This window comes from Molothrus ater, chromosome 20 (assembly GCF_012460135.2).
Source record: "Molothrus ater isolate BHLD 08-10-18 breed brown headed cowbird chromosome 20, BPBGC_Mater_1.1, whole genome shotgun sequence".
NCBI lineage: Eukaryota > Metazoa > Chordata > Aves > Passeriformes > Icteridae > Molothrus > Molothrus ater.
In genome coordinates this window covers 6347120-6414976 of record NC_050497.2, presented here as the reverse complement: position 1 = coordinate 6414976, position 67857 = coordinate 6347120, and the positions used below count along the sequence as shown (strand labels likewise).

At 57.0% G+C, this 67857-nt stretch overlaps 4 protein-coding genes and 1 long non-coding RNA gene across 10 annotated transcripts in view; 2 read left to right on the top strand and 3 right to left on the bottom strand.

Annotated features, from left to right (window-relative positions):
* The window catches only part of PTGES (prostaglandin E synthase), a 21622-nt gene extending 19657 nt beyond the window's left edge, over positions 1-1965 (top strand). For all 4 annotated transcript variants that reach the window (XM_036394231.1, XM_036394232.1, XM_054516983.1 and 1 more), the window contains exon 4: positions 1-1965. This exon is cut by the window's left edge and continues 114 nt beyond it. In XM_036394231.1, the coding sequence (XP_036250124.1) occupies positions 1-136 (136 nt within the window). In that variant the 3' untranslated portion in view covers positions 137-1965.
* Positions 1966-7468: 5503 nt separating this feature from the next.
* Positions 7469-31253, bottom strand: PRRX2 (paired related homeobox 2). Its single transcript, XM_036393657.1, has 4 exons — positions 31010-31253; positions 11007-11191; positions 10650-10828; positions 7469-10085 (listed from the first exon to the last, which is right to left on the bottom strand). Exons 1-4 carry the CDS (start codon positions 31251-31253, stop codon positions 9950-9952), a joined length of 744 nt encoding a protein of 247 aa, XP_036249550.1. The 3' UTR covers positions 7469-9949.
* A 6433-nt stretch (positions 31254-37686) lies between these two features.
* ASB6 (ankyrin repeat and SOCS box containing 6) lies at positions 37687-42844 on the top strand. The gene is made up of 7 exons (XM_036394018.1): positions 37687-37742; positions 38674-38878; positions 39290-39471; positions 39809-39915; positions 40223-40331; positions 40813-40899; positions 41068-42844. The coding sequence occupies exons 2-7, from the start codon at positions 38766-38768 to the stop codon at positions 41745-41747; spliced, it is 1278 nt and encodes a 425-aa protein (XP_036249911.1). The 5' UTR covers positions 37687-37742; positions 38674-38765; the 3' UTR covers positions 41748-42844.
* Positions 42845-43600: 756 nt separating this feature from the next.
* Positions 43601-46883, bottom strand: NTMT1 (N-terminal Xaa-Pro-Lys N-methyltransferase 1). Of its 2 annotated transcripts, none has more exons than XM_036394019.2 (5): positions 46795-46883; positions 45751-45810; positions 44780-44986; positions 44364-44616; positions 43601-43991 (listed from the first exon to the last, which is right to left on the bottom strand). In XM_036394019.2, exons 3-5 carry the CDS (start codon positions 44939-44941, stop codon positions 43735-43737), a joined length of 672 nt encoding a protein of 223 aa, XP_036249912.1. In that variant the 5' UTR covers positions 44942-44986; positions 45751-45810; positions 46795-46883; the 3' UTR covers positions 43601-43734. The 2 variants fall into 2 exon arrangements, with proteins under 2 accessions (XP_036249912.1, XP_054372931.1); XM_054516956.1 differs by lacking the exon at positions 46795-46883 and adding an exon at positions 46651-46669.
* Positions 46884-53961: 7078 nt separating this feature from the next.
* LOC118693575 (uncharacterized) lies at positions 53962-58012 on the bottom strand. 2 transcript variants are annotated; one of them, XR_004981271.2, is made up of 3 exons: positions 57430-58012; positions 54966-55087; positions 53962-54509 (listed from the first exon to the last, which is right to left on the bottom strand). It is a non-coding gene; the product is annotated as an uncharacterized LOC118693575 (long non-coding RNA). The 2 variants fall into 2 exon arrangements; XR_004981270.2 differs by having other exon boundaries at positions 54966-55084.
* Between the last annotated feature and the right edge of the window lie 9845 nt (positions 58013-67857).

The window sequence follows — 67857 nt, the reverse complement described above, 5'->3', positions numbered from 1 at the left end:
GGGACGGATCGTGCACACCATTGCCTACCTGCTGCAGCTGAGGGCACCCACCCGCTCCGTGGCCTACAGCGTGGCCCAGCTGCCCTGCTTCTCCATGGCCCTGCAGATCCTGCTGGCCACCACCCCGTACTGGTAACAGCCAGAGAGACCCAGCACCCAAACCCCCTCATCCTGACTCTGCTGGGCCCCCTGGAGTGGGAGAGAGTGAGAGTGTGTGTGTGTGAGATGTCAGCAGGGAGTTCACCTGCACCCTGAGGATGTTCAGTGCAGCCTTGATGCCATCAGGATTTGTCAGAGGAGGCACCAGAGAGAAGGGAAATGCAAGAAGGGGATGTGGGGGCAGGTTTCTCTCTCTCCTGCTGAGGATGAGAGGTGGAAAGCACATGGACTCCCCCTTGAGGAATGGGGTCATTGAAGGGAAGGTTTCCTGAGTTTGGAACTGTGACTGTGTCCTTTTCCTCCTGGTTGTGAATATCCCATGAATCAGGCAGGGAAAATCATGAGGGTCCCACAAAGTCTCTTAGTCGGCAGATGTTGTTGGTAGCAGAGGTTATAAAGCAGCCACCTCCTCCTGCCCAGCCACGTGCATCTCTGGGAATGTCAGTCCCTTAGGATTTAGTCCCTTAGGTTCCCTCTCCACCAAGGAGGACAGGAGGCAGGTGCGTTCCAGGCAGGCTGACAGGGAAGTCAGAATCTCAGGGGTGATGTTGTGAGGCCATTGGAGCATTCAGTGCTCCCAGTGCCACCTCGTCTCACAGCACAGCGCACAGCTCCCTGCCAGGAGCCCCACTGCAGGCAGGACCTGGAGCTCCTGGCAGCTCCCAGCCAGCAGCAGCTGAGGCTTTTCCATCTCAGCCTCACCACAGCAAGATGCAGAGTGACGTGCCTGGAGAAGCCAGCAGGAATCCTTTACCCTGGACACACAGCCTGAACACATTTGCTGGACACAAAGTTCTGGGACTTCTGGAATGTCTGAAATGCTGGCACAAAACAGGGGCTTTGCAGACAGGGTTTTCTCCCAAAGGGCAGTCTAGTCCACATGCCACTAATACCTGAAAATGCCCCAGAGCATCAGACTGAGTTTCTCCCCCTCTGTTTTCAGCCCTTCTCTTGCCGTTGCTATTTGGGAAATGTGCCCTTATTGCCTTAGGGGAGTTTTCTCTCAGCTGTTTCCTGCTGTCCACTGCTGCCACGCCATTCACAGCCTGGAGCAGCTGGTGTTTGCAGAAAGCTCTGGAAATGAGCAGAGGGGCTTTGAAGGGAGCATTGCTGCTCTGCAGGGTCACCCAGAAGTGTTGTGTTGGACAGGAGAGGCTGGGACCAGGGTAGTGCATGGTGACAAGGGCCCAGGAGCTCCTCTGCCACACAGCTGTCCCCAGGTGCCAGGAGCTGCTCCCAGCAGCAGCAGCAATGGAGCATCCCTCTGGAGGAGAAGGAGGAGGAAACCCCTGCTCTTCAGTGCCTCCTCCCTCCTCTGAGGGCAGCACAGAGTTTGAATAGCATCACAGGGGAAAGCCAGAATGAGTAGAAAAGAAATTCCCCTCCCACCTGTCCTGTGCACTAAGGCTGTTCCCTTGACTCTGCTCTGCTCAGAGATCTCTTGCTGAGCACTGGGGACACACCTGCTCACACTGATGCTCAGCCTTTGCTCAGCTCAGGTAGAAGTTTCTGTACCAGTAACTCCATCCCAGTGCAGTTGTGGCCTCAGGCTGAGCTGTGTGGTGAAGGTTGGAGTGGAATTCTTTGCTCTCCCACTGCGAGGAAGGTGGGCAGGATTGCACGTTCAGCACTTCACTCTTGGCCACTTCTCCTTCCCACAGATGTCTGGGTTACACAGACTCCTCTTAACAAATCTTTTCTGCCTCACATGGTGCACAAGGTCTTGCACTCCTGTATGTTTCTCTGCTGCTGCACACGCATCCTGGTGGCAGGAAGCAAATATTCCCAATAAAAACAAATCATTGTGCTCTGATCCATCCTTCCTTGGGGAGCAGCAGATGCAGCTGGGCAGCAGCTGGGTCCAGCCCCAGCAGGATGGATCCTCAGCAGGATGTTAAACCCCACTGCAGAGCCTGGAGTGTCCTGGGACTTCTAGAGGCATCCCTTTCCTCTGCACTCGCCTGCCCTGCAGAGGAACCTCTTTTCCAGGTGTGCATTATTTGTGCTGATCCTTTCAATCCAGCAGAGCTGGGAATTATGAGCAGCTCTGCTCACTTTCCCTTCCCTGAGTAGCAAGCTTGGTGTTCACCCAAAAATCCTGGAGGGCTGGAGAAGCTCAGGTAAGAGGTAGTTGTTCTTCTTTCTGTTCTTAGGACTCATAAAGGAGCTGCTTGTGTTTTCCAAGATAAGTAGCCCCCTTTTTTTTTTTTTTTTTTTTTTTTGCACTGGGTTGCTGGGAAACAAATGCTTCATTTCCCTGGTTTTCCAGTATTTTCTTCAGTTGTTGGTGCTTGGGAGCTGCTGCCCACTGGGTTGCTGGGAAACAAATGCTTCATTTCTCTGGTTTTCCCCTATTTTTTTTAAAGTTGTTGATGGTTGGGAGGTACTGCCCAATCAGTGTCTGTGTTAGTTTCATAAAATGGCTCCACTTGGTTCTTGGTTCCCTGTTTGTTTTCAAATGAGAAAAGCAGTGGTTTTATAAAATGGACTCTCTCCAGTACATGTTGCTGAGGTTGGAGATGTGGCTGGGATGGAGATTTTGGCATAGGAAGGAAGAAGGGAAGCTCCAGAACCCCCTTCCAATCCCCAGATCTGCCAGCTGCTTCAGCCTCTTCTCAGCTGCCTGTCCAGTGCCTGAGACTGATGCCCTGTTCAGGGAATCTGAGGTTACATGCAAAGCTCTGCTTTCTCCTTTTTTATTAAAAAAAAAAATAAACTCTGCTTACTGGCTGCAGGGAAAAGCTTGGGAATGTGAACTCTCCTGGCTCAAAAAAAACAAACACAAAAAGCCTGCAAGGCAAACTTAGGAGAGGCCCAAGCATTGCACTTATTTTGAAGTGTTGTGGAAGTTTGGGGGGAAGCAAAACCAAGCTGGGCTCGGTTGCTTGGGCAGCACCAGACCCATCAGGGCTCTCCTGGGACCAGGTGGTCAGAGCCACTGGCTCTCCCCTGGACACTGCCAGTGATTGCTGCATGTGAGAGACATTCCTGCCTTTTCCCAATTAATATCTACAGCCCACAGCTCCCAAATTCCTGCTCTGGCATCAGTGTAGGCAAAGGATGTGCCCAGTGTCTCCTGCTGCTTCAGGAGAGCAAGGACAGTGGTTGCACCCACCAGTCTCTGGGGTTTGGGGTGTGCTTTGAATGTCCAACAACTTGTTTTCCACACCTGGCTCAAACAAGAAGCAGCAACGCTGTGAAACCCACCTGGGACTGCAGAACAAAACACAATCTGGTGCTTAAATGGGTACAAGCTGAGAGAGGAGAAATTTCAGTTAGAGATTAGGAAGAATTTTTGTGCTGTGAGGGTGGTGGGACACTGGTACAGGCTGCCCACGGAGGCTGTGGATGCCCCAGCCCTGGCAGAGTTCAAAGCCAGGTTGTTTGAGCAACTTTGGTCTAATTCCATCTGTGGGTTGGGAGGAGGTGATCTTTAAGGTCCATTAAGGTGATCTTTAAGGTCCATTCTGCCCCCTTCTGTGGTTAAATGTGTGGATGTGATTCACACCACAGTACGTGTCTTTCCTCACGGTGTCTGGAGCTGGGAGAAGAGCAAGTGGAGACCGGGCACAGGCTGCTTTCCCTCCCACACTCCTTCAGGTGCTTCAAGCCCCAGGATCCGTCCCACCCCTGAGCACAGGACACACCTCTCCCTTACCTGCCTGCACCCCTCCCCGGGTCTCTTGTCATCCAGACCATTCCCTGGTGGGACCTGGACCAAGATTCCCTCTTGGGCAGGTTACCTTTAACACAGATCACTCCTTTTCTGCCCTCCCAAAATCCCCATTCCCTCTAGCAGATGGGGTTTTGATACACAAATCCCCTTATTCCTCTTGAGGAACTGGGATTCCTGCGACTTGTAGAGAGAAATGAGAGGAGCCAGCTCTACAAGCATGAGCACTCAGAAATCTCCTGGAGAAGAGGGCAGCAGGGAAGCGCCGTTCTTTGGCACACGAGGATGAAGTTGGAACCGGGAAAACTTTTTCCGGCGGGCGTTTCCTAACAGGGCTGTGGGGCTGAGCCCTGCTTCAGACGTGGGGCTCGGGATGCGGCCGGGTGCGGAACGGAGCAGCACGGGGGGCTCGGGATGCGGCCGGATGCGGGACTGGAGCGGGGCAGAGCGGGGGGCTCGGGATGCGGCCGGGTGCGGGATTAGAGCGGGGGGCTCAGGATGTGGCCGGGTGCGGGACTGGAGCGGGGCAGCGCGGGGGGCTCGGGATGCGGCCGGGTGCGGGACTGGAGCGGGGCAGAGCGGGGCAGAGCGGGGGGCTCGGGATGCGGCCGGGTGCGGGATTGGAGCGGGGCAGCGCGGGGGACTCGGGATGCGGCCGGGTGCGGGACTGGAGCGGGGCAGCGCGGGGGGCTCGCCCCGGGCTCCGCGGGCTGCGCTGCGCGGGGCTGCAGCACCCTCGTGTGGCTGCGGGACCCTGCGGGGGACACGGGGACCCTGCCCGGATCCTCCGCCCTCCCCCCCGTTTGCTGGGGGTGCGCATGGAGTTGTTTGGGATGGATGGATGGATGGATGGATGGATGGATGGATGGATGGATGGATGGATGGATGGATGGATGGATGGATGGATGGATGGATGGAGGGTGTCATTCCTTAGGGAACTGGTTGAGGAGGAGGAGGCTGGTATCTGCTCCAGTACCCATCAGCCTCTCCAAAACAGGCAGATGCGATGCCATTTCAAGGGAGATCCTCCCATCACCACAGACTTGCTCTTTGGGAGTCACCTGGTTGAAAACAGAGTGGTTTGAGGAGGAAACAGTTTGTAAATATCCTTGCAAACTTTCCCTGCTTCTGAAGTTGTGGCGTATGGATGCAACGCTGTGCATCTCCATGCAGTAGCTCCTCCTTACACATGATAACTCTTCCTGGGTTTTGTGACACCAGCTACAAAAGGAACCTTTGCTTCCTCCCTTCTTCCCAGGTAATTATAAAGCATTACATCCCTGTGCATAGCTCCCCTCCAGCTTCTCTGCTGCCTTAGGTTGCTTCCCTGTGTGGTTGGAAAGAAGCAGCAGCGAACAAAATATCTGCTGCAGGGAGGAGATGCTCCTTCCATATGGAATGTAGAGTTTAGGGTGAGCATCACAGCCCCCAGGACAGGAGCACTGCTCCAAAGGGCAGGAGGGGCTCTGCTGCTGGGAGGTGACACGGTGCTGTCACAGGAACATGTGCTCCTGCAGTTTGTGGATGGTGCAACAACCATCTTCAGACCTTCCCGCTGCCACCAGAGGGAGAAGGGCTCAGCAGCACAAGGATGAAGGAAAAAGAGGATGCTGTAACCATGATATGTCTGTAATTCATTCTGGACGGGGATAACCAGGCGGGTGTCCCCGTGAGCTGGAAAATGTGAGCTCTGTTTTGTCTTGCTGCTGCAGCAGCCGATGCTGATGACAACACAAAATTGTTCTCATCAAAATATTCTAGGGGCAAACTTCAACTTTTCATCAGTCAGCAAGTCATGCACAAGTGCCAGGCTGGGTGGTCAGAAACAAGGAAAGGGGGTTCAGAAAGATCCTGCCATCACCTGAGACCCACCCTTTTGGATTCACCTGATTGAAAACCAACTGCTTTGAGGAAGGAAACCATTTGCAAATGTCTTTGCAACCTTCCACCACACCCAAAGTTGCAGTGAATGGATGGAGAGCAGCTCTCCTGCCCAAATTAGAACTGGTGATGGATGTGCCCTTCCAGAGAGGAAAACTTCCCCTGTCCTGGAAGGAGAGAGGTTGCACAACACCTTGGAGTTCCTCATTGACAGCCTTCCCCCAGTATCTCCCTCCCCCGTCGGGTGGGTGCAGACCCTGCCAGGTGAGCTGCAGCTCTCCATGCTCTGTCTCCTGGTTTGAGGCCCCTCAGATGCCCATCAGCTCCTGGGAGCTGGCTGACCATGGGTTGAGACCTTCTGCTCTAGTGGCAGATGAACTGAGGCTGAGACAGTTCAGGCAGGAAATAAGTGACATATTTCCAGCAGTCAACAGTGGTGAGTCACTGGAGGAATCTGCCCTGGGATCTGTAAGTTCATCACTTCCAAGGGTCTCTTGACTCAGGGTTGGATGCTTTCCAAAGGGATGCTCTGCACTGGCCACGTGCTGAGGACATGAGGATGCTGCTTGGGTGATGTTCTTTGTGCAGGACATTGGACAATTGGCCTTAATGATCTACAAGCCACTTACTGAGTGAATAAATAAATGGTTACAAAGCAGCAGCAGAGCATTTGGCAGGGATGGTCAAGTGTGTGGGACCATGGTGGGCCTGGGGTGATGTCCAGTATGGGGACTTGCTCCTGCTGGGTGCTGCTGGGATGAGGTGGGATGAGCCTTGTTCCCCTCTAGGGAAAGCTGGAACGCATTGTTTAGGGATCCTTCCTCCCTCAGCCTTGGATCCACGTGTCCCAACAGCCACTGGTGATGGGAGGGACAAAGGCTGCAGCTGGGAGGGAGCTGATCCTGTGGCTGTCACGGAGCTGAGCCTCTCTGGGTGCAGGGGACAGGGCTGTGGTCCCCTGGCTGTGTGTGGGGATGGAGGATGGCCTGGAGAGGAGGAGGTGACAGAGACATCCTGAAAGTGACGCCATGTGAGCTGGCCTGCAGGGAGGCTGCTGTGATGAAGGCAAGTAAAAGAAACAATGGGAACCCAGGTGTCTCCTCTCCTCCCAGCTCCTGGGAGTCAGCAGGGCAGCAGATTTCTGCACAGGCAGTTGAGTCCCTGCCACGTTGCACCAACACACACCCACCATTAACTTTCTCTCCCTCTCTGAATGCACCATAGCGTTGATCTCCACAGTATCTTGGAGCAATGAATTTCAGGCTTTATTTGGACAATGAGGACACTTTCTGCCTTGCTCTCTGATCCTTTTCTAGCAAATCCTGCCCCTTGACTCGCTGCCTTTCAGTCTGAGCATGTGCTGGGCAGTTTCCCCTGGGTACATCTTCACACCTCTCCACATTGCATTAAATCTTCTGCTTGATAGCTCAGCACTGTGAGCTTGTGGAGCCCTGTTTAACTTTGGCTGCCTCAACTATTTGGTATCACCTTTGCCTGACCACTGATTCCTCTTGTTTTGGGTGCTCGGTGCCTGCTCTGCACCTGTGGGCCTTTGCTCCCTGGAAAGTGCTCTACAATCTGATGGTTTATTTCTACCCTTTGATTTCTTTCAGCTCAATTTCTGTGCAGAATCTGACCCTCCTTGCTACCTCTTAATTCAATTTCTGCCCAGGCTGCTTGTCCAGGCCAGGTGGGGAAACCACAGAGGCTGGTGATGGAAGACTCGGGTCCCTATCACATGCACTGACACGTCTCTACTCAGTAAAATATTTATTCCTCCATTATTTCACAAGAGTTGTTTTTACAAAAACCTTACAAAAATTTCCAAAACACAGACATGCAGAAGAAAAAAACCAAATCCACCACGGATCTTGTTACAAGTAATTGAAATGTACAAATAGAAAGGGCGAGAGAGAGCTTAGATTACAATAATCCCTCGGTCCTGCTACCCCTCCATGGGTGCAATTTGTATCTCTTCTTGGTGAGTTCAGCACTGACTGACAAGCTGTGATAAGCTGCCAAAAGCACAGCAAAGGAGGGGCCCTAAGATTAGGAGCAAATGTTTTCAAATATATATATACATATAGATATTTAGTGAAGAAATATTTATTCCCTGCTTTTTTTAGGTTTACAGAAACAGCATCTGCAAACTATTAAATGGGTTTATTTTCATTAATGTTCTCAAAGAGGCAGCGACATTTATATCCCTGTGGTTTCATCTTGTATAACTGAAAAAAGAGCCCTGTGCTTTCCATGGGAATAGGACCCCCCTGGCCCCCTCCTCCTGCCCCAATGGTGTTTCTCAGGGTGGATGATTTGATCCACAGTGGATCCCTCTTCCCCCTGGCTTGGCAGGTCCCTGTGCAGTGTGGGGAGCTGGCATGACACATGGGAGGGATCCCAGCCCTGGAAATGCAGATAGGGGCAGAGGGTGGGTATTTAGGGTGACACTGGAGGAGGTGGACAGGGTCAGGCAGGCTGTGCCCTCTCCCTGCCTGCCAGGTTTGAGGAGGAGAACGTCGCTGTTCCCAAGTGTAGAGCAGAGAAGGCAGGGGCTGGAGGCAGGATGGAGGGGCTGGTTCACCCCCAGGCACAGGAGATGGTTCTCCCATCAGGTCTCCAGCTCTGGGTGCTGGGTGAGTCCCCTCATGGTGGCATTGCCTGGGGTGCAGCTGATGGCCCTGGTGTCACAGCCACTGGGTCCCACATGCAGCTGCAGTGACAGCCCCAGTGGGAATGGGAGAGGATGCTCCTGGGAGCTCTGGGGACTCAGGTGGGCACTTTGTAGCTGTGGCACTTTCAGCGTCGGTGTCACCAGCCAGAGGATGTTTACCTGGAGGAGGCACCTCAGCAATTGCTCTAATTGTCCTCAGATCCATTGCTGCAGCCCCCAAACCAACCCCTTCTAGGGAAGCAGGGCCGTGTCTTCTCTGCCCAGGCCACCCCTCTGAGCTGGTGGTGTCCCCATGCTTGGCTGGTGGCTCTTTCCAGTGGCTGAGGAAAGGGTGATGTGGTTTCCAGTGGGCTTTGTCCACAGGGACACCACACCTCCACCACCCCAGCTGTGGAACTGGCAGGGGAAGGTGGAGGCTGCATCTCCCCACAGCTCAGCCCCATGGCTTAGGGCCAGGCTGCCCACCCCGTGTCCATCCCCTGCACGTCCCACCTTGGAACCTCATTAGGCTGCGCAGCAGGGTGGGATGAGGGGGAAACCATTTCCTTTCTGCAAAACCAAGAAAGCCTCCCCCCATGGAGCCGCCGGCCCCAGAGCCCCGAGCACATCTGCGGAGCTGCCGACGGGGAGGCTGTGCCTCCGGAAGGCGAAGCCTTCGTTGGCACGAAGCGCTGGGAGCCGCCTACTCAGCTGAAACCCAACAGCTTTTTCCAATTTTCTCATTCCCTGGGACTGCTCAATGACCTGGGGCTCTGCAGAATCGCTGGCAAATCCACCGAGGCAGGGCAGCGGTGCCTGCCTGGGGATTGGTGATGCATCCCCGGCTCATGGGAGAGCTCACAAGCTCCAGGAGGGTCTGTTGAGGTGCTGCAGCTCTGCTTGCCCCTCTGGGAAGGGACAAAGCCTGATGCCATCGGCATAGACAGCTCATAAATGCAGGAAGCACAGTGCAGAGGGCTGGCCAAGACTGGCCATGGCATGGGTGAGCCATCAGCTTCCCAAAGCCCCAAACTTGGGGAGGTCCCAAACCCCACACTGTGGCTGGGGTTGCACAAAGAAACAAACACATGGATCAGCTTTGGCACACACAGTTGAGCGCCACAAGTCACAGCCTGGTGGAAAGGGGGGCCCGTGATCCTCCCACAGTGTCCCTGCGGGAGGAGAAGACCCAATAACTCTTTGGCTCTCTGGGCAAGATACCCAAATTGGTCAAATCCAATAGTCCAAGATCCTTCCATGTTTGGAAGCAAATTCTTGTTCCCTTGGCAAGTCTGTTTGTCCTCAAAGAGCGTGTGGGGGGTATGTGTGTATATATAGCCGTTATTATAAGGGTGTGCGGAAAAGCAAGTTTCTAACCAAGTTCGCTCCATATGTGGCTATAATTATGTGCCACTTCGGCCTGGGACTGACTTTACCTTCAGAAGGGAAGGGAAGAGGAGAGAAGATGCTGAGACATTGGATGAGTGGCATGTGTGTTGGGCAGGCGGCGGATTTGTCCTAGGCCTGGCACGGGAGCTCCACGCTGTATCCTGGAGGAGGCCACGGGATGGGCTTTGCCCTGCTCAGTTTACGGTCGGCACCTGGTTCTGATGGAGGCTGAACTCTTTGGCCTTGAGGCGCAGGCTGGCGATGCTGTTGGCCATGTTCACCCCCTGGGTGGGCGTTGCGGTCCCGCTGGAGCTGTAGGAGGGCACAGTGCTGCAGGGAGGGAGCAGGGAGCAATGAGGAATGGCCCATGGAGAAGACCCCATGCCCTTTGTGGTCCTGCTGTCTTCCCAGGCCAGGCTAGCTGTTCCCTGTTGGAGATCTCTCACAAGAACAGCCAAGGCTTCAGCATTTTTATGGGCTTGGATGGATGTGGGAACCCCTCAAACTATGCACCAGGAGGCCCTGCTTTGTGCTTTTGGATGTGATGGCTGAACATGAACAGCTGGGAACCAGAAGGGACCCATGCCACCTCCTGTGCCGAGATGTGGGAAGGGTCAGCACGAGGCCAAGCAAATCCCTTGCAAGGACCAGGGCGCCTGCTCCAGCCCCAAAATGCAAGGAGGCAGAGAAGCCTGCTCAGCATTGGGCAGTGGATGCTCAGACAGAGTTTAAATGATTCCAAAGCCAAGCTCACACGAGCTCCTTTTGGCCTCATAAAACTCCCCAAATCCCCAGCAGTGGCACAGGGCTGCATCCCTGGGGCAGTGGAGCGGTCTCTAGGCAGCCCTGCCCCGTGGCCACCTCCTCCCCAGCTTGTCCAGAGCCTCCACCTACCTGTACGGGGAGGTGCTGGTCCACGAGAGATACTCAGGGGTCAGTGCAGTGGGTCGTGGTGCCATGGGCTGCTCAATGGCTGCTTCCTGGCTGTAGGATTTGAGCAGGGATGCCGATCTGTTGGCCAGCATCGCCCTCTCGTTACGGCGGAACTTGGCCCTCCGGTTCTGAAACCACACCTGTGATGGGGAAAGGTGGAAAGGTGGTCAGAGGGGACCCAGTGCACTCAGGGATGTCCCAACCATCTGTCCTATGGGTTGTGGTGATGTGCAGGATGAAACAAGGGAAGGGACAGTCCCTGCTCCTGCCTGGGGCGAGGCAGAGGTGTTGCTTTCTCCCACACAAACCTGTGCTCACCTGGACTCTGGCCTCGCTGAGGTTGACCCTTCTGGCCAGCTCCTCCCGCACGAAGGCGTCGGGGTAGTGCGTCCTCTCAAAGACCCTCTCCAGAGCCTGCAGCTGGCTGCTGTTGAAGGTGGTGCGGTTCCTCCTCTGCTTCTTCTTCCTCTTGGCTGCCCCGCAGCTTGGGCTCAGGCTCTCACCTGTGGGGAAGGAACAGAAGCCACATGAGAGCCAGACCTGTGTGAGACCCCCTGACCAGCCAAGCCCAAGCCCTCCTGGGGGTCTGCAGTGTCCTGCCAGCCATGCTCCCTCCAGGCACCTGGGACTCTCTGGGGATATGTGCAACCCTGTGATGTCCATGAGAATCAAAACCTGTTTTGGGACCTGCTGGAGCTTAGGGTAAACCCCAAAATTTACCAAGGCCTGTGGTGGTTTCACATCTGGCTAAACCATGCTGACCTGATTTTGAATACCAGTCCCAGTGTATTCTGGGGCTGCACTTGATCCAAACTGGAGCTCAGCTCTTGCTAAGACTTCAAGTCAAGCTTTCATGAATGGTGATGAAAATCCAGCACCAAAACACCCCCAAGATGTGGGTCTGAGCTCCCACCTCCAGCACCCCCTGAGGCCCCAGCTGTGGCATGTCCCCAAGGTGACACAGGACTGCAGCCAAGCATCTGCTCTTCCAACGCTGCTCCTAAGAGCTCGGAGCGAGCGGCACCGCGTCTCGCAGGGCTCAGCCTCCGCAGTGTTTATTTCTGGCTTTGCTGCCTCATGGAAACATGAAGCTGAGGGTGTAGTCTGGTTTCTCAGTATTGATCTTGGGCTGTCAGCCAGGCTGAGATTAATCTCCTCTTTGTCACTAATATCATAAGGTTTGGGCAATTTTGTGAAGCCTTTTTCCGAGACACCCAGTCAGCTCCTGCAAAGGCTCCGTGGGGAGCACAGCTCGCTGTCGTTCTCCCTTGTGGAGGTACTGGTTAATGGTTCTTTCTGTTCATAAAGCATCTGGATCCAATCTGTACCTACTGGTGGGAAAGCATTCTGGAATTATTTGAAATGTTAATATTTTTATGGCATCCTGATTCATGGCAGGGGTATGTTGGGTCTTTCTGCTCTGTATCATTGCAGAGGCCAGGGTGGCAGAACTCACCACTCCCTGAGTATGCTCACAAATTTAATACTTGCTAATAATATTAATTGTGATACTTATTTAATAAGTCTAGCATTTTCAGATAATGCTTGAGCAACAAAGTTTCAAGACACCATCAAGCTGTTGAGCAGGAGGAAACTTCCAAGATCTTTAAGGCCAGAAAAACCTTCTTGCACCTTAACTCTGAATAATTCAAGCCATGAAACATCCAACAGCAAGCTTCTCATCAAGTCCCTAGGACTCCTATGTGCCCAACTACATCATTCTCCCAAGGCCTCTCTGCAGCCACTGGTATTTCTCTGGGTCTTTAATTGTGCTGTAGGTGCAACTTGGCCTTGGTTGACCATCAACAATCTGTGATCTTGTATTTTGGACATGGTCTTCTTGGTTGGGTGAAGACACGATGGACAGTGCCTGAAACATGTGTGGGTTTGAGACCCTTTCCCCAGCCAGGAAACCACGGGCTGCCCTTCACCACCAATTGTGTCTAAAGGCTCACAAATAAAATTCTCAGAATTCCCTCCAGCACTTCCTCCTGCAGCTTCAAATGTTCTGCCAGTTTCTGCTTTCCAGTTGCCCCTTTTAGTTAAACTCCTTTTTTGGTCCTGTTTTCCTCCAGCGAGCTAACGAGCCGCTGGATTAAAATACATGAAGTCCAGCCATGGCTGTCCCTGAGTTTTCTGGGAGCTTGGGACTGAAATGGGAACCATCAGGCTGGGAAAGAGCTACATACAGGATGTAACAGGGTGAGAGGTTTCCTTGTGGGTTTATGACCATGCCACAGGGCTTCTGGGGAAATGGTACATCAGGGTTTGGTTCAAAATAGTCACAAGGGCACCCACTGCCCCTCACCAAACTGGCAGTGATTTCAACAGAACCCTGGGAAATGTATAAATAAAATTTATAAACCCCCTTTGGCTCCATCCTCAATTTAAACCTGGCTATAGGACTTTTCCATAGTGCTGATTTCCCTTGCCCACTCTAATTTGGCTGAAAGAAAGGAGGAAGAGGAAAGTTTTTTGAAATTAACTCTCAATCCAGTTCTGTAGGATCTGCCCACATTTCTGGCTGGTCTTTATCTCCCCAAACCCACAGAAGGAAGAGCTAAACAGCCACAGGAGACAAGTGGTGCTGAGTGCTTCCCATATGGGGCTGGCAGTAATGCTGGGGTCGAAGTTTAGGACTGGACTTGGATCAGGATGTGTCCAAGCACCAGCTGTTCCTGGGTTTTTGGCGACCTGCAAACCCTGGGCCATGCTGGTTTTGGGGCATTTTGTTCAGCCCCTATTGCTGCTTTTAATGGAGGGACCTTCCACACCTTTTCCAGGGCATCTCTCCATGGCAGGGAGGCAGCTCCACACATGGAGTTCCTGCCTGGATCCTCTGCTCTGCCCAGGGATGAGCCTTGGTAATGCATCAGCATCTTTTCCTCATTAGCTCAGGCATTGCAGGCCTGTGGGAGCAGGCAGATGCCACCCTAATTGCTGGTGGTGAATGTCTGACAGGTTTACAGGGTACAGGATCTCCTCTATCAGAGATGCTTTAATAACCCCAAATCAACTTCCCAAAAAGGAGCATGGCTCAATTCTCTGTGGCATCAGTGAAGGGATGGGAAGGGGGATGAGTTGAGTCCCCTGAAGACGCCCTGTCCTCCCACTGCCATCAGGGGGACTTGGATTTAACCAGACCTGCTGACACCTTGATGGAAGAATCAGAAGCCAGTTCCCCAGCCTGATGGGCACCCAGGAATAAGAGTTTGTAATTGCACAACGTTAAAACCAGCTTCCCACCATCACTGTTCTGTCCCAAAGCAGTGCTTAGGGAGGCTATGGAGAAAGCCAAACCCTTGCCTTTGTCAAGTATAATTTGGGGGTTCATTTGGGCTGAAGGGACCAGCTTGGTTGTCCAACCCTGAGGTCAGAGGGGCTCCTGAGCCTTCCCCCCAGCCTCCTTCCCTGTATTTATCTTCCACTGATTACAATTTCCGCTGAAAGGAAAAGAAATGCAGGGAAAGGGGGAAAACAGGGGGGATAACGTTACTGAGTAACGAAAGATGACATGAGGGGGAGGATGGGGAGAGGGAGGCACAGGGGCTTTGCACAGAGCAGGATGGGCCCAATGTGCACCACAAAAAAGCCTTAAATTGCCCCAGACTGTTAGGAAAGACAGGAGACTTTCCACCCGTGGTGTGGATGAGTTTTGGGGTGCTGGATGTGGCCTGGGTCACCTCCAGCCTCCTCTCTGGGCTGTCCTGCCTCAGGCAGTGCTGCCTGAGAGCTGCAGAGAGCCTGGGGACAGCTCTGTGCCCTACAGATGCCATGGGGTGCTGGGGTCACCCCAAAACCCTTCTCCCCGTGGGAGCACCAGTGCTGGCAAGCCTGGACCGTGCCACAGGGAGAACTTGGGAGCAAAGGCAGCACCACCCCCGGGTCAGAGCCGGGCTGGTTCAGCTGGGCACCAACCAAGCCCCCTTCTCCCACTCCTGCCTGTGCCCTCTGTGCTTCCATTAGTTTTCCACAGGAAGGACTCAGCAGTCTCAGCCTTGGTGCTGGGCTTGCCCTCGCACTGGCAGGGCCCCCAGCCTCCCACAGCTGCTGTTGAGCACTGTAAAGAGGTGATTTTCACTGGATTTCCACCAAGGCTTTGGGTTTGACTAAGAGCTCCATTAGTGCACAGTAAATGGGCTCAGAGCAGCTGTGATCCTGATCAACCAGCACCCACAGTCCCAGCAGCTCTCCTGCCTGACCCCAGAAACACAGGCAGGGATCCTGCCTTGGGATGTCTCTCAGGGATGGGCTTCATTGCCAGCCATGCTCAGTCTCCCCTCTGGACACCCAGTTTGGGGCATTTATTTGCAAAATGCCCATCCAGAGTGAGGTGTTTGCCCAGCACCACCCCTGCTACCCCAGCCAGCTGCCAGCCTGTCTCTTCCCCAGGGGATGCTGCAAACCCCGCTCCCTATCAGTACCACCACATCTGGGACAAGTTTTCCTGACTCCAACTCCACCACTCGGCTTTGGGGTGCAAGTTTCCCCATTTTTCAGGTCAGAAGGCAGCAAGTTCAACCCTCTCATGCAAAAAAGCCCAGGCTACATCTCCTCCAATGTGTTTCATTTTCCACTGCACCGCAGCCCCCACGGCCCTGAAACGTTTTCTGTCATTAAATTATTTCACACGTTCCGTTTATTTGGAGCAGTTTGCCAAAGACCCTTTAAGCTTTAAATTTTTCACACCCCCCCCCCCAGCCAAAATGATCAAATCTGCTGTACCATTTACTTCCCTACTACGCCTGGAATGGCATTTTTTTCCTTCTTTTTTCTTCTTGGGTATAATTTAAGGGTTGAAATAGCCTGGAGGGAATTAGCTGTAAATTCTTCCTAAGACAAATAAATTCAGCCCTCTAAGTTTCTACGTTTTTCAAACTGTTGAGAGACATTTTGGGTTTGTTTTACTTGAAATAATGATCGTGGCATATCTGACCCTCAGGCTGCGGCCGACTCTAGCCAAATAAATAGCTTTTATTAATTAAGGTTTATCCTTAACAAATAAAACCCCAATTTGATCTCGGCCGGCTGAATTAGCAAAAATAAACAATGGGTTCTCTGGGCACTTGATGTGGATTTAACAAATTAACGCTGGGCCTTCATCAGGGAAGCCGCAGGGTGGTGGAGGTCTTTTACAGCCAAGAAATCCTTTGGAAAAACAATGTCTTTCGTTTCTCCCATGGTCTCTCTCGGTAAACATGTGCACTCCCTTCATCCCTTCGTACTCGGGGGAGCGAGGAGAGCTCCGGCCATGACGTCTGCCAGAGCTTCATGTGCAATTGTTTAACTTCTCCTCTAAATCATGGGGAGGGAGCGCTTCCCCTCGGACTGCAGAGAGCTGGAGCAGAGCTCTGGGCTTTGGGAATGGCCCCTCCATGGTGTGTGCCCACTCCAGCTCTGCTCTGTTCCACAGCCTTCAGCTGAGGTGGGATTTGGGGGTGCATGGACTGCCAAGTGCAGGGGACGCCTCTTTCCAGCAGCCACTTCCAACACTGCCCTGCCTTGGGATGCAGCTGGGAACAGCCTGGGAGCCCAGGGGGGTTTACAGGCCCATACCAGGGCTTTGGAAGGAGGAGGAATAGTAGGAGGGATGCTCCAGAGGCCAAAGGGAAGCTGGGCACTTGTCCCTGCTCATGGGCACAGGAAGGACAGGGTTTGTGGCAGTAGGGATGGTGGGAGATGCCTACACCACAACAAGTCTTTAATCTCCCCAAATCAGCTTGGAAAGCCTGGGGGGCTGAGAAGCAGCCAGGAACCTGCCCCTCCACATGTTCTGAGTCACCCAGGTATGGTTCCTTTCCTGCACCCAGCCATGAGCCCAGCCTGGGTGCACAGGAGCAGCACCAGCAAAACCACATTGGTGAAACTCCCATTTTCTGCATAGTTTCACCCCATTTTCTGCACTGCTTCACCCCAGTACCCAGGGGAGAAGCTTTTGGGGCCACCAAGCCCTGCCCTCAGGACGCCAGCCCCAGCTTTACTTAGCATGAGGTCCAAAGCCATCCTGGGAACAGCCATGGATATGGGGGACAGGGCATCCCTGGGGAACAAGGGCTGTCAGCCCCTCCCCAGGCTCCCACCTCCTCTTCCTCACCCACTTCCCCTCCCTGTCCCCCTCCAGCCCAGCCCAGCCTCACAAAGACCCCGGGAATGCTGAAGGCTCTGGGGGGAGGTTGAAGCTGGGGGGGTCCAAATGTGCTGAGTCCGAAGGAAACTTTCCCGGCTCAAGTGGCGAACATGAAAAATTTAAGAGAGGGGCAAGTCCCAGCTACTGGAGAAACATTACAGCGAAATGTTTCCGAGGATGTTTCACCTCATTAATTGTGAAAAAACTGAAACGCTGACACGTTTTTACAGGCTGCCAGTTTTGCTGGGGGAAAAGTGTCTCTGTTAAAAAGGAGCAGCAAAAGTCTGGACCAAGAAAGAGGCCAAGGCTGTCCCGGGGGGGCCTTAGCCTGTGCTCACTGACAGGCAGCAGCAGCCTGTTTTATGGTTATAGAGCTGCCTCTGCACCAGCTAGAAACCACCCAGCACCACAGCTTGCTACCCCCAGCCACACAGACACACACTATTTGGGAAGATCCTGCCCAGCAGTGCTGCAGCCCCAGGGATGCTCCATGCACACCCTGCACCCCCAGAGCTCTGGAGGTTTTCCCCTTGCACCCCTGAATGGTGTGTGGTGTCTGAGCACCCATCACAGCACATCCAGCTAAAAGACAGAACAAGCCAGGAAGGTCCTGGCTGAGCCAGCAGCATCCCTGCATCCCAGTGGGGATGTGTCCAGCCTGTGCTGGTAACCCAGTGGTGGCACTGAATCCTTTTTTCAGCTCATTATTAGTGCAGCAAAATCATTGGGAACATGATGCTTAGATGGGTACTGGGAAAAGAAAGATTATGAAAAGGAAGATCCCCATGTCATGAGACACTGCTTCCCTCAGGGGTGGCTCCAGCCCAGAGTGAGCCACCAAATTCACTGTTGAGAGCTGTGAGTGGGTTCAGAGCTGGCTCTGGAGTCAGGGCAGCCAAGCTGCAAAACCCAGGTGCACAAGAGGGGGAAGATCAGGAAGTCACCTGTGACTTCCTGAAGTGAGGCAGTGAGGAAGGAGGAAGATAATGAAAAGAATGAAGAAGGGAAGCAGAGACTCTTGTGCTGTGATTTAAAGACGATGCCCTGGAAGCTGAAAGCTGCTGAAATCCAAAGGGCTGCAGCAAAGGCCCTGAGTGCTCAGGAGTCCCTGAACATTCCCAGCACTTCCCACCATGCCAGAGGCTCCTGCACAGCCCAGCACAGGCTCACCCAGCTGAGGCCAGGCCCCAGGAATGGTGTTTTGGCACAGCCAGCTCCTGCGTCAGCGGAAGCATTTAATGAATTAATTGCAGCCACATTCCCTGAAGGAGGAGGCAGGGGTGGTGGGATGCTGTCAAGCCTCAGGAAGGGGCTGGGGAACATCTTTGGCCACAAAGCTCTGGTGGGAGTGAGAGGAGCAGGCTGAGCAGCACAAGAAATTCCTGTCCACTCTCCCAGGGATCTGGGAGAGTCGGTGCCATCACCCACCCTTTACCTGGGCTGGGAACTGCCTGTGACAGACCTTTGGGGAAGGTGACAGGGACACACCACTGGCTGGGGATGCAGCCCAGCCTCCTGGCCCCAGCCCCAATGCAGCCCACAGAGCCTGGCACCACCAGCACCCCCTGACAGCTCCAGAAACAGCTCCGGAGACAGCCCCGAGAGCTGCGACAGCGCCGGCGCCCAGCGCGGCTCTGGCTGTGCCTCCCCACCCGCCCGGCTCCTGCACCCCGGGAGCTGGAGCAGGGCCATTGTGGGGCCGTTGTGGGGCCGTTGTGGGGCCGTGGAGGGCCCGCAGGGCTCAGACTGCCTGGCTGTGCCCCGGCGGTGGCACCGGCCCAGGGCAGCCGGCCCCGAGCGCCAGCGCATCCCCCGGGCTCGGAGCTCTGCGAGGGAAATGTTCCCTCCCAGGGCTCTGCCAGCGTGCGGGGACCCAGCCTGGCTCGGGGCTTTCGGGAGCTGCCAGGAGCACCCCGTGGGTTCACAGGAGCCCGACACAATGGGCTGTCCCGGCTCCAGAGCCACCACTGCCTCCATTGTGTCAGCGCTCCAAGGGGAGGGAGCTGCAGGGGAGCTGAGCTGGGGCAAAGCTGCTCCGCAACGAGTACCCAAATTGCCCCTCGAGGAATGGCACAGTGAGGAGGAAAGGCTCCTGGAATGTCCACTGTCTGCACGGATTTGCTGGGTACAGCGGCTTGAAGAGGTCAGGATCTGGCAGGGTCTGGCATCGTCCCTGCTCATGGCAGGGGAATGTGCAACTCAAGGGGGTTTGCACCCCTCTGGGGTCCCTCTTGTCTTAATTGGGGCTGGGGTCACACAGAGCCTCCAAAAACTCATCCACGGTGGTGCCAGTCTGGGTGTCCCCTGCAAATGCCAAAGAGGGAGAGGGGAGACAGGACAGGAATCGGGATGGGTGCTCCTGCCTTCATGCAGGGATGCTCCGAGAGGCTGTGTCAGACCAAAGGGCTCCTCAGGAGGATGTTTGTGGCTGCAGGGCTGGGGGGAGCAGGAGCCAAAGCCCTCCCAGCACAGCCAAGTGCCTCAGGAAAAGACAGCGTGGTGGGTTTGACTGATCCCAGCCAAGTTCCGAGCAGCACCGACCAACGGGGGAGCAGGAATTTCCATTTTGTTCTCCTGTGAATTTGCCAACCCCCACGGTGGAGGCCCAGGGACCAACAAAAGGCTCTGGCTCTACCCCAGGCAGCACCAGCCAGGAGCCTTCCCGGCAAGGAGACATTCACTTGCTTTCATCTCCCAGCCAGGAGCCCTTCCTGGGGTGGGATGAGAGCAGTGCTGGGGCTCTCCTGCTCCTCACGCCACTGCAGCAGCCTGGGCTGCTCCTGGGGACGCTGCCCCTCGGGGGCACAGCCTCCCCCCTTTGCCAGCTCCTTACAACGGCCGTGGTGGCTCACAGATGTGTGAATCTGTGGCTCAGGGAAAGAGCCAGCCCAGAGCCTGTGGCCAAAATGCTGGGATTTGGGTCAGCCCCAGGCACCACAGCGAGGGGTCTGGGCAGAGGGAGCAGCCACGGTGGCTCCCCACAGGCACTGGAGGAGGGATGGAGGGACAGAGGCTGGGCCCTGCTGCCCTTCATCAGGGCTGAGCACGGAAGCTGCTCCCCTTCCCATCCTGCAGACCTTCCAGGCACCATTTGGTGCATCCACGATGCAGCCACAGAGGTGCCAACATCACTCACATGTGATATAACAGGTTACCTGGCTTCCCAGCTGGGCACAGACGTGTAATTAATTAACACTAATGAGACTTGTGCAAGCACTGGCCCAGGATAGCACCCGCTTTGCAAAGCACCACCAAAATCCTGGATTTAACTGCAAAGTGAGTTTTCCTGGGGGCTGGGAAGGGGATGGGGAGTCCCTAAGGCCATCATGGCTGTTGAGAGCTCCCTGGGACTTTTGCTCAGTGTTTGAAAAATAAAACTAAATCAGCTGGGGCTGCATAGCAGGAACGTTGTGTGGAGGGCTGGCTCCCAGCCAGGGACCCCTGGCATGGTGATCCCAGCCTTCCTCTCCTCCACAGCCCCCCCAAAAAGGTGGTTTCTTGAAATTTAATAGGCAAAAGCCCAAGCAAGCCAGCCCCAGTGGCATCTGGCACTGAAACCCAACACCAGCCCCACGAGGTTAAAGCAGAGACTCCATTGCATCAGGGTCACTGCCAAGGGGGGAAGGAGGCAGGCAGGGCCAAGGGGGAATGATGAGAACTCCCATGCTGTCCCCTCCTGCTGCCCACTGCCACTGCCCCAAATCCCTTTTCTTTTTTTGAGGCCCAAAGGGTGTTTTTCACACCCAGGCCAGCAAACCACTGAGCACCCATTTGATCAGTGAGCAGCAGCACCTGCTGAGAGCCACCAGCTGTGGAACCAGCGTGTCTGGCTGGGTGTGGGGTGGGTGTGAGCCCCCCTGGGAGCCCATCCCAGCCCTGGGAGCCCATCCCAGCCCTGCTCCAGGGGTTCCCTGCACGCACAGACGTCCCTGCAGCCCCTGCCAGCAGCAGCACCGCTGTCCTCCAGTCTGGTTTGCATTTGAGGTCGGTGGCCTCTCGCCAAATTTATTGTAAAACATTCATTTTAATAAGTGACTCGTATCTTTTTTTTTTTTTTTTTTTTTTAACCCAGCCTGGTTAACTGTTTCCAGGTTACAGCAGAACCTTGTATGGCGGGGACAGTGGGGACAGTGGGGACAGTGGGGACAGTGGGGACAGGATCACAGTCAGGTCACTGGGGGCAGGTGCCAGCCACGGGCATGACAGGATGGAGACAGGAACATCAGGGCCCTGCTCCTACAAAGGTCAGCAGAGCTGAGACCTCACCCTCATCCCTCCAAGCCTTCGTCCCTCCAGGTCCCCAGGGAGACCCTCCTGTCACACTGGGCACCCTGGCACTCTCATACAGAACTAAAACTTACTGCCCCAGGGGTAACTGGGTCATGTCAAACATGCAGAGGGCTTCCAGAAGTGAGCATTGCCTGGTAGTTTAGTTTCAACATTTGTTTTAAGTTTTATAAACCTCTAATACTAATAGAAATGCTTGAGTGTCTTTTAATTTAAATGAAAACAGTTTTTTTTAAATTTAAAAATTCCCCTGAGGTATTTACAACCCCCAAGTTACAGCCATGTGGCCAGCCCAGATGAGAAAGTGAAATTGGTGAGGAAGGAGCGTGGCAGCTGCCCCAGCCCAGCCCTGTAGTGGCCGTCCCCATGTCACCTGTGTCCCCTGCACAGACTCTGCTTCACACCTTTGCTGGGTGCATGGGATCCATGGGTCCACCAGCCCCATGAGCTGCCAGCCACAGCTGTCCCCAGCAGGATGGCATCTGTCTGTCTTTCCTGCCTTCCTTCTGTCCTTCCATTTTTGTCTCCTGTATGGAGCACAGTGGCTTTGGGGACAGGAGCTGCCCATGACCCATCCTGTGCCCTCCTCAGCTGTGCTGCTGCAGGACCAGGCCCTTTGCACCCCAGTGCTGTGCCTGGGGTCCCCTAAGTGCTCCCCTACTACTGCCACCCCCAAGTGACCCCTGACAGCCCTGGCAGTGTCCCATGTGCATCCTGGGGTGCAACATAACCCCCCCACTTGGCAATGCCCTGCAGCACCTGGGGTACAGCGTGATTCCCCTGAATGGCTCAGTGCCACATGCCACCCCCTGCAATGGCCTGAACGGCTTGGGGTGCTGTGGAACCCCAGCACACACACCTGGCATTGCCCTGAACGGCTTGGGGTGCTGTGGAACCCCAGCACACACACCTGGTATTGCCCTGTACAGTTTGGGGTGCAGCACAATCCCCCCCACCAGCCATACCCTGCATGGCCTGGCACAATGCCGACCCCCTGCACACCTTGGGGTGCAGAGCAGCCCCTCCAAACACCCAGTGCAATGCCCTGAGCAGCCCCAGGCTCAGCTCAGCTCCCCCTGGGTGCCGTTCCCATCCCGGGGGTGCCGTTCCCATCCCTGGGTGCCATTTCCATTCCAGGGTGCCCTGCCCATTCCGGGGTGCCCTGCTCATCCCGGGGGTGCCGTTCCCATCCCGGGGGTGCCATTCCCATTCCGGGGGTGCCATTCCCAGCCCGGGGGTGCCGTTCCCAGCCCGGGCTGGCCCAGGCCCCCGAGCCCCCCGGTTCCGGTGCCAGCGCTGCCCCGGGCGGGCTGCGGAGGCTGCGGGGAGCCCCGGGCTGTGCCCCCTCCCCACATGTGCCCCGCTGCCATGTGCTCCCCGCCGCTCCCCCGGCTCCCCTGCCATGTGCACTCCAGTTTCCTTGCGTGTGAAGCCTGCAGCCTCTCGGATTCAGTGGCTGGAAAGGATGGCGCCTCTCCACATCTGGTTCAATGCGCGAGCCTGGCGCCTGGCTTAGCCACAGTCTCCATTCAGAGACACACAGACTTTAATAGACTCATACAATTCTTCCTGATCTATCACTGCAGCCGCAGCTGAAAAGCTGCTTTATTATATGCGCTCAAAGGGGGATGAGGAGGGAAGGGGAGGGGGCCGGCGGCTGGCGCTGCCGCTCTCTGAAGGCTCCCAGCCCGCCCGGCATCCCCCGGGACCTGAACTGTCCCCCCAGCCCTGCCCGGCCTCCCAGGGGCTGCTTTCCCCCCCAAACCGCAGGAAAGAGCAGCAGAGCAGCCTCATTATCCCTCCTGCTCAATTAACACCCTCCGAGCTGCCGCTTGCACCCGCACGGCGCACGGCTGGGGCTGAAGGGACGAGGTGGCAAAGGGGACCCAGGATGTCCCCAGGGTGTCCCCAGGGTGTCCCCAGGATGGCTTCACAACCCCACAAGCTGCAGCAATTCCCCCAATTCCTGCAACATCAGCATCGCGTTTATCCCGCAATTCCCCGAGCGAGCACCGGGAGCTGCCCGGGGCTCGGGGCTGCCCCGCGGAGCCCCCGCGGGTCCCGGTACCGGGGCTGGCTCTGCCGGGACGCCGGGGCCAGGGAGGCTCTGCCGAGGGATGCTGAGCACGGACAGGGCGTTTGTCGGCCGTGGGAAGGCTGGAAAACACCGCCCGCGGTCATGCGTCCCTCGGGCAAAGGCGAACATCGGGAATGCCTCGAGGGCGAGGGGAGGAATTTCTGTGTTAGTTCTCGGAAATTCAGGGTTGTGCGGTGAAAAACAAGTAGTTTGGTAGTTTTGGGGTAGTCCTGGTCAACAGGCATCGGAAAACTGCCTTGAAACCTCAAATCAGGCCTTTCTCCCCAACACTTTGCTGTTCCCATCCTCCCTGGCCCTTCTGGGCATCACCAAGGCCAGGCAGGGGTGGCTGCCTCTGCCCACCACACTTCCACTCTGCTCCAAATTGCTTTTTGCAGCCAGGAAAAACCTGATCTGCATTAAGCCTGGTCTAAATCCTCGCTCAGCCCATAACCCACTGCCCCAGCATTTTAAAGGATGCTCTGACCCAGTTCCCTGGCTCAGGGATTCCATCCTGGAACGACAACTCCCTCCAGCCTCTGCTCATGCTGCAGGGAGGGAATGAGGTGCCAGTGTGGGGACACCAACCCCAAAGCACCCGGGTCCCATCCTGCTTCAAACTCATCCCCTCGGCTCAAGGATTTGACAGCTCTGGGGAGAGAATTCCCCCTGGCTGGAGGAAATCAGCCCTGGGTGAGGGGGGGATCAGCCCCACTCCCTGGGAGGGAGGAGGGTTTCTAACACACAGCCTCAGAGCCCCAAATCATTTCATCAGCCTCCCAGCTACAGACACACGCCCAGGCTCTCTTAAAATGCTGATTCGTTGAAATTCACCCATCTTGGCTGCACGGAGTCGAAATTTCATATTTTTCCTGTGAATCAGCCCCATTCCCTGAAATAACAGCCCAAAAGAGAGGGAAAATAGTCTTGCACTGAGCTGTTGCTGGTCGAGTGAGACATAACAGCCCAGGGGGGGACAGGCAAGGTGTCCCTGCACCCCAGCACCCTCCTGGGCTGGGCATGGCTGTCTCAGGGGGGTCTGGGCTGCTGCTGGGAACTAAAGCACATCAGTGGGTGCTGCCAGGGCTCCCAGGGGACTGGGGCAAAGCTTTGTGTCCCCACAACATGCAGGACCCCTCCAGTGTCCCCTCTGGACACTGCCAGGCCGTGATTCTCCTTGCTGGAAAGGGTTTCAGAAGGAGCATCCCCCAGAGCAATGCCCGCCAAAACCCAGCTCACTGGGGGTGCTGAGCACAGAAGAATCCCAGCAATGAGAAGTCAGGGAGAAAAGTGATTTTCCTGGCCCAGCCAAGGCTGCTCCAGCTCTTGGGCTCCCCCAGCCAGAGGGTTCCCATCTCCCCAGGTCCTGAGTTGGGATTTTTCCCCTTTGCCCTCTGGCAGCAGCTCTCCCAGCACAGCAGTGAGCACGTGTGGGGACCCCACAGAGCCCTGCAGGGCTGCAGGAACGTGCTGGGATGTGTTTGCTGTGCCCTGGGGAGGGCTCAGTGTGGGCAGGGCAACTTCCAGGGGCCCCTCTGCAGCCCAGAGCCCCCCAAGCTGGGGCAGGGGGAGCCTGGACTCCAGGTGGGGGTGCTCAGCTCATATGGGGGCAAATTTCCCCCAAATGAGAGTCCTGATGTCAGCAAGAGCCTGAGAGCAGCCCAGGGCACAGGGAAGGTCAGGATGGTGACCCGGTGTCACCACAGGAGGAGCAGGAGGGGGCGTGGATGTCACTGTGGGAGGAGTGGGGTGGCGAGTGTGTGTCACCCTGCAGGGCTGGGGGCACAGGGGAGCACAGAGGGGTGGAACCAGGGTGAACCCCAGGCCAGAAGCTCTGTGAGCCCCGGGGCCTCTCCCAGCTGTGCCCCCAACCCTGCCTGTGCCTGGCAGTGGTTTGTGCTGCTCTGGCTGCTTCTGCAGGGAGCTGACCCCATTCAGCCCCTATCCTGTGCCATGGGAGAGCAGCACTCCCACCCCACAGCAGTTTCTGGGTAGATGAGACCTGAGGAACCACTTTCCTCTTGTCCAGGGCAGGGGACCATGTGCAGGACAAGAACCACGGCGAGGGTGTCGCTGTTAGGGAGGGGAAGCCTGGCTGCAGAACACTGCAGGTTGTCCCCTGTCCCCTGTCCCCTGTCCCCTGCATCAGCCTGGGGTGCACAGCAGGGATCCCTCCTCACAGCCCCTTCACCTGACTGGGATGGGCTGGGCTCCCTGCGAGTGGCTGAAAAGCTCTGGGTGAGCTGGGACCTGTCAGGCCCATCCATCATCCATCCATCCATCCATCCATCCATCCATCCATCCATCCATCCATCATCCATCCATCCATCCATCCATCCATCCATCCATCCATCCATCCATCCATCATCCATCCATCCATCCTTCCATCCATCATTAATCCATCCATCCATCCATCCATCCATCCATCCATCCATCCATCCATCCATCATCCATCCATCATCCATCCATCCATCCATCATCCATCCATCCCTCCATCCATCATCCATCCATCCATCCATCCATCCATCCATCCATCCATCCATCCATCCATCCATCCCTCCATCCATCCATCCATCCATCCATCCATCCATCCATCCATCCATCCATCCATCCATCCCTCCATCCATCCATCCATCCATCCATCCATCCATCCATCCATCCATCCATCCATCCCTCCATCCATCCATCCATCCCTCCATCCATCATCCATCCATCCATCCATCCATCCATCATCCATCCATCCCTCCATCCATCATCCATCCATCCATCCATCCATCCATCATCCATCCATCCATCCATCCATAATCCATCCATCCATCCATCATCCATCCATCCCTCCATCCATCCATCCATCCATCCATCCATCCATCCATCCATCCATCCATCATCCATCCCTCCATCCATCCATCCATCCATCCATCCATCCATCCCTCCATCCATCCATCATCCATCCATCATCCATCCATCATCCATCCATCCCTCCATCCATCATCCATCCATCATCCATCCATCATCCATCCATCCCTCCATCCATCCATCCATCCATCCATCCATCCATCCATCCATCCATCCATCCATCATCCATCCATCCATCCATCCATCCATCCATCCATCCATCCATCCATCCATCCATCCATCCATCATCCATCCATCCATCCATCCATCCATCCATCCATCCATCCATCCATCATCCATCCATCCATCCATCCATCCATCCATCCATCCATCCATCCATCCATCCATCCATCCATCCTCCCAGTAAGCAAAAACCACCGTGGAGGGCTGGGAGGTGGCCAGGCTGGGGAGCTCCCACACGGATTAATTGGTGCTTACTCACTAATTGCTGCTGGATGCTGCACTGGGGACCTGCCAGCACCACACACTGGACACGCACTGTCCCCTCCCCTGGGGCCATCCTGCTCCAGCAGCCCCAAGGGCACTTGGGGAAAAACCCCTGTCCTGAGGTCTGCAACTCTCAGAGCCCCCCGGGCAGGGGGGTCCCCAGGCAGGCACTGGGGACAGGGAGGGTGATGTCTGTCACTGAGAGCAAGGATGGCTTCTGTCCTGGTGCCACCCACCAGGCTGGGCTGGCCTTACAAGGACACAGAGGATTCGCCTCCCCCTCTGCTTCAGATGCCAACAGGGACTGTCCCCAGCCAGGGCCCTGCAGGAGATCTGCCAGGCCCCCCCAGCTGGGGCTGTTTTGGGGAGCAGTGAGGGGTGATGGGTGCTGTAAACGCTGCACCCCAGCCCTGCTGCCCCCTCCAGTGTATCCCAACCCCATCCCACAGGCCATGGCCAGCACGGTGGTGCCACCCTGAGCAGCAGGGACCTCTCCTTGGAGAGCTGAGCCACATCCATCAGATAATTCCCAAAGCCTCCTCCCCTCCACGGGGGCTGTGTTGGGGTCCCTACACACTGCCTGTCCCTGGTCTGGCATCCAGAAACCAGGGAAAGCCTCCCAGCACAGCAGCCTGGAGGGTGCCCAGCAGTTTTGGGGCTGTGGAAAGCAGGTGGGTGCTGGAGAGAGAGGTCTGGTGGGTCTGGGGTTAGGGAGGCCTCAGCTGTGTCCCTGTGCCCATGGCCCAGTCTCACTGAGCACAGGGGATCAGCCAGGAGTTAATGACACTGGGTTTAGCTGTGGCATCTCTGTGCACAGATGTCCCCAAAGGCACATCCTGGCCACGGGGGTACAGAGCTGCCTCCTGCCAGCACAGCCACAGAGGCCAAGGTGTCCCTGAGCTGTGCCCATGGCTGATGGGGACAAGTGGTATTTGGGAAGGCAGAGCAGCACAGCCAAACCTTGTCCTGTGAGCCAGGGCCAGCACAGTCCCTGGATTTGGACACCACAGGGACATCAGCTGGGATGGCTCTGCCTCAAGAAAGGTACCCAAGCCCTGGGGGGTGTTTGGGGCTACCTGGGGCAATCAGCCACCACTTTAACTCCAGGACTAAGACCTCTTTCCCCTCTGATACCAGGTCCCTGTCCCTCCCTGCCTCGCCTCTCCCTTTTCAGCTGCTCTGGTTTTCATAAATTAAAGCAAATTTGTTGCAACAACATCTTAATGCCCTCTGCCCCTTTGGGTGCTGCTTCTCCTCTCCTCTCCTGCATCACTGCTCAGCTCAGCATCCTCACAGCCCCAGAACAGGTCAGAGGGCCCAGGGGATGAGGAAGGGGCTCAAGGCACTGTTCTGAAAGTGGGGCGTCCGGGGGCCACCACACCTCCCCATCCCACTGCCAGGTCCCAGTGGCTGTAGCCAAATAAATGGTCAATGCATGCCAAAAAATCCTCTTGGAGGGGCCACAGCTCAGCTGTGACAAAAGTGACTCTTTCTGAGTGTTCAGCCCCAAAGCGGTGCCGGAGCCAGTGCACGACTCCCTCTCCCATCCCCAGGCGGCACCAAAAGTAAGTTCATTGTTTGAAAAGCCATCAGTCAAGGCTTGCTGGCTAAAATTACCCTCCTGCTTTATCATCTTGAGAACATTAAGGGCTGTTGTTAACAGATGTTTCGCGTTACACATTATTTGTTAGTCTAATGAAAGGAGGTGAACAAGCTTTCAAGACCTCAGAAGTTGTGCCGAAGGTTTTCCATGGGAGGCTGTTGCACCACTCCAGGGGAGAATGAAGATGAAGATGAGGGTGTGAATGAGCTCTCACCACCCTGTTGACTTTTCCTTGCTCTTGCCTGGCTTGTGGGATTTCTGATTTTTGGGTGTCATGAGAGCAATGTGTTGCACAGATATTTGTATTCACAGTCCCAGGAGGATGCTCTGGGTACACTCAGGGCCAGTTTGGGGCTGTGGCCAAGGCAGGGGCTGAGCATCCCGCTGGGTAGAGAGGGAGCTGGGCATGGCTTTGGTCCCCAGGAGCCTCCACAGTGCCAGGGGAAGGGATGCCAGCCCTGCAAGGGGCTCCTGGAGGGGAGGTGTGCCAGGGGCCCCGGACATGGGGCTGCCTCCAGGGCTGAATCCCCTTCTGCAGAGAATAAATCCCTGCCCTGAGCTTCTCTGGCTGTGCCAGCCTCGGGAAAGCTCTCACTGCAGCTTCCCTGGGGAAGGGGAGGGGGTTCTGTTGAGGTCTCAGCCTGCTGGGCACAGCCTGGGGCTGCCTGAAGCATCCTTGTGCCGGCTCTGCCAGCACAGCCCCCGTGAGCCCTGCCTGGTGCAGGGTCCCACAGCTTCACAGCAGCTTCAGGGGTCCCACAGCTTCACAGCAGCTTCAGGGCTGCTCTTCCTCCACAAAGACCCCGAAGGGCTCCTGGCTGGAGCTCAGAGCCACATCCTGCAGAGAGATGCAGGGGCACCGTGGCCACTTGTGTTCATAACAAACCCACTGCCAGCAGCTGTGGGGCTCCACACCTGCCTCTGGCAGGAAAACCCCACGATGGTTGAAGAGGAAGAGGAGAGCAAATGCCAAGAGGCTGTTCTATTTCAGGATGCCAGTAAAAGATAGCGTTACCAGTAGGAGTTCCTTTGCTGTCATCGCAGATCTGGAGCAAAAGGCTGATGCTCACAAAGGCAGAACATTTGCCTGGTATTTTGGGTCTTCCCATCTCAATTTAGGAAATTGCATCCCAGTTAAGGCGGTGGCAGCAGGTAAGGGTCTCAAAGGTCCAGCTTTGCGTGCACCCAGGTTCTTGTCTCTGTTTCCTTGTTCTCTTCTTGCCCACTGCTCTCAGCTCCTGGGTATTTTTCAACATCAGAAATGCTTCAGCTGCTGCTCAGCCTGTCAGAGCATCCCAGATGCTGGTGGTGCCTCCATCCATGCCAGCTTGCCAGAACAGGTGCTAATGGGAAATATCTCACGTGGACCAGCACTGCTGGGATCTGCAGAGCAAACCCCAGGGCCCCTGCCTGGGAGGAATGGGTTTTAGGGTGAAGAACAGGCTGGTGGTGATCGTGCAGCCTCTCACTCTGTTTTTTGCATCATGCTGGGTCCACGCTGGGTTCTCTGGGTGCATCAGGAGCCCAGCAGGGCAGTTGTTTCTCTGCTGCTTTGCAGACAGCCCTGTGAGACTGGGCTGGGTTTCCCAAAGCTGTGCTGACCCCAACATGGAATACTGTCCCCCTACAGCCCCACAGGCAGGAGAAACCCTCCCCACAACCCCACAGCCACTGCCGAAAGTACACACAAAACCCAAGGGAAAGGGAGGGAGGAAAATAACACTGAAAATACCAGATACCATCCCAAAAAGCAGCGCCCAGCCCTCAGCAAGGCAGAAGAGGCTGGGGGCTCAGTGGGGTTGCTCCATGAAGGGAGGAGGTTGTGCAGGGAATGAGCTGTGGGCTGGAGAAAGATGCTGCAGAGCTGCACACAGTGTAGGAGCCAGGGGAGGGGACACAGAGAGCACCGGGGGGATTGAAGGGACTGAGCCCCCTTCAGCAGCACAGATTCCCGGCTGGGCTGTCAGCACCCCAGGGCTGTAGGAAACAAGCCTGGGGTAGCACAGCCCAGCCAGGACAGTTCTGGGGAATGTCACCCCTCGGGGAGGGCACCCGGCCCGGGCTCTGGGCATGGGGGCTCTGCCCCCTCTCTGTCACCTCTGTGTCCCGAGGGACACTCGGCCTCGGGGGGCTCTGGGGGCCGTCGGCTGCCTCGGCTCTGTGGCTTTGCCACAGGAATGGGGCGAACCCTGCTCACCCCCGCGCCAGGAGCGGAGCGGGGATGCGCGGGACCGGCGGAGATGCGGGCGGGATTGTCCCGTTAAAAACGCGCCTCCGGCCAGGACCGAGCGCCATGAAACCGCGTCCCGGCTCGGTCCCGCTCTCTTGTCCCAGCCCCGGCTCTGTCCCCGCTGATGCCGGAGTCGCGCAGCTGCGACCGCCGGGACGGGACCCGCAGTGTCCCCGTGCCCGCAGTGTCCCGGTGCCCGCGGCCCCGCCGGGCCGGCCCCGCTCCCCGCGCCCGGAAACCGAGACCGGGAGCTCCGGGGGACATGGGGACCCCGCAGGCCACGCAGCCCCGGCACGGACCGACTTCCCGGGAGCGCCCCGGACCCGACACCTCCGGTGCCGGCGAGGAGGCGGCCGGTGCAGGGTCCCTGTGCTCCCTGTCCCGGGTGCGGGGTCCCCGTGCTCCCTGTCCCGCTGCGGGGTCCCTGTGTCCCTGCCCGGGTGCGGGGTCCCTCTCTCACGGTGCGGGGTCCCTCTCCCCCAGCTGTCGGGGGGTCGCCACCTCGCCGCTCGCCTCCACCCGCTCCCCCCGCTCTCCCACCCCACTGCGGGGGGACACCGACCCCCTTAGTCCGGGGTGCCCTTCCCGCGGCAGGGGGACACGGCGGGGACACCCCATCCCCAAGGCTGCCCCATCCCGGCCCGGCGGGACTCACCGTCCTGGGGCGCTGCCTCGCTGCCGCTGCTGCCTCCCGACGGCTCCGGGATGGCCTTGCCGCCACCGGCGGGCGGGGGACCGGCCGCGGGGGTCCCGTTCATACCGGCCGCCACCTCCTCCAGGTCCAGGAGGTGGCTCACGCTGAAGTTTTTCCGGCTTTGAGCGTTTTCGGGCGGCTCCGGGCCGCGCACGGCGCCGGGGGCGAACGGCTTGTCCATGGCAAAGGCTGGCGCCGAGTCCATGGCTCCCACCCCCAGCCCGCAGCCCAGCCCGAGGTGCCGGGCCGCTCCCCGGCCCCCTTCCCCTTTCCCACCCACCCCCCCACCAAAAAAAAAAAGGAAAAAAAAAAAAAGAGAAAAATTAAAATAATTATAATTTTTTTTTTTTAAATAAGGGGGGAAAAAAATCACGGCTGCCCTGAGTCCGGCTCCCTCCCCAGCCCCTGTTCCGCCTTGTGCTGACGTCTGGGGAAAAAACCACGCTCCCAGCCCAAACTTTCTTCCCCGGCTCTTTGCTCTGGAGCTGTTCAAACAAACGCCCCTGCTCTGAGCCGAGCGGGGCGGCCCCTCAACCCCCCCGGCCCTGCGACCTGCCCCCCTGCCAGGGACCGAGCCCCGCCGGCAGCCGAGCCGCGGAAAGGGGGGCAGAGAGGGGGGCAGAGAGGGGGGCAGAGCCGCTTCCCCCCCCTCCTTCTCTCCCCCCCTTATCCCATCCGCATCGCCCCCCCCAGCCCTGTTTTAAGTGCTTCTATCAACAAGTGTAAGTGGCTGCGCTCCGTGGGGAGGGATGGGGTGGGCTGGCCGAGGGGCTGGAGGGAGAGGTGACCCGCAGGTTAGCGGGGGACACGGCCCCCCTCCACCTCCAACCACCCCCCTCCTCCGGTCCCCATCAACCCCGCAGCAAGGTCACCTCCCCTGGGAAAAGCCCGGCTCTCTCGCCTTAATGAGATAATTACGTCCTGCACCACAGTTAAAAACTCATAGGCTGCTTCCCTTGGGGTTAGAAAGAAACCTCCCTAATGAAAACCAGCCACCGGGAACAAGGAGTTTTTCCTCTTTAAAATTATATATATTTATATATATGTATGCATGCACGCAGATATGCAGGGAGGAGGCAGTGGGAGGGAGGGAGGAGAGGGGCAGACCCCGGGGCTGGTTGCTGGTGTCCGGAGAGCGCTGGGCTCGGGGCGATGAGCAGAAATCGAAGAGGTTAAACAATTTTTCCTTCCCCTCGATTCCAGCCGCTCTCCTGCCCCGCCGCTGCGGGGACATTTGGACAGGGCTGCGCTGGGTTCCACGCGAAACCTCCGAGCGAGGTGGGCCGGCTCTGAGCTCATAAACATCCCCGCTCCAGCACGGCCGAGGGAGGCAAACCCCTGGCTGAGTTATTTTAACATTTGTCGAAAGCTTTTCTTGCGCTCCCTTCCCCTCCAGTCGGAGGCGTGCGGATTTTTAAGGCAGCCAGCGCTGCCAAATCTGATCTTCCTGACGGGGAAGCGCCTTCCCAGAGCTCTCCAGCTTGGAAGGGGCGCAGCTGAAGGCAGATTTTGGCTCTCTCCAGCTCGGCGGGGGGCTCCTCCAGAGTGCAAACAAGCCAGCCCAACCTCCCTTCCCCCTTTTTATTGTGGGGGGGTCCGTTTGTCGGTCTGTCGGTCCGGTTTGCGGCCCTAGGGGCGCTCTGGGAGCCAGCCCCGGTGTCGGGTTCTGTCCCCTCCTCGGCTGTGTAAATCCCGGGCTGCTGTCACGCTGTCACACTGTCCCTGCTCCTGCTTTCCCCCGGGATGCTCCCAAGGATGGGAGGTTCGGCCCTGTCCCCCCCGTGCCCACTGCACTTCTGCACTCCGTGTGCATTTTAGAACACAAATAAATTGCCAGCAGCCCCCCTGGCTGCTCCTACTCCGGGAGGGGATGGCTGCATCACTCCTGGCACCACCAGGCTCTGGGGGACCCAGCACAGCCTCGTGCCACCCCTCCCTTTCTCAATCTCCTTTTTTCCACCGTGACTGCAGGGACAGACCCTCCCCAGGATGGGGATGACCCCATGTCCAGGAAAAGCTGCGCCAGGACCAGCCCTGGCAGTGACCCTTCAGCAGTGGGCACTGGCTGTCCCCAGGGCAGTGGGGACCCCCCTCCCTGGGGTGCCCCAGCCCCCCCTCTTGGCTCCAGGGCTGGCAACAGCTTGCTGTGATTATTTTGGGGGTGGCTGCTCTTGGCCCATGGAGGGGCAAGGGCAGGAGAGGGGGGATGGAGCAGCCCCATCCCCGTTTATAACCCTCTTTCTCCTCCTCCTCCTTGTTTAGGGCCAGACCTTATTCTTGAACTGTCTGGCTTTTCCAGGGGAGACAGCTTTCCCTCAGTCCGTGGCATTAAATAATTAAATGGAGGGAATAATCGTCGGTGAAACCCCCTTGGGTTCGCACTTCCTCGGGCCCTGTGATTGCTGATATTTTTTTGGTTGAAATATGACCTTTTTTATGATCAAAGGGGATCAGAGTTCCAAAGGAAAGTTAAAAAAAAAAAAAAAGAAAAAAAAAAAGAGGGCAAGCATTTTCTTTTTTTCCCAGTCCTAGCGGTCTGGTAAAGTTTCTTTAGACATGCAAAGATTTACACACCTTTCTGCAGGGTGCCTTAAATTACCCTCCAACTCTTTACACATTTCCATGAGCAGAGCAAGAACAGTAAGTCATTGAGAAATTAACTGGCCTTTCAGTAATATCCCCTGTCGGCCTTTCAGAAGGAGAATGTCTAATGACTTTTTTGAAGTAGAGGTCAGGGTTTGCTTTTTTTAAATAAAACAATCTGTATTAATGCAATTTCCTTTTTAGCTGTAGGATTTGCCCTTTTTTTCCCTCAGCATTGTTTTTTCAACACCACCAGCCACACGAGGCATCCCAAGCAAGACCTGGTTGGTTGAAACACACACTCCTGGTGTTTCCTAACCCACTTGTGCAAGCTCTTCTCCTTTATTTTTTTGGTAAAAATTGTGGTTTAAAGTGGACTTCGAAGCTGGCAAGGTGACTCTTGGCTTTGGGCCAAACGTGGGTTTTGGGGCAGGGGCAAAGCTGAGCAGGTTTGCTTTGCCTGGCACCAGCAGCTGGGTTTTGCTGAGCTGGGTGTGAGCTCTGAGTCTGGCTTTGCTGGGCCAGAGCTGCTGATGAACCAGAGGCACTGAACTGGCAGGGCTGTGCTGGGCTCCTCAGGGTTCTGCAGCCCTTGGGATGGATGGAGCTTCTGTTTGCCAGTCCTTCATCTTCCTCTCAAAAGAAAAAGGTTTCAAATACTATATATTTTTTTGGTAATCTCACTTTGTGTTTTCCTAGGGGTTTCCCGATATTTCTCTCACGCTGTGCCAACACCTTGTACTTCCCTGGTGCTCAGCAGGGCAGGGATCTGGATGTGCTCTGCCAGCCCCAGCCCCTCCTCACCCCAAAACCATGGGCTGGGGCACTGCAGCCTCCTTGGACACTGCCTGGGATGGGATGGTGCTGCTCTTTGTGGCACCCAGGTGTTCCCTCCTAAGATTCCCAAAATGTTGCCCTGTGGATGTTCTGGTGCGGAGAGGCTGGGCTGGCTCACCCCCAGCTGAAGGATTTTCTGGCTGTGGAGCTGCACCTCAGCTGCTCTGGAGGATGCTCAGAGGGGACCGTGGGGGATGGTGGGAGCCTGGCAGTGCCCGGCCAGGGCCAGAAATCAGCTCTGGGGGTGGGTGGGTGCCCAGCCCCGTGTCCTGCCCGGGCTGGGGATCAGAGCACTCCCTCCACCCCAGGGCATCAGACAGGGGCCGGGGCAGTGCCACCCACAGGGGTGACAGCCTGGGCCAGTTGCTGGAGGAGTCCCCCGTGCCCAGCCCTGCCTTTCCCAGCAGGAATGGTATTTCTGGATTTACTGAGCAGCTCCTCTTTCTCCTTCCATCCCTGCCAGACCCCAAAAGTACAGCATGACCTGTGCTGGCTCCTCTCCTCCTCCTCTCCCCTGCAGCCCTCACAACTCCCCCCACTGCCTCCCAGCTCCCTGTCTCTGTGGTGGCATTATAAAAAACCCAGCCAGACCCTTGGTGAAGATTTTTCTCCCAGCTTTCTCATTCCCTCTCTTTCTGCCTCTCTTCTGCTCTTTCTTTCTCTCCCTCTCTTTCTTTCCCTGCCAGGAATCCCAGTCAGTCCCAGATGAACCAATACTCTGTGGCTCTGCTATTTCCCTTTTATTCCCCCCCCTCCTTCAACTGCGAGATGGGAAAAGAGTGAACTAAAAAAAAAAAAAAAAAAAAAAAAGAGAGAGAGAAAGAAAGAAAGAAAAAAATCAAAGCGGCACATATTGGATCCAGATGTGCTTACAGCCCTTTCCAGCAATTTAATTAAATTCCCCCAGACAGCCAGGAGGATTTCTTAATGATCAAATTTCCCTGGCTTTCCTCCTAAAATGCCCCTCTTTCTTCAGCTGGCTGTTGCTGTGTCTCCCTGATGGATGGATGGCCAGCTCGCATTCTCCCGAGCCCGCCCCGCCAGGGCCACGGGGAGGAAGGGGCAGAGCCCGGTGCTGTTACCCCAGCCAGGAATTCCAATACCCCATCCTGGTGCTGTTACCCCAGCCAGGAATTCAAATACCCCATCCTGATGCTGTTACCCCAGCCAGACACCCAAATACCCCAGCCAGGCACCCAAATACCCCAGCCTGGTGCTGTTACCCCAGCCAGACACCCAAATACCCCATCCTGGTGCTGTTACCCCAGCCAGGAATTCAAATACCCCATCCTGGTGCTGTTACCCCAGCCAGGCACCCCAACACTCATCCAGCCATAGCCCTGCTTGCAAAACCTCTGCTCCCAGGAAATGTGGGGCTGGGGACCCCTCCCTGGGTTATGTCCTGTGCTGTGCTCGTGGCAGAGGAGGGTTCCCACTGTGCTGGTGGCAAGGGAAGGGCTCAGCCCATGGCTCTCCTGGTTTGTCACCTCCCAGGGATGGTTTAGATCCAGATTTGGTCCCACACTGTGTCCCCAAAGCCTCTTTTCAAGCTGGGGGTGACCAGGGTGGGGGCAAAGCCTCTGTGGGGTTCCTGAAAGGCACATTTTGGCTGGCATGGCACATTTGGGGCAGGCCAGTGTCCCCTCTCATCCTCAGGGACAGCATGGCTGGGGTCAGAGGTGGCACTGGGGTGACCCTGCCTGGGCAGCCCTCCTTTCCCAGCCAACAGCAGGAAAGGAGCAGTGATTGCCCCCCAAAATGGTGCCTGTGGAGGGCTGGACCTGCAGGGTCCCCACCAGCGCCACACAGACAGGGACGGGGTTTGTGTCTGCTGCTGCCACTGGAATTGTGGAGGCTCCAGGGTTTTCTTGGACATTGGAGGGTTTGGACTTTACTGGGAATGCAGAGGGGCCGAGGTCTGGCTTTACCTGGGACTGGAACGAGGGTCTCAGCTGCCCAGCCCACCCAAAGGGGGGTCCCTGCAGCCCCACTGCTCTGGTTTGAAGCCAGCTGAGCCCTCTATGCAGAGGGACAAGTCCCCACTGTCCCTCACTCTTCCTTGCTGCTCGCCCCCTCTGCTCCCTGCCCAGGGCTGGATGGGGTTATTTCCACCCCTCCTCAGGCAAACACGGGGATGGCACCCCCAAACCCACCCGGGGGGCTGCAGGGGGGGTGCAGACCAGCTGCCCATCGAGGTGCCACTGCACAGCATCAAGTCCCTGTGGCACCAGGGCCACCAGCCACCCTGCAGAGCCCTGCCCTGCCCTCAAGGTGGGCTCGGGGTCCAGGAGCTGCAAGCCCCGGGGTCGCCCACGCTGGCACCCCATTTTGTGCGGGGAAGGGAAGGGTGGGAAACAGGGGGGACCGTGACAGAATGTCAGAAAAATGCCCAGCCGGCGCGGCCTCCTCGCCCCCTCTGCCCCGGGGCCACGGCTGCCTGCTGGAATCTGGAAGCGCTCCACCGGAATAAAATAAATACGTAAATAGGAAACCCAAGGCGGCTTCAGTTATTGCCGCTCTCCAGAGCTCCCCGCGCTGGCGGATTCCGCCAGAATAATAATAAAAATAATGATGATTATGATAATAGTACCAATAAATCCCGGGCTAATGCTTCCCCTGGTAGCTCTTCCAGCAGGGGAGGGTCCGGCCAGCGGCACCGGAGTCACCCCGAGCCCCGGGGAGGCGGCAGCCACTGGGTGCCAGCTGCCAGCAAAGCCAGCCCGGCCTGGGCGGGTCCTCCAGAGGGACGGGGGACATCGGGGGACACCCAGAGATGGGGGACACCCAGGGATGGGGGACACCCAGGGATGGGGGACACATGGTGGGAGGGGGACATTCGGAGCAGGGAAGGACACCTGGGAGGGGGGAGGACACCGGGGCAGGGGATACTCGCGGTGTGGCAACACCCGTGAGAGAGGGGACACCGTGGGGGGACGGGGGGGGGGACACGGAGGGGGGGGGCCCCCCCGTCCCGCGCGCGGCCGCGTGCTGCCCCCTGCTGGCCGCGCCCGCCAAGGCCACGCCCATCGAGGTCACGCCCATTGAGGCCACGCCCACGCACCATGCCGCTTTATGAGGCCGTGCCTTCCAGCGATGCCACGCCCTCCTTTAGCCACGCCCCATTTGACCGCACCCTCATGCCGAGACCACACCCTCCGATTTGGGCCACGCCCCGTCCGACCACACCCCCCCGCTGCGGCCACACCCATCGGCGAGGCCCCGCCCCCGGCGGGTTGCGGTTCCCGTTCCGGTTCCGGTGGCGGTTCCCGGGCAGGTGAGGGGCGGCAGGGCCGGGGCTGAGCCGTGAGGGGAGGGCGGTGCCGGGGCCTCCTTTCCCTGCCCGCGCTGCTCGGGGAGCTCGGGGCCGCCGGCGGGGGCTGCACTGGAATTTGTGAGCGTTTATTTGTGAAAATGAACCGAGGTTTATGGACTCGTTTGGGGGTTTTTTCCCCCCCGCTATAGCCTGATCTACCTCCTCAGGGAGAGGTGTGATGAGCGTGTTTAATGCATCTAAAAATGCATGGATGCAGCCCACTCAACCTGTCAGGAGTGGTGCATACCCTTATTTATTTATTTATTTACACCTACGAGCTGGTAATAACGAAAATACACTGACTTTAAAGCATTGTAAAACGAACAGAAAAACCAAATTAGTTTTATTTTTTATTCGCTTATTTTAATTGGACTTTTTAACTCTAGTAAAGAACGATAAGGAAACGAAGATGGAAGATGTATGCTTTAGAGATCTTTAGGCAGGGCTATTCCTTATCTCGTTTTTCCTCCCCCTGGGGTCTGGGGGCTCCTGGCCTTCCCTCCCGTGGGTGCAGGGAGGTTTAGAGGGGCCTGCGGGCTCGGTGTCCCTGGGGTGGCTCCAGGTACCCCTGTCCCATAGAAGCCGGGCATTGCTTTGCTAGTGACAGCCCCCGGGGCCCTGGATCATCGGGGCTCCTGGCACTGTCCAGGTAGGCAGGGCTTGAGACACACAAAAAGGGGGCTCCTGGCACCGGGGCTTTGTGCCCATCCTGGCCGTGCCCAGATAACCGCAGTGTGCAGCTCTGTGTGCGGGAGATAATTTGGAGACACCAGATCCGTGTGTGGGAGGAGATCCCTGCGCTGGGCTGGGCTGGGCTGCCTTTATATAAGGAGGGGGAGGCTGTGTTTTTTATTACGTTCAGACCTGCTGAAAGCCTTGTTTGTTTTGAAAGGAGGGAGAAGCCCCTCGGAGAGGGGCCGGGGTGCGGGAGGACAGCGGTGCCGTGCTGCAGGCCCCCAGGAGGGGGTGCACGGGCAGAGCACGATGCCTTTCCTGCACGGCTTCCGCAGGATCGTCCTGGAGTACCAGCCCCTGGTGGATGAGCTCCTGGGGCTGCTGGCCACGCCTGACACCGAAGGGCAGAGCTCCCTGGAGAGGTAACAGCAGGGGGCTGAACACCCCGGGGTGTTTTGGGGGGTGGTTGGAGCTCAGGGAGGTGGATGGGGTTGGACAGCATTGGCTTGGACAGCCCCCAGTCCTGGGGAGCAGCTCATCCCACAGACCCTCTGTTCTTTGGGAATGTGGAGGTGGAGCAAGGCAAACACAGGAGCTGTGGGGGCTCCCCAGGAAAGGCCCTTTCTGCCTGACCCCTGGCAACAAAGCCTGAACTGGGGCTCAGCTGAGGCCCTGAAGCTGCTGTGTAACCCCACAGCCAGCAGGTCAGAGACCCGCTGGGTACAGGACCAGAGGTAAAACCAGGGATTTTCCTTCTTCCCTGGTGCCACTTCGACCCTCGCACACCTGAGCTATGTTCACTGAGTAACTGCTGGGGTTTTGTGTGTCTCAAGCCCTGCCTGCCTGGACAGTGACAAGAGCCAGCTCTCAGCTGTGAGAAGAGTCCTGGAGAGGGAGACCCACTCCCCATTTTATCAGGAAGGTGTGAGCTATGCCCTGCTGAAGGTCACCGAGCTGGGGCTCGTCCCAGCTGCAGAAATCCTCCTGGAATTTGGTGCTGACCTCAGCTTTGAAGGTGAGGCTGGTGGGAAGGGGGGCTGGGCCAGGAGGAACCAGCAGATGAGAAGCTGCCCTGTGAGTGGGGGGATAGCTGGGGCAGAAGAGGGGGTGCTAGCAGCTCAGACGCTCCTGCTCCTTGCTGGAGCAGTGTGGATGTACCTTGTGGAGATCCAGCCACAAGGATGGACTGAGGGACACCAGGGACTCGGGGGCTTTTGGCAGGATGGAGCCATTGGAGCAGCAGGACCTGGGTCCAGGCATCACTGTGCTCCCAGGGCCCTCCCCAGCTGTCCCCTTCCACTCTTGGCAGGCTCTGGGGCCGTTTTGTTCTCTCTGACTGTTTTTGTCCTCAGACCCGGTCACGTACTACACGCCCCTGCACATGGCGGTGCTGCGCAACCAGCCGGACGTGGTGGAGCTCCTGGTGCAGCACGGCGCCGACATCAACCGCAGAGACCGGGTACGGCCTCGCTCCTGGCTGAGCCCCCAGGCCTGAGCTGCTCTGGTGTGAGGGACAGCCCTCCTGCTTCCCTCCTCCCGGGCCTCACCCCGTGCTGCTCCCCCTTGGCACATCCCTGTGCCCGCTGTCTGTGCTCTGCTGCTGAGGCAGGTCAGGTTGAGCTGAGCCCCTGCCTTGGAGCAATGTGGGAGGAGGCTGGAGAGACTCTTGCTGTGGCCAAGATAAAACCCCAACAGCGACTCCCTGCAGACACTCACAGTCTTCAGTATCTGCCAGTGTTTTTTAACTGTGTTTAACTGTTGTGCAGATCCATGAGAGCAGTCCCCTGGACCTGGCCAGCGAGGAGCCCGAGCGGTTGCCGTGCCTGCGGCGGCTGCTGCAGCTGGGGGCCGACGTCAACGCTGCTGACAAGAACGGTCTGTGCACCCCACCCAGCTCCCCCAGCTGAGGGTGGGCAGGGCAGGGCACAGCGCTGGGGCCACTTTGCTGCTGCACCTGCTCCCTGCTCTCAGTCGGGTTTGGGAGTTGGGAGGAAGCTGGCAGAACCTCCCTGCACTCAGTATTTCCTCCTGGTGTGCTGGCTGTGTGAAAAGGGCTGAACCCAGCTCTGTGCAGTCCAGGGGAGGTGGGGTGGGACTGTGCCTCTGTCATCCTGTGGTGCCCACTTGCTCTAAAACTCACTCTGCCATGGCACATATGCCCACTGAGACCACCACTAGCCCTGCCTTTACTGTGCCCACAGCTGGGCACCATCATGGGAACAGTGGAAGCCTCTGCCAGAAGAAGGGTTGTCACTCCCTGCGTTTGGCTCTCTGGTGGGTGGGGTGGATTGCTTTCCTTCCTGCCTTTTGGGGTGTCACCCTGTTGTCCTGTGACTGACTGATTGCTCCATTGCAGGGAAGACCGCCCTGCTGCATGCCCTGGCCAGCAGTGACAGCGGCCAGATCCACAACACCGACAGCATCCGTCTCCTGCTGGAAGGAGGTAAAGAAAACCCTCTCCTCTTTCTGGGCTGGTTGATTATTTGTGCAGCACCAGGCATTGCCCTCCTGACTCCTTTATGGAGTCAGAGTAAAGCCCAGGGGTGCTGGAGTTGGTGCTGGCCTGACCTCACACTCTGCAGTGTCAGACATTCTCTGTCCCTCCCTGCAGGCGCAGATGTCAGGGCTGCCACCAAGGATGGTGACACTGTCTTCACCTATGTCATCTACCTGCTGGGAGAGATGGCGTACAGCTACACCGAGGAGGAGGCCGAGGACATCGAGCGCTTCTGCTTCCGTGTCACGCAGCTGCTGCTGGCCCACGGTGCCAACCCCAGCCAGTGCCCAGCCTCAGAGTCCCTCACACACTTCTGCTTAAAAAGCTTCAAAGACTACTTCCCACTGCTGCGCTTCTTGCTGGAGTCAGGTGCTGCCTACAACTGCTCCCTCCATGGTCCCTCGTGCTGGTCTGGCTTCCACGTCGCCTTTGAGCACCTCTGCTGGCACCTCAGTCGCTTCGACGATGAAACCTATTCCTCAGACCTCATGCAGAAGGGTCAGACTCTGCTGGAGCTCATGATGGCCAGTTCACAAGCCATCCAGCTGCCCAGCAATTTTGAGGTCAACACCAGCAGCTGCAGGTTCCACGGGGAGAAGGTCCAGACTCTGTTCTGCTCTCTGAAGCAGCTGGAGCGCTCGCCGCAGGCACTGAAACACCTCTGCAGGGTGTTCATCCGGCAGCGCCTCAAGCCGTGGCCTGTGGGTGACAAAATCAAGGCTCTGCCTCTCCCAGACCGGCTGAAGTGGTACCTGCTCATCGACCACGCTGCTGCTGGCCACGAGGACCTGTGAGCCTGGCAGTGCCTCTGTCTGCTCCCTCCACAGCCCTGCTGTGCCTACAGCCACTGCAGCTCTGCTCTGAGACAGCTTTCTCTGCAGCAAGAGGTGCTGCCCATGGAGTCCCTCTCTGTGGCATTCTGGGGGTGTTTTTCTGGGCACAACATCACAGCTGTGTTAGTGAAGGTCTCGTTGCTCTGGGGCACGTCATGGGGAGGCAGGCAGAGCTCCTGGGCATGGGGGAGCTGGATACTGGGCTGGTTTGGAGGGAGATTAAGCAAAGGCTTGGGGGCTGTGACTGGACAGGCAGCCTGTCCCCTCTCCCAGCCCTGCCATGGGTGGGTGATGCAGTGCCTTAGGTGTCCAGTGGAGCTGAGAGATGCCTCAGGGTGCTGGGTGAAGGAAGAGGTGTTCTGGCTTTCCTCCCTCTGGTCCTGGTGGTGGAAGCAGGTCCGGCATCATCCTGTGGGTGTGGATGCCTTCCTTGCTCAGTGTGGGCTTCTGACACTGGGGATGGGAGTGAAATGGGGCTGACTGAGTTTCTGCACCCCATCCTGGCACAGAGGAACATCCACCAAGGACATCTCAGAGTTACTGGGCTGCAAAACACATCAAAGGGATGTTTCCTAACATCCCTGTGCAAGGATGAGGAATGGGCAATCAGCAGCTGAGTGCCTTGTGCCTCCCTCCCCATTCCCTGGCTCTTTCCCTTGGTGACCACTCCCAAAATCTTACTCTCCAGTGCCTCCTTCCCAGAAGGAATTGCTGCACCTGGAGGGCTCATGTTCCAGCCCTGCCACAGCTGCCTGGCTCCCCTTTCCAGGCACCTGCTTCCTTGTGACGTGCCAAAGGCTGGTCACAGAGCTGAGCCCCACACAGTTTTGTTGGTTTGTACTGTTTTTCATGGGGGATGGATGCAGTAGATGAAGAGGAAAAATCTGTTCTGGTTAAAGACAGTTTTTATCAGGTGGATCTGGGATTCACTGGCATTTGGAACTGGAACTGTGTGTCCTGATGAACTGGTGCTTAAAAAAACCCAGTAATGTGATCAAATTCTGTCCTGCTGTCTGGAATGGGAACTGAACTATTAAACGAGGCCTTCTATAATAACAGCATTATTATTAACAAGGGGCTTGTTTTTCCTTAGGAGAGGTGGGGTGAAGGACAGGAATGGAGGGATGGCTGGAGGGTTGAGCTGCAGCTGACTCTGCACTTGGGTTCACCCCTGGCACGATGCTGTGCCAGTGTTGGCCACCTTGGGCCAGAGGCCAGACTTGGGTAAATGAAGGGAACATGGCCAAAGAGGAGATGGGGATGTTCAAAGCCAGGTGATGGTGTGGGGTGTTGGGGGAGCACAGTGTCACAGCGATGGAGCTGGAGGTGATGGGCTGGATGGGTCTGGGAGCTCAGGCAACCCCAGTGCACTCCCAGGGTTGCAAGGCTTTGTGTGGGATACCCCTAAGCCTGCAGGAGGATGTGGGGACTCGGGGTCACACACATCTCCCTTTTTGCTGCCCATGTAGGTGACCTGCTCAGGGGTTTAAAGGTGAGGCCCCCTCAAAGCCCCAGAACCTGGTGTTGCCTCCCCACACCACCACAGGGACACAGCTGAGGCTTCTCCCCTTTGCCTTACCCAGCTCATTGCTGAGCAGCAGCAAGGGGTCAAACACCCAAGCAAGGAATGGAGCCCAGTCCGTGCCAAAGGTGCCCCAAGCTCCAGTTCATGAGCAGGAGCCCTGTGCACTGCAGTCAGCAACCTGCAGCTGCCCATGGATCACCTCATGCATTGGAGACCCTCCTGATCCTGTCTGGAGCCCCTGAGGGTGGCACGGAGCCAACATGCACCCGACAGACCTCACGTGCAGAAGTGCAACAGCAGGAAAATGTATTTGGCAAACACCTCTTTTCACAAACAGCAGCAACTTGGAAGACGAAGTCCCGTCCTTGTCACCGGCCCCTGGAAGGGGAGTCACGACACGGGAGAGACCTTCTCCCACTGCCCTCATCTCATGGCAAAGGTGTAGACGTGGTAGATCTCATCAGGAAAGTTCTCCTGGCGCTCCTCAGCCAGGAGGTGCAGCCCAGCTCTGCGGATGATCTTATGGACCACGTCCAGGTCCCGGCAGACGCTGCTGTCCACATCATCCATGATCACACCCTCCTGGGCCATGTTGTCCTTGATGACCACGATGCCGTTGGGCCGCAGGCCGGCACGGCAGCGCTTCAGGAAGTCGGAGAGGTGGTTATCAGTGAGATGTCCTGGAGGGGCAGAGCAGGGGTTAGAGGACAGAGGGTGACCAAGGGGAGGAAACACAGAGGCTGCATTTGGGATCCCTCGAGAACCAAATACTTGAGACATCTGCAGGGAAAGCTTTAGCTTGGGGGTGTCCAACTTGTGTCTCACTACTCAACTCCATCCGACCCACACCTCTGCTCTGGCCTCTGAGGGCTTGGGGGAAAAAGTACAGGGCCCCTCCATGGGGGCTCCATGAGCTGCCCACCCCAGGCCCTCACCCATGCTGTGATGCTCATCCTCCATCCAGACCTCAAGCTGCAGGAAGGTGCATAGGACACCTGCCCCCTCAAGGGAACAGGACAGGCTGGAAAGACCCGACAAACAGTGACCCTCACCGATGACCCACTGGATCCAGATGACATCGTAGGAGTTTGGCTCAGGGCTGAAGTCCTGGAGGCCACAGCAGAAGTAGTTGCGCACCCGCCTGCCCTCCTCGCCCAGGTAGCTCTTGGCCTTGGTGAGGAAGTCCTCTGTCACATCCACCATGTCCACTGTCTTGAAGAGGGGCAGCAGCAGCCGCTTGGTGATCCGGCCGATGCCAGCCCCGCAGTCCAGAGCACGGGTTGTCCCCGTCCGGTTGGGGCCATCCTGCAACAGCCACCGTGAGGGGTGAGTCCCACTGCGAGGCACCCACCGAGGAGAAACAGGACAGCCACACGGAGGATCCCATGGAGCAATTCAGAGGGAAGAGCCCAGCTCCACACTAGGAGAAGGGTGGGGTTTTAGGAACACGACAAACTGTGCCACCTACCCGCAGAAACCTCTGCAGGAACTTCCTGGAGCTGTTGATGTCGATGCTGGAGATGTGGCCGTAGCCCCCCAGCATGCCATCCACCGTGGCGGGCACATCCTTCCAGTACTTCTCTGCCTTGGAGTAAAACTCAAACTCGTTCTCCACCACCTCGCTGGTCATGCTGGCCGAGGGCACGCACGGGCCCGCACGGGACTCACTGCTCCCCTGGGATGGGAGAACCCAAACCAGCGAGGAGTGAGTCAGCTCTGCAGCACCCCACACCTGTTTATCACCCCTTCCCCCTCCCCAGGGCTACTGCAAACTAAAAAAACCTTCAGCTGAGAGCAAGAAGGAACAAAGATCTAAATCCTGGTATTTTCTGGAGACCAACAAGCCCAAAACCACTCCCTGAGCAGATGCCTCAGCCAGAACAGGTATGGCAGAGCCTTGCTCAGCAATACGTGCAATTATACAATTACATTTTAAGGCTGACCCACCCTTTTCACCTATTCTGCCTCTCATTTCCCTGTCTTAACATTTTACAGACTCCATGTTTATGTGTGGCAACAACCCCATCAGTCACCTCCAATTACATCTCGAGTTGCTAAAAGTTATCCTGAGCACCTACCCGCGGATTGTAAATCTCAGCCGTGACCATAAGTTAGATATTTGCAATATAATAAAGTCAAGGTATAATCAGCAATACAAGTTATAAATCGCCCCCAGGCATCTCATAATTCAAACCACTATGGATTTGATTAACTGCGCTGGGGATTAGAAACTAGATTTAAGGTGGCCAAAGGGTAAATTCAAGGACTTCAAACACCTTTACAAAATAAAGAAATATATAGAGTTCATGGCTTGAATTTGCTGGCAAATACCCCATTAGACACAAAACCTTTTCTATGGCAGCTTAGACAGGTTTGGTGGCCCCATGTGGCCTCAAACAGCCTAGGGATAGGAAAGGGGGACATGGCATCTCAACTTACAGGTCACTGGTGGAAATCCAGTTTGGCTCAGTGATGCCAGGAGCTGGTCTACGCTGTGATCTAGGAGCAGAGAAGATGGGATTTAACCAAATCACCCCTCTAGTCCTGTAAGTGTGACCATGACCCCAGGAAACCACAGGTAAGAGACACCCCAGCCCCACAGACAGACTCCCAGGGAGGCTGGGGGACAGGAGCTGCTGCTGCCCCTTAGCTCAGAGGCTGAGTGACGAGTGCAGCCAGTGCATGAAGGGTTCTCTTTCAGTGCTCCTACCTGTACTCCAATTTGGACAGTGCTCCTGTCTGATCTCACGGGCTGGGACTCAGGCTCACCCTCCCAGCAGTGACCCCATTCCTTCGCCTGGTTTGGCTTGGTGAGTCCCTGGTGACTCATTTTTCAGGGTGTCGCAGCCTACCAGCAGAGAGCACCCAGCCCCCCTAACCCGAACCTAAATCTGAACCCGAACCCTTCCTGCCGCCCAAGCAGCCCCTGAAACGCGGCCGGGGCCCGCGGAACTGCGGGCAGGTGAAGGCTGGGACTCGCCCCATGGACGCCGCAGCCGTGGGGGGGAGGTCACACGGCGTGGAGGGGTCACCTCGGCGAGGGGCCCGAGCCCCGGGGCCGCTGGCAGGGGCCGGGGAGCGGCAGGGGCCGGGGAGCGGCAGGGCTGGGGGTGCGCGGCCGGGGGTCCCCGGGCCGAGGGGTTGTGGCTGTGCCGCCAGGGGAGTCCCGTCCCGGGCCCGGGGGGTTACAGCAGCCCCGTGCGGTGCGAGGGGGCGGTTCCCTGCTGCAAGGCCCGGCCCGGCCCGGCCCTTTCGCCTCCCGCCCACCGGGGCCGAGCCCCCCCCGCGCTCCAGGCCCGCGGTGCTGCGGAGCCCGCGGGCCGCCGGCTGCAGCCCTACCCCGGCTCCGGCCCGGGCAGCTCCGCCGGCCCCTCCCGGCCCTCCCCGCGGCCGCGGCCCGTGGAGAGGCGTTCCGGGGGTGCCGGGGTGCCGCTCCCGCCGCCCCCTCGGGCCGCGGCCGCGACCCCCGGGCCCCCCCATTACCTCCGGCGGCGGCCGCGCGCTGCCCCCCCACGGCACGGGCGGCCGCGGGGACCAACCAGGCGGCGGCGTGGCGGTGACGTCACCGTGACGCCACGGACGTGACCTGCCCTGCTCTCCCACTGCTGCCCGCGCGGGGGCGCTGCGAGCCGGGGGTGGTCAGTGGTGGGACGGACTGGGAGGGACCGGGACGGACCGGGAGGGACAGGGGACTGGGACAGACTGGGACGGACTGGAACAGGCGGGGGAGGACTGGGACGGACTGGGACAGGCCGGAGAGGACTGGGGCGGACCGGGCAGCCCCAGGCCAGCCCGCGGATATCCCGCGGTTCTTGAGGGGCAGACTACCACGGGAGCCTGTCCGGCTGGCACGGGGGTGACGGGACTCAGAGTCGCTAGAACAAGTAGCCGCGGAGGTCCCCGTCCCGGCTCCTGCTCCTGCCCCGGTCCTGTCCCGGTCCCGTCCCGTTCCCTCCCGCCGTGCCCCGTCCTGACCGCCAGGGGGCGCTGTTGTCCCGCCGTTGCGCCGCGGGAACTTCGGAGCGTCCTGAGGGGGAGTGGGACCCGCTCGGGCCCCGGCACCGAACACCCGGTACTGACGCACCCGGTACCGACAAAGCCCGGCACCCACAGAGCCCGGCGCCGAACATCCGGTACCGACAAAACCCAGCACCGAACAGCCGGTACCGAACACCCGGTACTGACACACCCGGTACCAGCACACCCGGTACCGGCACACCCGGCACCCACAGAACCCAGCACCGACTGACACCCCGGCACCGACACACCCGGTACCAACACACCCGGTACCGACAGAACCCGGCACCGACACACCCGGCACCGAACACACGGTACTGACAGAATCCGGCACCAACAAAACCCGGTACCGACACTGCCCGGTACTGACTGACACCCCCAGCACTGGCCCCTCACACGCCCCGTCCTGTACCGGTGCCCAGTTGGGCACTGGCCCCTCCGCTCCCGGTGTCCCCAGCTCTCGGTGCCCTCCCCTGGCCGCTCCTGCCGGGCCAGCACGGGGCGCTCAGGGCTGAGGGCTCAGCACAGCTGTGTCCCCTCCTCAGCACAGCTCGCTCCAGCCCCTTCGGGGTCTCACCCCACCCCAGCGGGACAGGGTTAATGGGACCTGGGGGTGCCCAAGGCCTTCGGAAGAGGATTGCTGGGGACAGTGACAGTGACAAGGCTGGGCTGGCTACAGTTTTGTCTGTGGGGAATGGAGGCTGGTGGGGATTCTCTGCTGTTTAGTATGACCCGAGTCCTTCCCTCAACTTCCCCAGAAACCGAGTTTCACAGAACTTGGAGGGACAAAATCTGCTTGAAGGCACCCAAAGCTGTCAGAGGGCAGTGGCCAGAGGGGCGGTGCTGCATGGGCACAGGGGGAGCAGGGCCCATTCCCAGGACCTGCCTCTCCCAAAATGTCCTAATGGCCCAAACAAGGTCTTGCTGTCCCCAAAACAGAGCTGCTCAGCCCATGGCCATCCAGAAATCCATGGCACAACCAGGATGTGGCCTCAGGGATAGACCCCCTTGCCATGGGACCTATGAAATAAAGTCCCTACCTTTGGGCAAGCAAACATCAGCCTGGGACAGTTTTGGGGCCCCCAGGTCCCCTGAGTCCCTGTGAAAGGACCTGAGTGTGCTGGGGACAGCAGTGACCTGAGCTGGGGGCTCAGTGCTGACACCAGGAGTGTGTGTTTAGTCAACTGCAGAGCAGGGGACACAGTAAGAGCATCTCTGTGCACAAAAAGCACTGCTTTTTGCTGTTTGTTCTCCACGTTTTAAAGAAACAAGGCTCTTTGTCACCAGGGAGGGGACACTGAGCACAGGGCAGTGGCACCTTGCTGCTCACAGGCAGGAGGGGTGTTTGGGAGGTGCATGGAGGTGTGTCCCCATGCACAGGCACCTGAATGACCCAAACCCACCAGTTTTCCCCTCACTGAAGCTGCCAGCAGCCATTGCATCGCTCCAGTTGTCACCTGTGTTTTCAAGCAGGCAATGGGCACCTGCATCCCATCCATGCCACGTGTCTTCCATGGTGCCTGCAGTATTTGCTGCCTCTGCTTCCCCAACAAAAGGCACTTTTATCCTTTATTTCACTGAGCTGCACTGGGGCTCCTGAAGGCTCTTTCCATTAAGCCCCAGCCACCTCCTCCATCCTTCCCTATTGCCAAACCCTTCATGATGGCAGGAAGGGAATGCTGCTGCCATCCTCTCCGGGGGCTGGGGCTCTGCTTTGACCCCTCAGGTTACAATGAAACCTGCAGCAGTTGCCTTAGCTCAGGGGCAGGTCTTGTTTGCAAATATTACCTTTGATTTTATATTATTATTGTTATTAATTTCGTTGAGGTAACAGAGGGTGGCTGAAAATTGAAAGGAAAACTAAAGTGAGTGTCCCTGAGCTTGCTGTGTTTCTGAGCCCAGCTGGGGAGAAGGGTCCCAGCTTTGAGGACTCCTTGTTGAGTCCCACTCTCTGCTGGAGACAGCTCCAACCCTGGGGCCAGTTTGTGCAAAGCCAAATCTGCAAAAAAGAGTGGCAGCAGCAGCAGCAGCCCCAGCAGCAGCCCCAGCTCCAGCCGCACCGCAGAGCTGCCCGTGCCTTCCTGGGCTCAGCTGCCTCCCCGTGGTCACCGCTGCTGGGAAATGCTTTTCCTCTGACGGGTTTCAATCTTGTCACTCAGTAATTCCTTGTGTGAGGAGACAGAAAACACCCCCAGACCCCTCTGTCCAGCCCATTTGTTTCCCTGCACACCCTCCCTCCTGCTCCCACTCGCTCGCCACCTTCCAAGGCAATCATGGTGCTGCGATTGCTCTTCAGGAATATTTTTTTTCTTTTCCCCAGGTGCCTAATCACCCTTATTACCCTTTTCTGATTAATTAATTCTAATTAATTTTGCACTATCATTTTTGAGACGAGGTGACCAGGACGGCACGTGTTGTTGCAGGTGATTTGCAAGGCAGGTCCTGCAGTGCCAGCACGGCCCTTCCCTCAGTGCCGTTTAACCCGGGTCCAGGTGGGCACCTCCTGCCCCGTTTGCTGCCATTAATGGCAATTAACAGAGCATTGAAACCTCCAAGGCCATGGGAAGAGCCCTGAGGGACTCTCCTGGGAACCACAGGGGATGTTCCATCTCCTCTGCTCTGCCTTGGCAGCAGGGTTCAACCCTGGCCAAACATGGTTCAAACCATGTCCATGTTTGCCCAGCTCCTTCAGCCAGGTCTGCTGTGCCATGGCCAAGGCTTGGGAAGTCAGAATAAATTAGGTCAGGGCTTCTCCATGCTCTGCCAAGAGCCACCAAGACACTCAGAAGCACAGCAGAGACACGGGTCCTTTGTCACCTCTCATCTTCCAGCACTGGTGCCAGTCCTTATCCAGGTACCAGCAGGGGCTTCACCCATGTTGCCCAAGGGCCTTTGTAGCCAAAAACTGACAGGGTTTGGGAGATTCTGCCCTTAAACACAGATGCCTTGGGGACAGAGGTCATTGTCCCTTTAGTGTTTGTTCCAGAAGCAGCCCCTGGTCTGCACCTCATCCCAAGTGCCCAGCGAAGAGAGGGGACATGGGCTGGGGGGCTGCAGCCACACTCTGCCCTCGTCAGAGCTTCCCATGTCCCTGTCACCAGCCACTGGTCATTGTCCCCAAAGAGTCTGGAGCTGGGCAGGCACTTCTGCTGGCCAGGTGTCCACCCAGCACAGCTCAGAGCTGGAACTGTCCATCCCACCTCACTCCCTCAGCTGCTGGCTCTTGTCAGGAGGCTGCAGCACCACCACCAACACTGCTGAACCCCCAGCAGACCAAAATATAAACCCCATATTTATTATATGTAGTATAATAGATGGGATAGACTATAAACTGCAGCTAGCAGATAATGTGTATAGTGAATATATATAAATACTATGTGTATAAGTACCATATATATATATATAAATACTGTGTATATAAATACCATATATATAAAAATACAATAAGTATATATATAAATACAATGTGTGCATAATATTGTGAATATAATTGTGTACATATGTGTATATATACAAACATATAGTGTAAATGAACCATTTATTCCTACATATATTATATATATAGCATACCATATACATAATTCATATATACACATGTATTTGTATACCAGATAGGCAGATAGATATAGGTATAAACATATGTATAGGTACACAGATATAGATATATAGATGTACAGATATACATACACACATACAAAATATAAAAAAACATTTTAATGTGTTTGTGTGGTGTACAGGTTTTGGTGAGGGAAAAGAGAAAGAAGGAGTGTGTATGTCCTGGCTTCCTGGGCAGTGCAGGGCAGTGAAGAGGAAGAGGAGGGAGACACAGAGGAAAGGTACAGCAGGGAGGAAAAGAGAGAGAATACAAACTGCTCCAAGTTACAAACGCTCCCCTCTTTGATTAATTGTACTTTCTGTTTGATAAATGTTACTCATGAGTATAAAATATGCAAAGCACTTAGCAAGTTCACACTGTTTAAAGAACTCAACTAACTAAATTAAAATTCGATGATAGAACAGAGCTGCTGAAGAGCAGCGTGGCAGCGCTGTCTGGGGAGCCAGCCCTGGGCCACGGCCACGCCATCCTGCCATGCATCCCTCCCTGGAAAACCCAGCCACAGCCTCATCCAGCCCCAGGGACATGGCTGAGTTTGGTGAGGCCATGGGTGGGGATTTCTTGTGTGGTCCCCAGTGCCCTGGTTGGGTCCCTGTGGGGTGGTGAAGGGCTGGGAGGATTCCAGAGCATCCTCAGCCCCAACCCTGGTGCGGGGCTGTTTGCTGGCTTGGATGACGCAGGGCTAAATTGCTTTAATCTCTAAGATCGAACCATTGCATCCAAGAAACCTGCTCCAGTGACACAGTGGCTCCAGTCTACCACCCAAACCCCAGACCAGGGGTTTTCTGGCACTGCTGAGCCCCAGTGCAGCCCCTCACAGTCCCATCCTCACCCTGAACCACCACATCACCCTGGTGAGTGACACCTCCCTGCCCACTCTCCGTGCTGTATCCTTCCAGCCCATTGAAAAAAAACAACTCAGCCCCTCTTGACTTTCCCAAAAAGGCAGCTGAGCCCCTTCAGGTGACAGGGACACCCCTGCCATGAGAAGGCTGAGGGATCCCATCCCTCTATGGGAGTCCTGCCAGCTCCTATCTCTGCTTGGGGATGCAGCGAGCACTCTGGGGAGGATGAGGTGTGCCCTGGGAGGATGCAGAGGGGGGATGCAGAGGGAGGATGCAGTGTGGGCACCGAGCAGTGTCCCTGGCTCCCAGTGCATGGCCCGTGCCCAGCTTGCCCTGGCCACACTCCCCAGCTCTCTGCCGTGCCATCCCGGGTGAGCAGGGCTCGCTGGAGGCAGCTGGGCTTCCATAGCAGCAGCAGCAGCTGTGTCAGGCAGGTAGCAGCTCCCTCCTGCCTGCAGCCGAGAGGAGAAAGAAAGAGGAAAACCTGGCCTGGATCTGGCCTGACTGAGCTCTTCCCTCTGATTCAAAAGCCCCACTGGAGAGGTTTAAGTCGCTGGACAACCCACAGGACCCCAAGCCACCATTGCTGTCTCACAGCACCTCACTGGAAACCTAAAACATCCTAAAACAGCCTTAACGGTGAAGGAGCTTCAAGTTCATAATTTCTGTGATGCCAGCAGCAAAACCAGACAGAATGTTGGTGCTGGTGGGAAAAACTCTTCAAGTCTTGCTGCCATGGGGAATTTCTTCACCTCCTCATTCTCCTGCCAGCCCTCCAGCCAAGCCCAGCTCTCAGGGCAAGAAGATGCAGGCAGGGAATGAGCAGGACAGAGGGATTTGACCAGAGGAAAGAGAATCTTTTCCTCCAAAGATCGAGGTCTTCACTAGGTGAAACAATCCTTCTGCAAGGCATGACCCTGCACCTCCGACGGGCAGAGCCTAAAATAATCCGCACTTTGCAAAACTTCCCGGGAGATTTCGGCAGGCAGGGATGAGCTGGTGTGGCACCACAAGGCGCTGCTGCGGAGCCAGCCCCGAGCCCAGCCCCGAGCCCAGCCCCGAGCCCCGGCGCGGCCCCGGAGCCCCCGGCACATCCCATTGCGGCACGGCCGGTGCCGCTCTCGGTGGGAAGAAGCCGGCTCAGCTTATCCTTGCAGTTTGAGCAATGATTTCGCCCCTGTGAACCCACCCGGCTGTAAATCCTGGCACAGACAAGCCCCAAACATTCATTTCAGGCAACGCAGTTTGTGTCATCTCGGCATTAGCATTTGCACTCTTATTAATTAATACTTGTTAAACCAAGACTAAAAATAAAGCTCTCGGCTCCCCGTCTCAGCGAACGCCTCTTTGCCCTCGCCCGGCAGTGCGGCTGGGCTGCGGCGGGCTCAGCACCCAGCTGCTCCCTGCTCCAGAGCCAGAACTGGAAGGAAAGGACCGTGGTGAAGCAGAAATCCTGCTAAAGGAAAAATCACGCAAGCCAGCCTTCCCACCGTGGCTGTGGGCGTGGGGGGAGTGACAGGGACAGCAGCACACACAGCATTTAACTTTTTTTTTTTTTTTTTTTCCATTACATCCTCTGGATTTGTTTTTCTTTTGCTGCCCTTTTTCTTCCTGGGCTGGGCCAGCTCGGTTGCACTTCCCATTCAGAGCTGATTTCATTTCCCAGGCAGGACATCCCGGGAGGGCTCATGTTCAGGAAGGAAATGGTTCATTGTGGTGGGCACAGGTGAGCTCAGTGCCTGCACACAGGCAGGTGCTGCCACTGCTGCCTTCACAGCATCCAACAGGCAGCAGATGCTGCAAAAGTTCCTTTTTCCTGCCTGGGACTGGCACTGCCCATCAGCATCCCTTTGGATGTAAAGCAAGCGGCTGCACATGTGGGTTAGGGCTGCTGCTGAGGCACCTGTGAGGAAAAAAGGGCCTGAGATGGGGGTTGGAAAAGCTTTTGGGGAACCCCAGGGGTGAAACCCAGCTGGGTTTGGGCACAGGTCATGGTGCTCCCCACCACAATCCAGCCAACCATTCAACCCACCAGGCTCCAGTTTCCTCTTTTCCCAATTTCCCAGGCTCTTTGGGCCCCCTTCAGAGCTCATCTGAGCAAAGAAAGCAAACTGAGATCAAACACCTTGCTGTATAGATTCTATAGATTGCACATGGATCTACAGCACCCAGACCTATGGAGCACTCAGAGCCAAGGCTGGATGGATGAGGCTGTGCTAACCACAGGGAAGGCAGCCTGGCCTGCAGTATTTAATAACATTAATGATAATAACAGTAATAATAGTAATAATAACAACAGTCATTTGTTAGTTAACTGTTATTAATGAAAAGCAAGCCTGCAAATTGTCACTCCAGGAAAGCTCCAGGTCACAAATCTTCTTGACTTAAATCACCAAACCCTGTAACTCTTGGCCATTCCTCTGCCTTGGGTGTTCTTCCCAGAGCCCCTTGGCTTTAATCTGCAGAGCAGAGCTGGAGTTCAGGATGCCATCCTCCTTTGCAGTGCTGTGACAGCAGCCAGGTGTGGATTTGGGGGATCCAGATGTGGATTTGGGGGATTGCAGGTGTGGATTTGGGGGGTGGAGGGGCTCTCCCAGCCCAGGCTGTTGGAAGGAGAAGCTGATGACCAGGCTGGGTACCAGGGCTGGCAGCAGGAGCAGCACTTGGGGATGCAGCACAGCTCACACGCGTTGGGAGTGAATGTTAATGGTGCCGAGCTCCTGCGAGAAATGATCAAATTCTTTGAATAAAGCGGGTAGGAGAGGAAGGGGAGGGGGAGGAAGGGAAAATAACTCCACAGATTAATCCTGCTGATGAAAATTAAAATTGGGCATTGCTGAGCCAACCCCAAAATGAGCAGCTTTGGAGCCACAGCTCAAGCTCAGCCTGGGTTGGGTCTGCCTGTGCCCCCAGACCCCCAATGGGTTCAGCCAGGGGCTCCCTGTGTGGTCTTGGGACAGGATCAGGTCCCAAGGCTGTGAAGGGATGTGCAAACCCTGCTGTGGACATCCTCCCTCCAACAGTGTTCATCTTCATCCCTGGTGCCTTCACTTCACCCAGCTTTACTTGCCCAGAGGGCAAGTGAGCACCCAGAACTGTGAGGTTCATTTCAATAGCAATATTTTTTTTTATTTTAATGAAACGTTGTGAGCTTTTAATTAATTTGTATTAACTACCTTGAGCCTTTAAAGACTTGGTTTTGTCCACTGTGATCTCTGGTGAAGGTGGCTCCAAAGTTCTCCTGACCCAAAAAGAAGGCAGAGACTCAGCAGTGATCACAGGACTCGGGGAGCTGCTGCTTTAAAAGAAAATAAGGTAAAAGTTTGGGAGTGGACCATGCCATGAGCTGCAGGATACAGCCCTCCCAGCCAGCAGCTTCCTCCTGCTCTGCTCCTCTTGGAGCTGGAAAACCTCCTGTGGAGCCTGGGAAGTCCCATGGGAGGGAAGTGACTCCAGCATTCCCAGGGTGGCTCCAGGGGCACAAAGGAACTTTCCTTGGCTTGAATCACTGTAGGCACATTGGCTGGAGCTGCAGAGGGCACAGGGCTCTGAGCTGGGGGGCACAGAGAAGCTTCAGAGCTCTGGGTTGGGGCTGCAGCAATCCTGGGGGACACCCATGGGTGGGACTCCCTTCGTGTCCTGCTCAGCTGCTCCCCCCTTTCCCTCCTGCCTGCTCTGTGCTGCCAGCCAGCCCCTCTCCCTGGCTGTGATTTCATTTTGATCTCGGGCTGCCTCCCTCCCTCCCTCCATCCCTCCTCCCTCGCTGGCTGCTGCCAAGTCCGCAGGTTCCCGCTGTGACCTTGAGCTGCTTTCTGGAGCCGCTTGTGGGTTTCTTAAAGGAGCCAGGGGGTCTCCCACCACCTCCCTCCTGCTGTCCCAAACTCCAGCCCAGCCATGCACTGGCCCCCCTGGGCTTGGGGGGAACAGGGAGTGAGAGCAGGGGCCCCCCAAGGACACAAAAATTGGGAGAGGATGGAAGTAGCCAATTCTATGGCCGCAGAGTCACAGGTTGGCCACACTTGCCACCAACTCCAGTGCATTCTCTGAGGTCAACCAGGCACTGAGAAGGGGGTTCCTGGCCAGCAGCCCCAGTTCTGTGCATGGGGTGGAGGGGGCAAAGCCCCAGTTGTGTGTGGTACCCAGAGAAAGTGGTGGCATGGCAGGTGTGGGGGTGCTGGGGCTGGGGGTGCTCCCACCCCCCTCTCAGCACCAAGGAGGGTCCATGGCCCTCCCTGGCTGTGCCGTGGCCCTTGGAGCCCCACAGGCTCCAGCTATAGCAGGGAGAGCTCGAAAGTGAAGGTGCCAGCTCCTCTCCAAGCCACAGGGCAGATGGCAGTTGTGGAGAGATGCTCCTGGATTCCCCAGTGCCCCACGCGTGTGTCTGTGCCAGCACAGCGTGACCCAGGGGGAAGCTGCTGCTGGCACCCAGCAGTGGGTGCTGCACAGGAACCCCAAATCCCAATGAGCATCCCTCTGCTGTCCCAGTGAGCAGTGAGCAGTGCCTGGAGCCTCAGCAGGACAGAAACCCCTCAAGATGCCCTCACTCCAACTCCTAAAGCTGCATCAAACCCACCCAGGGAAATAATTCCCCAGGTTAAACCCATGTGGGACGTGGCTTGGCCCCATGGGGAGACTCAGCTCTTGGGCTGAGACTGAGAAGGCAAAAAGCCCCTCAAAGTGCAAACAGCTCTGGTGTGGACATGCACATGGAGACTCTCCCAGGAGCAGCTCATGCCACAGAGGTTTTAAGCTGTGATTGAGCTGAGCTGGACAGGCTGAGATTCCAGCCTTGCTTGCCCAGTCCAGGCCATACTAAAAGCTCCATCAGCCAGAGAGGACCCCAATCAATAGGAGCCTTCAAGGCAAGTCATAAAACTTTGAAATTATGCAGGCAGCTCTCCGTGCTCCACAGCAAAGGCAGTCTTTAATTCATGGGGATGCTCCTGGGGAACCAGTGAGAGGGCTCTTAAATAAGGGAGCAGAACAAGGGGCTGCACTGCTGCCACCTTCATGGGGTGTACAGGGCTTGGATGGGCGTGGAAGGTGCTGCAGTGACAAACTCACAGCTGAGCCTTCCTCCCTTCCCTACCCAAGCACCTCATGCACAACCCATTGGAGGTGCTGCAGAAACCCAGAGGTGCCTCCAGATCCCACCCTGGAGCATCTCTGAGTCCCAGGGAGATACTGAGCATGCAGCACCCCTGACTCCACCTCACAGGCACAGGGACTGTGGGACTCCGTGGTCCTGGGGACCCCAAAACCACACAGTGCCCTGTGAGCTGGGAACCAGCAACACCTTCTGCCTTGGGACATGGAGCTCATGGTGGCTCATAACAGCATGGGAAGGAGCAAGCAGGGATGTTCTCAGTCCCCTCTACCATAGGTATAGAGGGAAACTGAGGCACTGCAGGGTTGCAGAAGCAGAGGGGGTAAAGGATGGTTACGGGAGAAACTCAGTAGGATCCTTGACCTGGAACAAACCAATCACTCAGGGAATAAAAACCCAGGGAAAAAAGGCCATAAAATGTAAGAGTCACATTTGGACCACACAAAAGCACCAACAGGCCACCAAAAGTCACAACACAGCAGCCAAAGCATCCCTGGGAGCCCCTTATCCCACAAGGAGAGGAGAAATCTCACCTCTGCCACCTTCACCCAAGCTGTTGGGGCCGGTGCTCTGCACAAGGAGCCGGGTCCAGCCCGTGGGTGGCAGGGACCAAAGTGCTCCGGGCTGCTGAGGCAGCGCAGGAGGCTCAGCCTTGTCCCCAGCGCCGTGGGGCCAGCTCGGGAAAGCCCAAGCTCACATCCCACCCAGCGCGGGGGGGACACAGCCCCCAGCTCAGGCAGCGCCACAGCAGGAGGAGGAGGGAATGGAGTGGGATCAGGAGGGAGAGAAGGGAGGAGAGGGAAGAAAAGGAGAAAAATGAGTTTTCCTGCTGCCCCAGCGGTGTGGCGATTGATCGGGTGCAGGCTGGTGTGGAGCGGTGCTGAGAGCCTCATTCCCCACCGCCGGCTCACAATTATTGGAAAAAACCCGGCGCTGCTGCTGCAGTGAAATTAGTTATTGATCTCTTGTCTGGGTGACAAGCGCGGGGCTGGGGCTGCTCTCCCACCGTCCCCGGGCCCACCCCGCCGGGGCTCAGCCCCGCGCCTGCCCCGGCTGCCTCCGGGAGGGACCGGAGCTCCCAGCGCCCACCCAGCTCCAAAGCCGCTCCCCAAAGAGGTTTTGCTCACCCCACCGCACGCGAGGAAGGCGTCAGTGGGAGGAAAAGGATGGGACCCTGAGTGCTGACAGCCCCCCGCCCGTGCAAAGCTTCGCCCCCGCACCCGCCACCATCTCCTGTCCCCCAGGGATTGGGGTCAGGCTGTCCTGAGCCCTTTTCCATTTCCCGATAACCTGGCTATCGCGGAGGGAGATAAGGCAGAGGGAAATCAGGCAGCCAGAGAGCTTTTGTTGTCTGGAAAGGCTCCGCACATCTCTGGCTGCAGCTGGCCGGGGAGGCTGGAGCAGGGACAGGGGCACCGAGGGGCTGGGCTGGGGCAAACGCTCTCTGCTCTTCCCAGGGGAACTTTCAAAGTTTCAATAACAATAATCGGGTATTTATTTTCTTTTTTGTGATTCCTGGCGGGAGGCAGGAACAACAGGGGACATTTCAAACAATCCTGTTTTCTTCCAAACTTAGTCACCGGAGAAACACTTTGCCCCGGGGCAAAGAAGGGGTTTGGTTTCCAGAGGGTTTGGTTGCAAAGGGTTTGTTTGGAGTCTCACCTTTGCTCAGAGTTCATCAAGGTGTTTCTTGTCACTGGCAGGGACAGGCTTGAGGCTGGCTCTCGAGTCTCCTCGGTCCCTTCAGGGTTGTTTGACTGTTCATAGGATTTTTTCCCATCAACATTTTGCCCCAAAAATCAGCTCCCTGAAGTGATCCCTCCCCGAGGTAATTAAAGTGGCTTTTGGGATGTAAATGAAAAGCCAGGTGATGGGTTCCTGAGGGCCAGAGGTCACTGTAAAACCCACACAATTTTTGCTTGGACTTCTGTAGGGTGGCTGTGATGGGGATGCTGCCAGTGACCCTCTGCTGGAAGGTGCCACAGGTGGTGGCTCTGAGCTGGCATCTGGGGGTGGCCACAGGGACCTGGTGGCACTGGCCATGCACAGAGCCTGCAGCATGTGCTGGTGGCAGTATGGACACAGTGGGGACAGGATGAACCAGGATCTGTCCCATGAGCAGCTCCCAGGGACAGGCAGAAAGTGCCAGTGATGTGAGAGGCAACGGGGAGAACGGCTGGAGGCCACGAAGGGACACCAGGACGGCTCATGGGATGTCCCCAAGCCCTGTGGCAGCGGGCACAGGCAGCTCTCACCTCCCTCCTGCCTCTCAACATCCCAAGCAGGCAAGACCCTGTCTGCATGTGTGTCCCTGGGGAGGCTGAGGGATCCTGGCCCCTTTCCCAGCCCCAGACAAAAGCCTGGGAACAAAAGCCTGCGGGATGCGGGAGGCATCTCCCGGCCGGGGGGTATTTGTTTAGCCCGGGGGGAGGTGAAGAGGGGAGAGGAAGCTGCATTTCAAAGTGTTTCACCCTTTGAAAACCCTTCACAGCCCCCCCAGTGCCCTCTGCATGGCCCTGGTATCCCTGTGAGAGGACACCGAGTCCCCTCCGGCCACCTCCGCGTCTCTGCTGGGAAGGGAATAAGAAAGATGTGGAAAGTAAAAAAAAAAAAAGGAAATGCAGCCAGGAGGAGGGAGCAGATCATCGCTGCGGGAGCATTTCTCTGGCTCAGCCCCTCTCTGGGTGGGGAAGTTGGAGCCCCAGCTCCAGGGACTGACTGCTGGGCTGAGAGTGAGCTTGAGAATTCATGTGTTTCTCCCCGGTTGTCTTCATTTTGACAATTACACTGTTGCGTTTTTGGGGTGGGGATTATCCTGGGGATGGATAATCAAAGCCTGCACCTGGCCCCTTCCCAATCTACCAACACCCAGAGCAGAGCCCCAGGCACGCAGATCTCCTGGGAAGTTGGCAGAAGCCACCAGTCCAAGCCCATCCCTGCCCAGGCTTCTCTAAGAGGGCTCTGGCCACCTACAGTCATCCTTAGGCTGCTTCTGCAGGTCCCCTCTCCATATCCATCACCCAGAGCTGGGCATCCCTGCACATACAAACCCTCAGCACCTCCAGTCCTGGCTGTGACACCAGCCTGTGCCACAGGGACACCGCACACATCAGGTCTCAGGTTTCCTGGGGCTGTTTCGGTGTTTCACCACGCTAAAAACACCCATTTCCTCCGGGGCCAGGAGGGGAGGTGCACCAGAAACAGCCTCTGGCATCTTCTCCTGAGAAGCAGCTTCCCAGTTTGCAGCTGGGCACTGTCCCAGTGAGTTCCCCTCACCCCGTCACTGCGCAGGAAGGCACCGTGTGAGGCCCCAAACCTCCCAAAGCCCAGCAAAGGTGGGATGTGGATCCCAGGCACCCCTGCCACCCTTCAGAGCTCAGCATTCCGTAGAGATGAAGTGGGAGAGAGGTGCAGACAGCGGGGCTGACCACATCCAGGGGCTCTCCGGGCTCCTGCTCCCCTCCGGCGCGCGGGCGGACGCCGAGCCCACGCCGACAGCGGCGGCTGGGCAGATGGAAAGACCAAATGATGGCTTTGCAGGGGGCCTGGGATTTGTTTGAGCCATCTCTGTCTCAGTGAGTGACTTCGAATAACGGATACACTTGAGAAAATCGCCATCTGCTCCCGGACAATTCGCAACCAGAGGAAAAGGTGAAATAAATTCAGCGACTGTATTATCCGCCCGTCCGCAGCTCCGACAGCAGGGTCAGGCTTTGTGCAGCGTCCTGAAAGTGATTTGGGAATGAGAGGATGGTTTGGGATGAGCAAAGAGCAGACAACCAGAAAAGGATGGAAGAGTTGAGGCCCTGGGATGTTGTGCCCACAGCAGGGCTCTCCTGGCATCCCGGGTTTGGTGAGTTTGGCAGGAAGACAAAATCTCACCAGATCTTTTCTTTTTTTTCCATCTCTGAATTTTGAGTGCCTCCTGCTTCCAGCTGGGCTGGAAATACCACAAAAACAGATGCTACAATGCAGCACATTTTGTGTTTCAAACGCTGGAAGAAATCAGACATGAAAAATAAATGCAGGGGGTTGCAGTGGCTGGGCTGGCGATGAGGCTGAGGGCACTTGGAAGAGCCCTTGAACCCACAGCCCAGCCCATGCCAGCTCAATCACTCCAAAAATCAAACCTTTCATCCTCAGCAAAGCAAACCCACTTCCAGGAACAGATAAAAATGCCCCCTGCATTTCTGCTCGGCCATGCCTGTGAGCCCAGAACGCACACAATGCTTAGACTGGTGTTTTTTATGCACCACCATTAGGAGGAGATGAATCTTTGCCCCAAAGTCACAGCACTGTGCAGCCGTCCCTGTTTGAAGGGATCCCTGGTGCTTCCAGCAGAACCTCACTGGGGGAGAAAAACACTCAGTGTTTGATCTTGCAGGGGCAGGAGGAACTGGGCAAGAACAGGGCTAGATGTGACCATTTTTGGTGCCCTTTTACTCCTGGCAAGCCCAAGTGAGGGTGCACAAGTGCCCAGCACTGACACTGCCCTGCATTCTGCCTGCACCAAAGGGAGCCTGTTGCACAGGTGATGATGGGATTTCTTCTGCCTTTTCCTCTCACTGGACTTTACCTGGGCATGAAGGTGTGTTTGGCACCTGGGGAACACCACCCAAACTGGCCCCACCAGCCACTGCCTTGGCCAATGCAACCACCTCAACCCAGCCCAGCCCTCCCCAGTGGGGCACAGCCATGGGGGTTGGATGGGACAGCCTGGCTCCCCCCAGCCAGCCCCTCTTCCCAGGGAGGGGATCCTGCCCATCCCAGACACCACACTGGGCCCATGGGGCTGCCACAAGCCAGGGGCAACGAGCCAGGGATAAACCTTCCTGAGGGGCAGGGGCTGCCAGTGCTAGTGTGGGTGTGCAGACAGAGCCCCCTCAATGTGTTTGCTGCCAACACAAGAGATAAAACTCCCATTTATTTGGAGAGGCAGGAGGTGAGTGCCCCCAAGAGAGAGAAAAAGGGCTGTGACCCAGCTCAGACACCTGGCTGGGTGGGTCACTGGGGACACTGTGCAAGGTCCTGGGGGCACTGCAGCCACACAGGGTCCCACTCTCTGGCACAGCATCCCTGGTGTGCTTCACCTCGGCTGTCACAGCGGTCCCCTCCTCACGGTGGCGACTGGGACAGGTCTCCACCTGCGTCCCAAAAGGTTTCCTGCCAAGAGCCACGGGCAGCTCCTGCTCAGCACCGGGAGGGAAAGCGAGTGCCTGGGAGCAGGAGCCCTGCTGGCACCCTGAGAGGGTGAGGATGGAGAGGAAGCAGAGGATGAGGAAAGGGAGGAAGCAGAGGATGAGGAAGGAGAGGAAGCAGAGGATGAGGATGGAGAGGAAGCGGAGGATGAGGAAGGAGAGGAAGCGGAGGATGAGGATGGAGAGGAAGCGGAGGATGAGGATGGAGAGGAAGCGGAGGATGAGGATGAGGATGGGGAGGCAGGCGGGATGGCAGGGCAGACCGTGTAGCCGAGCGGCAGCGAGCGGGAGCGGGCAGGCGAGGCAGCGCGAACGAGGGAGAGGGAGCAGAAATCTGTTGCCCAGGCTGTGCGCTCCGCTGTCAGCCGGCTCTGATTAACGGGCTGCCTTCCAGCTCCGCGCCGGCTGCGTTCCTGGCAGCAGCGGAGCCCCCCGGCTTCCTGCCGTAGGAGTGGCTCGCTGAAAGGTTACATTTGCACAATGTGCCGCTGGAAAAGCGGTGCCAGAGGTTGCAGGCGGGGGAGCCGGGCGAGCGGGCGAGCAGGCAGCTCCGCTCTGCCTGTGTAATGGAAAAAACCCTCTGGGGACGAGCAGGAAAATATCAACTTACGCTCCCCCAGCACAGCAAAGCTGGGCCCGGCCGGCCGTGGATGGGGGAAGGAGAGCAGGGGATGGGGCGATGGTGGTGAACACCCCCAGGGGCTCAGAGCTGCTCCGGATCAGCCCCGAGGAGGGGCAGAACAGGGCTCTGCCCATGGCCCTGGGCTGTGGGGCACAGAACCCTTCCTCCAGGATGCTCCCAGAAGCCCTTTGCACTTGCCATCATCAGGATCTCCCGTCTCTGCTGCACGGTGGAGAAAGCTGAGTCTGGTGAGGGGAAATGTTCAGATCTGGCAAGGAAGAATTTCCTCCGGTGGAGGCTCAGGCCGCGCTGTGTGATTTATGGGGCTTGGCACAGCCACGGCTGCATCCACACACACGCACATGTCTCATCCCCAGCTTTCCCAGCCCTTCTACCTCATAACTTTTGGTCTGGGAATATTATTTTGGTGTCTGGGAAGTCCAGCTCAGATTGCTGAGCCCACCATAGCTGCCGTCTGCTCTAGAGCAAACCCTAAAAAACTCTGCTCACCTCCTCCATCATCCCTCTTGCACCAAAACGAATTCTCCTGAGCAGCTCAGCACCCGTCCAGGGCAAAGCCCTTCATCCCTCCTTGCACAAGACCTCCTTTCACCTTCTCATTTCTTCATTGCATCTCAATTTGGCCATCTTTTTGCACCACAGCCACGCAGGAGCAGGTCAGGGCAGCAGGGGCAGCACCCAGCCTCACCCCAGGGTGCTGGAGCCAGCTCGCTCTGTCTTGCAGGAGCCGACATTTCCCTTTCTGTCTCCCTTGTTTCCTTGGTTTCAAGCTTTTTCTTCCTCATTGAGCCCCTAATTAAAAAAAAAAACAACTCTGGAGGAATCCCAAATTCAGGGCCCTCAGAGCGGGGCTGCAGCTGCCCCTGCAGGCTCTCCCTGCTCGGGTGTGGGACCCATGGTCCTGCCCTGGCTCCTTGGGTTTTGTCCCAAAGATTTTAAAGCCCCAGACTCCCACCCCCACCAGGTTGCCCTGCTCAGCATGGCCCAGCTGGGTCCCCACCACGCCGGGGTGTGAGTCCTCCCCCTCTGCTGTCCCTGGCTTCCCTCTGTGTTTTCATTAGGATTTGGAGATAAGCTTCCAAATAAAGGCAGTGTTTTGAACCACTCTGCCTTATCAGCCAGCATCCAACAGCATTCCCCGTCCACACAGCCAGGCTTGGAAGACCCTCTAGGGGAAAAGGGACCCCAAACATGCAGACCTCTCCTTCTCCCAGCCCCACAGCCAGCACTGTGGCTCTCTGGAGGGCACCAGGGGCTTTGGGAAACAATTTCTAGTTCTGGCTCCTGCTCAGGGACAGTGTTAATGCAACCACACGCATGAATACAACCTAAGGACCAATTCAGCACACCTGGATTTTATTCCTGGTTGTGCCACTGGCCCAGGGATGACCTTCAGTGAGTTGTTTCCCTTCCCTGTGCCTGCTTTCCCTTCCCTGTCTCTGCTTCTCTCCCTCTCTCAGCCCTTCCTAAGACCAGCGATGCTCTGCCCCAGCCCAAGGAGACTCCATCTGAGTTCACAACTTCCCCCACAAAAAGGTGAGCAAATGGCAGCAGCTCTGAGCATCCCTGGGTCCTACATCCTCCAAGGCCTCAGCAGAGACCCCCCTCACTGAGCCTCCTCCCTGCTGGGCCATCCCATTGCTCATTTTTCAGTGTGTGTGCAGAAGCCTGAATATAGGAACCAACTGCCAGCAGCTTCCAGCCCCCAAACACTGTCCTAGGAAAAATCAGAGCCGCACAGGAGCCTTGCCATGGGGTGTCCCCTGGGATGAGGCTGAGGATGGGTCTCAGTCTCTTCCTCTCAGTACTGGGGACTGTTGTGGGGTAGAAGTCCTCCAAGGAGAAGCACAGGGGAGTAACTCCAGTGATGGCAACAAACTCACTCCCCTTTAGCACCCAGCTGCTTGGAGGCAGCAAAACAACCCCAACAACCCAGATAAACCCTACTATGATTGCCCAAAGAGCCACCACACCGTAGAGGATCCCCATTAGAGCTCAGCCCCATTAGAGACCCATAACTGGCAGCAGGAGCACTTCCACCTGGCTGGCATGGAGGAACACAAATATGGACCATTCTCCCCTCACTGGCAGGCTCTTGGTGCACTGGGGGCAGAGGCTCCCATGGGATGTGGGCAGGGAAGGCAGGAGATGCACCAGACCCTGAGCACAGCATCCTGCTCACAGCAGAGCCCTGCTGGGCTCCCTCCCTGCACAGCTGAGGGTGTTGGGGGCTGGCTGGGAGAGCAGCATGGGGGGCACACACCCCTCCCATCCTGGGGGAGGAGGGTGATGGTGCAGTCTGGCAGCACCCACCTCCACAGCACACCCAGCCCTGGGAGCAGGGCAGGAACCTGGGACTGGGAATGGCAGGGGAAAATAAATCCTGTGGTGAATGCCTCCAGTGCAGAGGGATCCCAGAACCCTCCCCTGCAGGCCCCGTTGCCAGAGCATGCAAAGAATCCCAAAGCCAAAGCACTGCCAAGAGACTGAGCTCCCTGGGGAATTGAGCCTGGCCACAGCACTCAGCATGGTGGCTTCTGGGGACAGGCATGTCACCCTGGGAGTGCTGAGAGCTCCCACCTCCATCCTGCACACGCTGCCTTTCATGACTCAGAGCCCATCTCGAGGATGAGGTTGTTTCCTGCCCTTTTCCCAAACAAGGTCTCCAACCATCCAAAACCCCCTCAGTCCACAGAACCCTCGCTTGCAGACAGCAGAGATCTGTTGGATTGCATGGGGCTGGCGTTCTTCCTCCTTTCCAGCTGTTCAATTGCATTATGGACAGTTAAAAATACATCACATACTTTCCTAATGTGACTTTTCCGTGGTAAGCAGCAGCACGGCTGGAGGTGAGATGCTGGAGGTCACAGGAGAGCTGCTCACTTGTGTCCATGGATGGACAAATTTGGGTCCCACAGAAGGGGATTGTGTCGCCCTGTGGCAGATTTGACCCAATTTGTTCACTGTCTCTTGCCTCAGTTTCCCCACTTATGGTCCATTCTCTGGAATAAGATCTCACATGAAGTAAAACTTGACAGGGTTTGTTGGGCTCTATAGAAAATGGATCTTCTGCACAGGGATCAGAGATTAATAGAAATGATCTGTTTTGAGCTGGAAATGACCTGTTAATACATTGTAGCAGAAAAGCCCAATTCCTGAGCATGACTGGAACTGACCACACGGGATCCATGGAAATGCCAGGGGGACGTGACCCGGCTGGAGCCCGCAGTGGGCACAGGGCAGTGCCAGGGCCAGCTGAGCTCAGCCTGAGGCACAGCATTGCTGTGAGCCATGTGTGAGCTGGGATCAACCTCCCAGCAGCACAGCAAGCTCTGCTGAGGTCTGGAGTGGGTGGGAAAAAACCCCTTTGGCTTTCTAGAGCACTTGAAGGAAGAACCTGTGTCCCCAAGGATGGGCTCCCTTGCAGCCAGAGCCACCTGTGGTGTGGGGAAAGCAAAAAGAGAGCAAAGGAGATACCCTTGGATCCAGCCCCCTTTGCCCCGACCAGGCCTCATCTGACCCAGACCAGCCCTGACAGCATCTCCTTAACCCCCACCAGCACCAATGGCACAGCCCCAGAGAGGAGCCCAGCACCCCAAAACAGCAGAGACACCCTGGGCCCCAGCAAGGGGCTGGGATGGGGAGGAGAACCTACGAGAGGGTGAGGAAAGAGTTAAACCCCGGCGCTGCCAGTCCTCCCTCCTGCTTCTCTGCTAACTTTGGGAGGAAGGGAATAGCATAAAGGTAAGAGTGGAGGAAGGAGAGAGGAGACAGATGAGAGAAGGAGCGAGGGAGAGGGGGAGCGGGAGAGAGGAACAGACGGCAGAGAGGGAGAGCGTGGGGGGGAAGATGCTGACGCTTCTCCTCCATCTCGACGAGAGGCAGATAGAGGGGAACAAGGGGGGAAAAAAAAAAGGAAGGCAAAGACCAAGGGAACATGGGAGAGGGAGAAGGAAGGAGCCGGAGCGAGGGAGCATGTGTGAAAGTCGCAGTGAGAGAAGGGGCCTCTTTGATTCCCCGTGCCTCATACCAGACAGTGTCTAGACTGCAGCAATTATTGTCAGCTCAGAACACCCAGGCATTGCCATTTCAGCTGAAAGGGAGCTTAACAAAGAGCGAGGGAGAAAAAAAATACCCTGCCGGCGGTTAGCTGGGCTCCCTCCAGCACAAGGGGCTCTCCGGAGGCTCCTCCATCGCCCCCCGCCAGCCCCAGCCCCAGGTGCCCTCACAGCAGCGGCTCTGGAGGAGGCCACGGGTGCAAACAATTCCTGAGCCAGCCCTGGGCCTTTGGCTGCTTTTGGGGAGCAGCTGTTGGGTCCAACTCTCCCAGGGGACAGGGCTGAGGGCATGGCAGTGGTGGGGAGGGTCCCCCTGGGAGGGAGGTCGGGGTGTCCCATGGAGGGGCAGCTCCCCAGCATTTGGCTGTGAGTGCCCATGGAGCTGCTCCCCAGACCAACAGCTGATGGTCAGATGGACACCTCGGCTCACCCCAGAGTCCAGGGGATGCACACACCTTCTCCAAGCAGAGGGGATATGAATCCCAGAGCTGGGCACCCCAAGTGTGCACTGCTCCTCTCAGCTCCTTTGGGTCTCAGGAAATCATGGGAGGTCACTCCTGCAAATCCACAGGAATAAAAATCATCCCTCCTGTCCTCTCCTCCATCTGCCTCCCCACCCACAGCTAGAGGAGTTACCCTTTCCCCTCGGGAGCCCTTTGCCATCTGAGGGGTTTTTGTGCTGTCTGCAGGTCTGGGATGTGGCTGAGGCTCCCAGGAGGGAATTAACACCCAGAACTGGCTGTGAGTCAGGAATTCCTGCCTCCTGCTGGAAACACCCGCCACGTGCCCCCCCAGCCCTGTGGTGACAGCCAGCTCCAAATACCTCACAGGGGAAGAGGCGAGAAGGAGAATTTGAGTGCCCTGTCTCAATCACTTCCATGGGTTTAGGGGTGGTGATGATCCCACTCAGCTGTCCACGGAGCTGCCCTGCAGATGAGCCCCCTTGGAAGCATCCCCAGCTCCAGGGCTGTGCCACCCATCTCCTACATTTGGGTGCACCAAGCAGCATGGCCAAGTGACCTTCTCCTCTGCTGGATGGCACCAAGGACCATCCCTGCAGAG

Bases quoted from the DNA above. Each gene is read 5' to 3' on its own strand.
- PRRX2 (XM_036393657.1), bottom strand. From the start codon at position 31,253: ATGGACTCGGCGCCAGCCTTTGCCATGGACAAGCCGTTCGCCCCCGGC. The intron at 10,829-11,006 runs GTGAGCACAGGT...TCCCCATCACAG, and splicing joins TCAGCGAGGCCAGAGTCCAG to GTGTGGTTTCAGAACCGGAG. The intron at 10,086-10,649 runs GTAGGTGGAGGC...CCCTCCCTGCAG, and splicing joins ACCAGCACCTCCCCGTACAG to CACTGTGCCCTCCTACAGCT.
- ASB6 (XM_036394018.1), top strand. From the start codon at position 38,766: ATGCCTTTCCTGCACGGCTTCCGCAGGATCGTCCTGGAGTACCAGCCC. The intron at 38,879-39,289 runs GTAACAGCAGGG...GTGTGTCTCAAG, and splicing joins GGGCAGAGCTCCCTGGAGAG to CCCTGCCTGCCTGGACAGTG. The intron at 39,472-39,808 runs GTGAGGCTGGTG...TTTTGTCCTCAG, and splicing joins TGCTGACCTCAGCTTTGAAG to ACCCGGTCACGTACTACACG.
- NTMT1 (XM_036394019.2), bottom strand. From the start codon at position 44,941: ATGACCAGCGAGGTGGTGGAGAACGAGTTTGAGTTTTACTCCAAGGCA. The intron at 44,617-44,779 runs GTAGGTGGCACA...TGGCTGTTGCAG, and splicing joins TCCTGCAGAGGTTTCTGCGG to GATGGCCCCAACCGGACGGG. The intron at 43,992-44,363 runs GTGAGGGTCACT...CTGCCCCTCCAG, and splicing joins CTGGATCCAGTGGGTCATCG to GACATCTCACTGATAACCAC.